The sequence below is a fragment of the Miscanthus floridulus genome, chromosome 9, assembly GCF_019320115.1.
Source record: "Miscanthus floridulus cultivar M001 chromosome 9, ASM1932011v1, whole genome shotgun sequence".
NCBI lineage: Eukaryota > Viridiplantae > Streptophyta > Magnoliopsida > Poales > Poaceae > Miscanthus > Miscanthus floridulus.
This window is the reverse complement of record NC_089588.1, coordinates 101693636-101764325: the sequence shown is the minus strand read 5'-3', so window position 1 is coordinate 101764325 and position 70690 is coordinate 101693636. Positions and strand designations below refer to the sequence as shown.

General features: G+C 44.3%; 2 protein-coding genes and 1 pseudogene across 30 annotated transcripts; 1 reads left to right on the top strand and 2 right to left on the bottom strand.

Annotated features, from left to right (window-relative positions):
- Positions 1–12980: 12980 nt before the first annotated feature.
- On the bottom strand, positions 12981–25295 carry LOC136484024 (uncharacterized). Of its 28 annotated transcripts, none has more exons than XR_010765726.1 (14): positions 24693–25295; positions 24076–24156; positions 23872–23911; positions 23164–23269; positions 20240–23085; positions 19953–20142; positions 19573–19862; positions 16143–16298; positions 15586–15654; positions 15222–15293; positions 14940–15046; positions 14687–14810; positions 13487–13651; positions 12981–13377 (listed from the first exon to the last, which is right to left on the bottom strand). XR_010765726.1 is itself a non-coding variant. In XM_066481196.1 (12 exons), the coding sequence occupies exons 6-9, from the start codon at positions 22616–22618 to the stop codon at positions 14894–14896; spliced, it is 513 nt and encodes a 170-aa protein (XP_066337293.1). In that variant the 5' UTR covers positions 22619–23085; positions 23164–23269; positions 23872–23911; positions 24076–24156; positions 24693–24828; positions 24909–25295; the 3' UTR covers positions 12981–13377; positions 13487–13651; positions 14687–14810; position 14893. The 28 variants fall into 28 exon arrangements, 7 of the variants coding, with proteins under 7 accessions (XP_066337293.1, XP_066337294.1, XP_066337290.1 ...); XR_010765730.1 differs by lacking the exon at positions 16143–16298 and having other exon boundaries at positions 19577–19862; positions 19953–20051; positions 20240–20272; positions 22284–23085; XR_010765729.1 differs by lacking the exon at positions 16143–16298 and having other exon boundaries at positions 19577–19862; positions 20240–22453; positions 22526–23085.
- Positions 25296–25472: 177 nt separating this feature from the next.
- LOC136480423 (putative serpin-Z5) lies at positions 25473–27766 on the top strand (annotated as a pseudogene).
- A 590-nt stretch (positions 27767–28356) lies between these two features.
- On the bottom strand, positions 28357–31255 carry LOC136482485 (protein SINE1-like). 2 transcript variants are annotated; one of them, XM_066479699.1, is made up of 3 exons: positions 31203–31255; positions 29124–30555; positions 28357–28974 (listed from the first exon to the last, which is right to left on the bottom strand). In XM_066479699.1, the coding sequence occupies exons 2-3, from the start codon at positions 30525–30527 to the stop codon at positions 28483–28485; spliced, it is 1896 nt and encodes a 631-aa protein (XP_066335796.1). In that variant the 5' UTR covers positions 30528–30555; positions 31203–31255; the 3' UTR covers positions 28357–28482. The 2 variants fall into 2 exon arrangements, with proteins under 2 accessions (XP_066335796.1, XP_066335795.1); XM_066479698.1 differs by lacking the exon at positions 31203–31255 and adding an exon at positions 30906–30959.
- Positions 31256–70690: the final 39435 nt, after the last annotated feature.

The window sequence follows — 70690 nt, the reverse complement described above, 5'->3', positions numbered from 1 at the left end:
GTCACCGTCATCTCTCCGCACGGCAAGTGGAAGCTGTGGGTCTCTGGACGCCACCTATCGATCATCGCTGTGAGCGCCGCTGGGTTGAAAGGTGGCACCCCGTGACGACACACACGAGCAACTATAGCAAGCTTGGCCCACTTTAGGAGGGGCATCTACCGCTCGTCGTAAACCATGCTGTTAGCAGACTCATGTGTCATTGGCCTCAGGACGCTCAACACCTACAAAAGAAATACAATAAGGAGCAAATATAACAACTGCCCAATTCACACAAATAGAGATGATTTTAGTTTACCTCTCCCTGCTCTATCCTCCAAGCCCGGTACTTCTCATCGAACCTTGGATCAAGTCGGTGGAACGGGTCCATCCTGCATGTTAAGAAGTACCAAAGCATTAGTAACAAAACAAGTAAGAAAAGAACTAACAATACTTTATTAACAAAACAAGTACATAAACATTAGTAAGTAAACCAAATCATTAGTAAATAAATATTAGTACCATGTACCGTGCATACCTGTTCTCTAAGTAGTTCAGGGCATGTTCTTCTATTATGGCCCGGCTTATGGCACTTTGAGCAATGGCTATGCTCGGTGTCCTCTACAAAATGTATCCCAACCTTACTCACGGTTGATCTTCCTTTGGCGGCTCGGTCCATGTCCATCTTGAACCGCTTGCACCTCCTAGGTCCTCTACTCTTCCACAGCAAACCAAGATCTGCCGCATACTTGGGGCCATCATACACAGGCCATTGGTGTTCATCTCGAAATGGCTTGAACTGTGGCTGCCAGGTGCTCAGAAGGTTTCTCAATGAGAACTCCGTAGCCATACGCGGAGGGACCTTCGCATCAACACGTCTAATCCGACAAGCCATAAGCATGTGAGAACAAGGCCTATGGTATATGGTTGGTTTCCCACATGTGCAAGTGTTGTGATTTATAATTACTTTATGTTTTACAGCACCACGGTCTTCACCACCGATGTTAGTTCCACCACTCTCTAGAACCTCATATGCACTGGTGATTGGATCAAAACATGTTCCCTTTTGTCTTTTAGACTACTTATTTGAGAAAGAAAGCTCGGCAGATACTAACTGTGGCCACAGTTTGTTTGCTCTCCATAGAGATGTGGCATGCTTTTTTCTAGCCATAAACCATGCGATCAATTTGTAGAACGTGAACGAGGCAATAGCAGTCATAGGAAGACCCCGACACCCTCTGAGAAGACTATTGAACATATCTACCATGTTACTAGTCATGAAGCCCCATCTCCAACCTCCGGTATCATATGTGAGGGTCCACTTCTCCTTAGATGCCATCAAGTCATTGAGAAACTGTCTTCCACTAGCATTACTGGCTAACTTCAGGGCGTCTAGCTTCTCATTGAATAACCTAACCTTGTTCTGCCTGCAAACCTCCTCAAATAACTTGAAGTTGTCCTTTGTGCCATCACGCCTTATAAGATTCAGAGCAAGATGTCTCGTGCACCACCGGTGATGTATCTGCCCATACCCAGGCATCTCTTCTTGAACAGCGTTTAGAATGCCAGCATGTCTGTCGGATATGACACAAACATCATGCCCTGGGCCAATAACCACTTGTCGGACAAGTTTGAGGAACCAACACCAACTATCCATGTCCTCTGTAAGGAAAATGGACCCTAGGCCCATTTACTTTTGGATTTTGGTGTTTGATGACCAACACAACCAAATTAGACAAATGAATTTGTAAGTGATTGTTTTGTAGTTCAATAGGGTGCAAGATGTGACTTGGACGAAGGCGACGTGATGATCTGATGATCTACACCATAAGCAAGTCCTTAGAAGCACAAGAGAAGACCCAAGATATCAAGCAAAGTCCAAGCACGAAGATAGGAACCAAGCCGGACGCAAGATCACGAAGAAACGAGCTCACAGAGGTGACCGGACGCTGGACCAGACGTTGGTGGAAAGTGACCAGACGCTCCGATCAAGAGGCTCGGCAACATAGACATCAGCAGCAGCGACCGGATGCAGGACCGGACGCTGGACCGGACGCTGAGCAGCAAAGTGACCGGACGCTGGGTGCTAGAGTCCGGTCAACATCAGTAAGGTTCCAGAGAGCAGTTTTCGTGATTGGACGAGTCTGGTCAGTGCTGACCGGATGCTGGTCAGAGTTCGGTCAGTAGCAGAAAAGCGGGATTTCATCTCCAACGGCTACTTTCTCAGTGGGGCTTATAAATAGACCCCCCAACCTACCATTTGACATGTGTGGAGCTGAGGAAACATATTAAGGGTGTTGATACACCATTTTAGTGATCTCCACTTGCATAGTGCTTAGTGATTCATTAGGTGATTAGCGTAGGTGCTTTGCGAAGTGCTTAGGTTGATTAGACCACCGCTTATGTGCTTGCTCTAGGTTTAGGCCTAGTGTTTAGTGAGGTTTGCATACTTCTTACCACTCGGTGCTTGTGCACACCATTGTTGTACATCGGAGGGGCTTGTAGTCTTGTGAGATCACACCAACCGCGTTTGTGGTGTGGCAGCCACCGTGTACCAGAGGTAACAAGGCCCGCGACGTTTTGGCCGGAAGCTTGATAGTGAAGACAGCGGGGAGCATCCAGGAGAGGCTTGTCGGAAGGCACGTCGGAGACCCACTTACGCATGGGGAAGGCCCGAGGCTATCCACGGAGTTACCCGACCAAGAGCTTGGCCCTTGCGAGGGATTCCTTGCGAGGGGCTCCAACGAGGACTAGGGGGAAGCTTGTGTGCTTCTCGATACCTCGGTAAAAATACCGGAGTCATCGACGGGGGTTTGCATATCTCTACCTTGCTCTTTAGCTTCCGCGTTTACATTGATTGTATTACTTCTTTTGCGGTAGAGATAGCAACACACTAGCAAAACAGTAGTTGCACATTTAGATAGTTTATCTTTTGCATAGATTTTGCTAAGGTTAGAAAAAGAGGCCATAGTTGAGAGTTCCTAATTCACCCCCCCCCCCCTCTTAGGCGTCACGGTCCCCTACAAGTGGTATCAGAGCCGGTTGTCTTAATTTGGACCTTTGGCTTAACTGTCGTTAAGCCGACGCTATTTAGAGTGGTTGGGATGGATACCTCTAGGCCTCCGCACTTTGACGGCACTAACTTCCCCTATTATAAAGCTAGAATGGCTTGCCACCTTGAGGCGGTTGATTTGGGTGTTTGGAGAGTCACTCGTAATGGGATGAAACCCATTAAGAATCTCAGTAAACCCACAAAGAGTGAAGAAAAGGAAATGTATTTCAATGCTAGAGCTAAGAATTGCTTGTTTGAATCATTTAGCATGGATGTGTTTAACCAAGTGTTCACTTTAAATACGGCACATGAAATTTGGTTAAAACTTCAAGAGCTCCATGACAGCACATCTAATGTTCGTGAGCAAAAACATTGTCTAGCTCAACAAAATTTTGATTCCTTTACAATGAATGATGATGAGCTTGTTCATGATATGTATTCTCGTTTGAATCTAATTATCAATGAGCTTCATTCAATAGGATTAACAAAGCTAGATGATGCGGACATTGTGAGGAAGATCATCTCCGTGCTACCACAAAAGAAATATGCAAGCATCATTACCATCCTTCACAACATGGAGGACTTGAGCACCATGACCCTGGGCATAGTCATTGGCAAGATAGTGGCATTTGAAATGTCACATAAGATGGGTCAAGAAGAAGCCTCTTCATCAAGCAAAGGCAAAGCTCTCACATGTAGTGAGAAAAAGAAGATGAAGGGCAAGCAAGTTGAGACAAGCTCAAGCTCAAGCTCCTCAAGTGAAGATGAAGAAGAAGATGAGGACGATGATGATAATGATGAAGATTCAAGTGAAGATGATCAATCTTCCTCCTCCACCTCCGACCTTGATGAAGAATCAATCAAACTAATCAACAAGGTGGAGAAGATGATCCAAAGGCTCAATGTCAAGGGTGTGCCCATCTAAATTCAAGATCTTATTTTCACCAATCAAAGAAATGAGCAAAGAAAGAGAGGATGCTATGGATGCGGCGAGTTGGGGCACTTTGTGGAAGTTTGTCCAAACAAGCCCACACTCAAGACAAAGAAGGCGTGCAAGAACCAAGCCCTCACATCAATAAGGTCATGGGATGATTCTTCAAGTGAAGAAGAACACCATCACAAGAGGCGAGGCCGCAAGCACTCATCATCAAGCTCTTCTCGTGTGTGCCTTATGGCATGAGGTAACGAAAGCTCATCCTCTAGTGAGAGTGATAGTGATGATGAAATGCCTTCTTATGATAAAATTATGCAACAAAATCTTAATTATGCTAAAGTTTGCACTAGTCAACAAAAGAAGATCGAAAAATTAAAAGAAAAGCTAGATAGTTCACAAGAAGCATACAAAACTTTGCTTGAACAATATGATAACTTTGCTAATCTCAATGTTGAACTATCTACTAAAATTGAGCAACTTGAGGCTAGTGCAACAATAAATGCATGCACAATCAATGATGAGCAACTTGTAAAGAAAAATGAAAAATTAAAAGAAAAGTTAGTTAGATCACAAGATGCTTATAAAAGTTTGCTTGCTAAAATGGAAACCATGTGCAAACATTGTGATGATCTAACTATTAAAGTTGCTAATCTTGAAGCCGTCGGTACAACCCCCACCAAGGCGTCTAAAAAGAAAAATTCCATCTTTAACATAACATGCCTAAAAAGGATGCCTCTACTTCTGGTAATGATTTATGTTTAGACTCATCTTTGTGCAACCAAGTTTGTGTTGAGAAAGTTGTTGTAGATACATGCACACAAGAGGTTGCAAAGGAGAATGAGCAACTCAAGCAAGAAGTAGCTCGCCTCACCAAGGACTTGACTCAAGTGAAAGGCAAGGCGAAGCAAGCCCAACTTCATCAAGATAACACCGTCAAGGGAGTGAAGAAGCTGGATGAAGGATAAACTGTGGTTTGCTATGTGTGCCACAAGGAAGGTCACAAGTCCTATGAGTGCAAGATGAAGAAAGGGGGAGGAGCAAAGAAGAAAGAGAAGAAGCAAACAAGCAAGCTCTCCAACACCTACACCAACAAGGTGGACAAGAAGGCCTCCACACCGTACTTGTTAAAGAAGAAGAAAAATGACAAGGTGGTGGCCATCAAGGTGAACAAGCAAGCCAACAATGGGGTCAAACGCTTTTGGGTGCCAAAGGAAATCATTTCCAACATGAAGAGCACCAAGAAGGTTTAGATTCCGAAAGGGAAGTGAGAAGTCCGATGGACTTCGGGGAATTTGGAGACTTGGCAAAGTATGGGTGCAATTCACGGGGTGCATCATGATGGACAAAATCATTGCCAAGTGGGTTAGTGAATACTATGGACCCAAATTCCCCTTCCCATGTTAGGTAACTAGATTCAATTTGCTTCAAATGGTACTAGATTTAATTTCCTACTAGTGGCATCTTTAAGCATCTAGTTACTTTTCATGTCTAGGTTTGCATTTGCATGCTTATATCTTTTTTGTCATGCATACACTAGGTATATCTTATGGTAGGCTTGCTTGGTTTCATTCTTATTCCTTGGAGCAATCCTACATGGTTTAAAATTGTTTAGGAGCACGGCACATAGCTTGTCTTTCGATTTTTCATCTAATATGTGCCAAAGTCCAAATTGTAGATAATTTCCCCCGAATATCGCCTTCGAAAATGACTCTCACATTCATGTGATGTCATCTTTCAAGTGGTATTTTTTATTCTAAAATCAATGTGCATGTTTCCTACAAATATTCCATACTTGTGTGCACAAATTTAGGGGGAGGTTACTCTACAAGTTGGATGCTTTGAGACTAACACCTTTTCAAGCTTATCATGTGTGTAGTAGTCTCATTGCAAGGAAAATAGAATCCCCGGAGTTAAGCATCATACTTCAAATATCCACCACCTATTGCAAGTGGTAGAAATCAAATTGGTTTTCACATGTGGTATTTCTAAAACCGATATCATCATGTTGATTCCATTTTGATATTTATATGCTTTCTCCATGCATTATATAGATTAAATTCCCTTGAGCAATAATTTGCCAATTATGCATATGCTTTGCCTTCTACCATATGTATGCATATATTTAGGGGGAGCTTAGTCTATATAATGTGAGAGTCAAATTTTGTGACCTATTCCACTCTACATACAAAGGATCACAAAGTTTGACCCTCCCTTGTGCTACTAATGTCTTCCTTTTCGGTGTTTGATTCCAAAGGGGGAGAATTTAGAGGACCAAAAGCAAGCACTAATTTGTAGGACCAAAAGCTAGATCATAATAATTTACAAGTGGTAATGGCCTACAAGTGGTGTCTACAAGTGGTAATGGTCCGAGAAAGGGAGGATAATGGATTATGGAATGCCTATGTAATGGGGAGAATTTGTAGGAAGCAAGGCTTAAATCCATAATGCCACATGGGGACATTTGCAAGGGCAAGATAAGTTTTTATGTAGTATCTCTTAGTCTTACAAGTAGTATCTTTTATCATCATATAACCTTGTCCCTTGCATTGCATCCTAGTAAGTAGATAGTTTTTAAATTCCAATTTTTTATTATTTGCTTGCTTTGGTCATGTTGTCATCAATCACCAAAAGGGGGAGATTGTAAGGAAAATAGACCCTAGGCCCATTTACTTTTGGATTTTGGTGTTTGATGACCAACACAACCAAATTGGACTAATGAATTTGCAAGTGATTGTTTTGTAGTTCAATAGGGTGCAAGACGTGACTTGGACAAAGGCGACATGATGATCCAATGATCTACACCATAAGCAAGTCCTTAGAACCATAAGAGAAGACCCAAGATATCAAGCAAAGTCCAAGCACGAAGATAGGAACCAAGCCGGACGCAAGATCGCGAAGAAACGAGCTCACAGAGGTGACCGAACGCTGGACTGGACATTGGACCGGACGCTGGTGGAAAGTGACCGGACGCTCCAATCATGGGGCTCGGCAACAGCAGACGTCAGCAGCAGCGACCGGACGCTGGACCGGACGCTGAGCAGCAAAGTGACCGGATGCTGGGTGCCAGAGTTCGGTCAACATCAGTAAGGTTCTAGAGAGCAGTTTTCATGACCGGACGCGTCCGGTCAGTGCTGACCGGACGCTGGTCAGAGTCCGGTCAGTAGCAGAAAAGCGGAATTTTGTCTCCAACGGCTACTTTCTCAGTGGGGCTTATAAATACACCCCCAACCGGCCATTTGACGTGTGTGGAGCTGAGGAAACATATCAAGGGTGTTGATACACCATTTTAGTGATCTCCACTTGCATAGTGCTTAGTGATTCATTAGGTGATTAGCGTAGGTGCTTTGCGAAGTGCTTAGGTTGATTAGACCACCGCTTATGCGCTTGCTCTAGGTTTAGGCCTAGTGTTTAGTGAGGTTTGCATACTTCTTACCACTCGGTGTTTGTGCGCACCATTGTTGTACATCGGAGGGGTTTGTAGTCTTGCGAGATCACACCAACCGCGTTTGTGGTGTGGCGGCCACCGTGTACCAGAGGTAACAAGGCTCGCGACGTTTCGACCAGAAGCTTGATAGTGAAGACGGCGGGGAGCATCCGAGAGAGGCTTGCCGGAAGGCACGTCGGAGACCCACTTGCGCGTGGGGAAGGCCTGAGGCTATCCACGGAGTTATCCGACCGAGAGCTTGACTCTTACGAGGGATTCCTTGCGACAGGCTCCAACGAGGACTAGGGGGAAGCTTGCGTGCTTCTCAATACCTCGGTAAAAATACCGGAGTCATCGACGGGAGTTTGCATATCTCTACATTGCTCTTTAGCTTCCGCTTTTACATTGATTGTATTACTCCTTTTGCGGTAGAGATAGCAACACACTAGCAAAACCGTAGTTGCACATTTAGATAGTTTATCTTTTGCATAGGTTTTGCTAAGGTTAGAAAAAGAGGCCATAGTTGAGAGTTAGATTTTTAAGTTGCCTAATTCACCCCCCCCCCCTCTTAGGCATCACGGTCCCCTACATCCTCCTTCTGAACAATCGCAAAGGCCAAGGGGATAAGTTGGTCTTCCAAATCAGTTCCAATATAAACAAGCATTGTGCCTTCAAATTTTCCCGTAAGAAAAGTGCCATCGATTGAGACGATGAGCCTGCAATGCTTGAATGCTTCGATGCTTGCCCCAAACGCCCAGAAGGCCCTACCAAATACCTGCCTCCCATTTCTTGTTTCACCCTCCTTAGGTAAATACTTGAAGTGCATCCTAGGATTCACAGCTTTAATTTCGTTCAACATTACAGGAAGCCGCTCATATGCTTGTTCCCAATCTCCGAAGATAAGTTTCAGTGCACGTTATTTTGACCTCCATGCTTTCCCATACTTGATATAGTAATTGTAGCATTGGAAGATGATCTCAACCAACGCGGAGACCGTAATGGTTGGCATATGCTTCACCATGGGGCACAATTGCCTTGCAATGAACCTAGAATTGAGCTGCAAGTGGTTCTGTTCTGCCTCTGCCATGGCGCAAACATGTGGTTGCTTGCCTGAGGTAATCTTACATTGGCCCGCCTTCGTTTTCCTAGCACATACTTTCCACCCACACTCTTCTTCACACGAAACAGTGTACCTCCTATCCTTGCACGAAGCAATGACCCTATATGGACGGTTGTGCACAATGGAGTACTCTTGCAACCATGTTTTCAAGTCATCCATGGTACCAAACAAGATGCCCTTCCTTATGATGTTGCAACCACTAACATTAGGGACTGTTGTATCACTAGGTCCTCCATCAGCAACTGCCCTATGCCCATGGCTAAGGTCCTCGAAATCAGGAACTAGTGGATCCCTCCCAGGCAACACCCTTATCAATATCTCTATTTCTCTAGCACTGGGACGCTGAACAGGACGGTCATCGTTAGAGTCCTCAGCTAAATCCTCCACATAACTATCATCATCTCCACCTACCTCCACATCTAACCTATTCGAAGCCCTGGCATCGCCAAAGTCATCTTCACCACTTAGATCGTCTTCGTCACTCAGATCATCATCAATTGCGTCATCTCCACTAGCGTCGTCGACGTCTTCTTCTTCTTCGCCAACTCCATAAGTTCATCATCAACACATATCGTTGTCGTCACCATAGGCGCCCAAGTTCTCGTAATCATCTCCATGGCCCTCACCACCATAAGCAGGTTGTGTGAGAACTATTTATTCTCCATCTGATGGACCATTCACTATATGAGGGTGGTACGATGGGCATGCATCAACGTTCTCAATCCCGATTCCATAATCCTTAGTTACCACCAAATCCAAAGACCGCACTTCTGAGGCCAAGACAACTGCCTTGTAATCATTCCATTCCGTCTCGCTTGTAATTTGGAGCGACCTCTTGATCCGTGGACCCTTTGACGACCCAACTTCTATGATCCCTTCAAAATGAACATGCACATCTCCTTCGGTCCAACCTAACCTTCCTTTCACTCGGTCGACTAACTGGGTCAAAGAGGGTGACTTAGAAAAAATCAACACAACCTCAAACATGTCCTCAAATTCCACATTGTCATCTGTTGTCCCAACAACACGTCCTCCAAGATGCAACCTCACTAACTTATCCATCTACAGACATCACACAACAATTGTTGTCACATATCATTAAATGTAATGGAATTATTAACGAAGCATATATAACTAGTCACATGGGACCCTAACACACTGCGAACAAGGAACCCTAACGCACTGCTTACAAGGAACACACTACTAAGCAACAGTCAACTAGGAACCCTAATGCCAAATGACCAACTCGTACTAAAAAAACCATAACTTGACAAATCAAACCTAAATACCATACCAGAAATAGGTAGCCAAATCAAACTAGTCCATACATTTCACAAATACATGTACAAAAATACCATACTACCATAAACAAGGTTCTACAAGTAAAGAGCCAATGCAACAAAAACTAACCGGACAAAATGGAGGAGGGGAAGTAGCATTACCTCGGGGAAGCATCCACGGGCGAGATCTGGGAGTCCTAGTGCGCCATTTGGGAGTTAGGGTTCATGGGGGCGGAGGGGAGAGAGAGAGCAGCGGCGGCGCGGACAGAATGGAGAAGGGGAGGAAGAAGGGGGCCGCGGCGTGCCTATAGTGGCAAGGGCTCGGCCACGCCGAGCTGTGGATCTCGACGTTAACTGGCCCAACGCTGACCTATGCGGGCCCATTGACACGTTGGACGCTGCGACCGGAGACCTAGCTGACGTGGCAAAAGGATCAGCGTCAGTTCACGGAACGCCGAGTGTCTTACCTCGGCGTCAGGTCCTAACACGCCGAGCTTTCGGCCCATTTTCAGAAAACGTTTCGCCAGGGTTCTATTTGTAAAAAAAGTTTTCAAAAAGGATCAAAATGCAAAATTTTCACTGTAGCCGCTACTAGTCACTAGCCAGCATGCCGAACCCGACGCAGGAGGAAATCAGCAGACGTGAGCAACAGTCGACCGACCGGTTATTTAGCCTGATGATGTATATACGCAATCATGCATGGTTTAGTAGGCGTACCGAAAGCTGCATATAGTACATGCATATAATAGATTACCCTAAAGTTGCTTTCTTTTTTGTAACTTTTGCTTGTACTTTTTGTTTCTCTGCTGATGTGTGTATCTTTGTGAATGGGCACACCTCCTACAGTTGGAGACTTGGAGTACGTCCCATCCCTTCCGCAAAAGTAAAAGTTACTTCGAAGGCCTCCAGAGCTGGTAAATAAAGCTGCTTATCATCACATTCACATACTAGATATAAGATATAACATCAACATGTGTATTCTATCTATCTATCTATCTATATATATACATGGACATTATTGCCATGGTTGTTCAACGTGGACATTTTTCTTACAACTCAAAAGAAGTACTCACTCCATTTCAATTTGTAAGTCATTTGTTTTTTCTAAATACATGACTTCTACTATGTATCTTAACATACCATATATTAGGTGCATAACAAAAGCTATGTACCAAGAAAACCCCAAACGACCTATACCACCGAGTACGATATTCGTGACCTCATTGTGAGAAGAAAAACACTTCTTAAATTAATTGCACAAAAGTTAGAGAGATTAATGGCACATTTTTCTATTCATCTGGAGCACTCTCTATGTAGGCGATGTGTTCCGTAGAGGGCCACGCTCTTTGCCTGCCTTAGGGTTACTTTGGTGTGGTTCTTGGGGGCTTCAACTCCTCTACTGTGTGGTGGTACTATAGCAAGAGCCCCAACAACCAACTTCATCGGCTCTTTCATTCCGTAGTTCATTTTTGGGTGGGAAAAGTCATTCTGACCTCTGTCAACCATTGCATGAGTCTGATTTAGCTAACTATTAGGAAACTAGATTTTTAGACCACTCCAACTCTTGAAAAACCGTTCGATTTACTTCGTGGTTGACGTAGCACCATGTCAACCGCAAGAGAGGTAATTCGAACTTTCGCAAAACTCAGAGAGGTCAATTAGACTTTATAAAAAAAATATATCTTTTAAAAACTATCCAAATATTTTCTAGAATAAATATGTATTTAAAATGTTAAAAACTAAGATAATATTTAAAAATTCTTAGAAATTTTGTTTTAACTCCGTCCCTAAAATCATGCTGTATACATGAGTTTTTGCAATTTTACAATTTTATTTTGAAGAGGATCTTATTGACTTTAGCAGGTACAATCTGAATGGTACTAACACCCCACCTTCTTAATTGCATCGTTTTTTTATCACGTACACGCATGGTCCGGTTAATCAGCTCACGCAGGACGGCGGGATTAGGTCTTTGCGTACGTGAGCTCGTGCCAGGTTTCCCGACCGGGCCCCGGCCCGGGGAGAGACCAACTCCTGTCAGGTCCACCCGTACCGGAGGCTGGAGCAGCTAGCTGCCCAGACAGCCTGAACGGGGCGTGCTATGCGAAGACCCGGGTGGCGTCCGGTCGTGCGCCGACCAGGGCGCGCGATTGGGCCTCGCCTCGGCCCGCGCGGCCCACTGCAGCACACCACGCGCTGCCCCGGTGAGAGCTGTCGGAGGTGGAAACGAGGGCTGCGCCGGTGAGCTCGGGTGGAGGAGCGCGCTGATGGGCTTGGGCCGCGCTAGGCCGAATCGCGTGCGGAAGGAGGAAGAAAAATAGTGCATCGCGTGGGAGGGAAGAGCCGAAGAGGGGGATCGGCGGAGGGCTAGCGGCCACTGGTCGGCAGCGAAGATTTCTGGCCTGAACCGGCCCCATACCCGTGGTGCATGGGACTTTAATTGTGGTTAGTACAACTACACTTCAATTTCTAATCGTTTTCAGCAATATCCATGCCAACGTTCCAGTGCATTAATCAAGGCCGTGTGTTCTGGTGACCGATTATTCCAATGTCTAGTTGCTCGTGCCTGTGTCGTGTGAGCAACCGACTAGCTAATCAATCATGATTCACGACTAGCTTTGTGGCTTTGTGAGTGAGGATTGCACTCAAGATTCTGCTGCATGCTAGTATGAACTAGCCTATCAATCTGTGCTACAACACGCTCCAAAAATCTTATGTATTATATAAGCATTAAAAGTTTATAGATAAATTTAGTATGCACAACTAATCAAAACTGATTATCTTACCATTTCTCTATTCATAAACACAATGTCCATTTAACTACTCTATAGTATTTGTATATATTTTATCAATTACTCTAGGTATTTTTATCCTTTGCAAGGACTATTATATATGTTCTCAATGAATGTATTAACGTCAATCATGTCTTGTGTCAGCCTATACAAAATTTTAAATATAGAGTCAAGGTTAAACTTAAACAAACCTAAAATAGATTTTTACGATCGAAGTAAGAAAGTTATTACTATTTTTTTGCTCACCCTGTTCGTTGGGCTCGTTTGGCTTATAAGCCGTATTTTTTCAGCCAACGAAACAATATTTTTATCTCACACCAAATCAGCTACCAGTACTTTCAGCCATGGCTTATCAGCCAAACAAGCCCAAGCGAACAGGGCATTTGCCGGCCATCTGTTCCGGGCAACAATTTTTATTGGATATAGAAAATTGGCTCAGATTAAAAGCACGAGCTACGTGTCTTATTATTCTTGAATTACAAAACTCGGGCATCATAGTCCGGGCAAGAAGCCACGGAATGGTTCCAACATTTCCCCCCTACCTGGGTACCTTCGGTCTGACAGAAAATAAACAGTAGGGTTGCAGCTCCAAGTTAGCACCGAGATAACTTGAAATCTTCGAGCTTCATCAGTGGACTGCGAACGCAAGCAAAGTTGCCGGCGGTAAGCAACAGTGGTCTGCCCAGAACCCTCCTTGCCAGCTGTTGATGGGGGTATGCATCCGCTCGACAATTCTGTTGATAGCGGCCCGAGTCATTCCAAGGGTGTCATGCTGGAGGATATTGTAAACATCGAGGCCCTGCGTTTCATGAAAGCAGAATGGTCTTTTAACCAGAAAAGGATATTCCCAGCATAGAACACTTGGTTTGATTACTCAAACGTTCAAGTACTGAAATCATAGAACTTACAATGGAAGGAAGTACATTAACGTAGTGAAGGTTTTGAGTAGCCAGCTTTAGCATCTTATCAATGTCGCCTCCATCCACCAACAGAACCTCTTTGTATCATCCATCTGGCCATTGTATTGCACAATGTTTTTTGTCTTGTGGCTAGGGAGTTCCAAGTCTCAAAGACTAAGACCAAACAAAATAAACATGGACCAGTAAATTTTAAAGCAAACATTATAATAGCAAACAATGAATTCATATGTTAAAGGTCAAGACATTTTGCTATAAGGGTTTTTCCTGCAGGACAGAAAAAGTTCAAGAGTGCTCTGAATGTTTGCAGACAAAAAGTTTATAACAACGTCAGAAAACATTGATAAAAACAAACACATATATTATCATATGCTCAAATTGTTTTTGACAGTTAACTTTTTAAGGAAAGCAGGGCAACAATGTCAGTTTGTACTTACATCTGGTAAATAGCAATTCAACTTTTGTGAAACATGATCCTAGTAAACTAAGTTGATGTTAATGTGATTTAAGTTCGTAAAAGCTAAGGGCTATGCTAAACATGAACAATTAAATATTAATGCATACATTTTTAACAGAATGCAAGTTGAATCACCAGAAAACATTACATAAACAAACATGTTTTGTCATACCGCTAAATAGATTATAGTAAACACAATGCAGTTCAGGAAGGTAGGAAAACATAGTGAGCTCACAGTAAAATCTGGCAACAAACAATTGAACCTGTCTTGAAAACATGATCCTAGGAATTTAAGTTGATGGTAATGTCATTAAATCAGAGAACGGCCTGTTCATATAATAGGGACAGTAGGACACAGGGCACCATGTAATACGATATTAATCAACACTCATCAGCTCATATTTATTTACAAGATAACTACACATGTGGTTATCCTAATTCCTAAAGACTAAAGAGGATCTAGAAAGTCAAGATATTAAAAGGAGTTCAATTATGCCATTAACAAAGATGTCATTTTGTTAAAAATTGCAACAAAGTTGTGTAGTTTTTTTTTTAAAAAAATAGTAAGCATGTTTCTTCTTCTTTTTTTTGGGGAAAAGAAGCATGTTTCTTCGTAGAGTGCACTATTAAACTATTTGATTTATCAACAATGAATTTGTAGATAAAATAATAGTTCTTAACCAAAAGTGAGCACATCAAAGCGCACATATATTAATTTGGTAGTTAGCAAATACCTTCCCCTCTGCAAGTCTGCAGTTCAAGACAGACAAGGCAACTTAAGCCCTAGCCGCCATACTTTCTTCTGCAACTTGATTGCATGGCTACGTAGTTTAGGACCATGCATGGTTGCACCCGGAACTGTTACATTCATAGTTTAGTTGGCGCTACATTCATAGTTTAGTTGACTGAGCGCCAAACTGGATAGGATGTTTCTAGTAACCTCAATATGAAATTATGAATAAATGTATCATTATTCGTTCAGTTAACCTGCGGGCCACACAGTGTTCCATGCCATGCTCTTCCAGTTCCTTTTGCTTGTAAGGCTTTCTTCCAGTGCCACTCACTTCACTGATAGTTTTAGTCGAGTGTGTTCCCTGTAAAGATGTTCTTTTCGTCAAGATGATATACATCAGTCCAATAATTGCATAAGTGAGGGCCAAATAAAATATATTGAGTAATCCTATTGGTGCACCTGCTGTCTTTTAGCAAGCTGCCACCTTACTACCCGTTGAACAATATCCTTCCTAATAGGAACATAAAAAATATCACCTTCCAAAACCATGAAGTCCTTGTTCTCATTATGGAAGTTTGTAACCCAAGCTACCAGGTCTTCATACTGCCCTGCGATATTATAACAAGTCAGATGAATAAAAAATCAGATTATTCTTAATTCAAAAGAAAACCAGCATTATTGATAAATATCTGCAATACTGCAGAAGTGAAGTGAAGTTCCATTCATGCCAAATTTTGGTCTGATTAGGCAACAGTTAGCAAAGCTTTAGTTGACCAAAGATAAGATGGTAAGTCATACAATAGATCAATTGTCGTTAAAAGGAAAAAATGATAAGACTAGTATTGAGAGAAAAGCCACTAAAATTGTAATTTGAAACTGGTCAATAGGGGGAGATCTTACCAAGCTTCCAATCTGGTGTCCACATGGTCTTGCTAGCAAGAAGTTCTGGTGGAATCAGCACTTCACTTGCTGGAGCCAAAAGAGCAGAATACCCAATGAAACAGAAACCTGTCAGATTCTGGAAATGGAACAAATATTTAAAACAAAAGACAATGATGAACTCACGTGCATTCGAATATACTAAAAGCACATTTTCAAACAGAGAGAAAGGAAATAGACTTCTTAACAGATGATGAGATGTAATCAGTTAGATCTTGGCAAAAAGATAAGAAAACTTCTATGTTAAAATCTTGATACCCCAAGGTGCTAACAAGGCAAATATGATTGATGCTATCGTCCAAGATAAGTTAAAGGGCGTACCCAGTGCAAAGAGCTCCCGCTCTGCGCGGGGTCTGGGGAAGGGTGTCAGTGGCAAGCCTTACCCTCGCCTGTGCAATGCGAGAAGACCGCAACTCGAACCCGGGACCTTCCGGTCACAGGCGGTAAGACTCTATCGTCCAAGATAAGTTAATGTTGAAAAAATGCTCCAGAAGATTGGAGGATGTTGAAAAAAATACCCCAAGGTGCTACAAGTTAATGTTGAAAAAAATGCTCCAGAACACTGTTCCATGGCCGAAAAGTGGGACTGATTCTGGCTGATAAGCTCAAGCGAACAGAGCCATAGTTGTAGCTTTCACGGTGCATGTTTACAAAGGAAGGCTGTCTCCATTTCCCTTAACAAGAACGGAATAAAACAGAATTTAGTGCACCAAAGGAAAAGCAGGAACAGGAACAGAAAGACAATGAGCAGAGCAAGTTTGAGGGGGCAGACAGAGCACCTATCATATTATCACATGCAATCCACTAATCTAAGATCTATTCAGAAGTAAAATTTGATAATAATGCCAGATGTAAAATCCCTTGTCTCTGAAGGCCCAAAAAATTGTAAACTGTTGCTGCACAGTAACTGAATGCAGCATAAGGTAAACAAGCAGAATCACAGGACTAGCCGCACAAGGACATAATGAACGGAAGAAGCAAATTGGACTAAGGTCTGACTGAAATACTGAAACACATTGACACCTAAATATATGCCTAAATAGATCAACGCTGAACAACCACAAGTAACACAATGAAATTGCAGATAGATGTTTCTCATGCAAGGCCTCAGACACAAAACTGACACCTATATACTTAAATAGATCAGCGCTGAACATTGAAATCTCTTCAATGCTACTGACAGTAATTTCTGAAAAGGGGCTTTATTTTGCACTTCCCTTCAGGAACCTTGGAACAAAGCAATCCTCCGGTTCTGGACGTCCACAGAGGACGCTCAGACCAGTGGACAGGTACACTCCAGGTACCTATCCGTTTAGGAGGGGAAAGCGTTACGCTCGTCGTCCACGTTAAGGTACAAGGAGCGAGCTAAAAGATCCAAAGACTTCATATGCTATATTTTGTGCATGGACTATGTATGCATTGGACCTTGTACTATGTTTGGACTATGTTGGATGATTGATGAAGCATATGTATGGACTATGTTGGATGTTGAATGTGTTGGACTATGTTGGATGTTGAATGTGTTGGACCTTATGTATGTATGGATGTTGAATGAATGTGTATGTCGGTGTGGTCATTTGTTATGTGAAATTCTGTATGCTCATGTATTTTGTGTATTATGTGTTATGTGTATGCTCAGTTAACTATTTTTTGGTGAACCCAGGAGCTCGTCGTCAATTGAACACACGCCGAGGGTGGGCACCTCGGCGTTTAGTCAATTGACGCCGATCCCTGGTGCATACTGGAATCCTTTGCCTCGAAGCGATGAGGTGCCCAAGCTCGGCGTTCCGTAAATTGACGCCGAGCCGTTAATCTCGGCGTGAAAATATTAAACGCCGAGGTAGGCGTGTGGGCTGACCCGATGACGCCTGTGGCCCAAACGTCAGCGTGGCTCGACTCGGCGCCTAGCTGTCCGATCTCGGCGTGGGCCGACTCAGCGCCGAGGTTTGGCCCAAACCTGGCGGGGGCCGTGGTGATCCAAACCCTAGGGTTGGCGTGGGCCGACTCGATGCCGAGCCTCAGCCCAACACTTCAAGTAAACGGCCGAGCCAAACCCTAGGGTTGGCGTGGGCCGAATCAACGCCTTGGTCATCTACCTCGGCGTCGTCTGACTTGACGCTGAGCCTATAAATCATAAAAAAGAAAGAATAAAGTATTAAAGACAGAGGTCTTCTAAACCTTTGGTATAGGTTGAAATCCTATTTGCATGATTCAAATGAAAAATCTTTCTCAACGATTTCTCTTCTACTAACACGAGTTATACTAATAAGAGTAGACATGCTATATTTATGTTTGTATGTTTGTTCCTACAGGAAAAACCGAAGGTTGGTTCGATTTCAATCCCCTATTTTTAGAGAGTCAAATCTTTTTTCAGTTTGGGAATCAACCATAGTACATGAAACTTAGAGATAGGTAAACTACAATTTATGAAATAGCGAATGCACAACGATTACACTCACATCAAAACTAACAATGGCATGTCGCAAACTAAACCTAGCATGCCTTAGGGGATTGAAGAAACAAGTGATACAGACGTTGCAAAGGTACTACGATTACACACTCACATGAAAACTAACAATGGCATGTTGCAAACTAAACCTAGCATGCCTTAGGAGATTGAAAAGAACAACTCATACAAGCATTTCACATTCGGATTGACTAACAAAGGTTGGTCCTAATAATGCTCCCACATATTGAACTGAGTTGCGCCTTCCCCATAGTATCCTCCAGTTGACGGCGGCGGCGGCGGTGGTGGTGGAGAAGGAGGCCCGTCCTTCTTATGGTACGGGCACTCGCAGTACGGATTATTGCATAGTGCCTCCTCTACATCATTGTTGTTGTCGTCGTCCGACTTGTCCCTGTTACCACTTCCAAGGCCATACTCTAGGTCAAAGATGCGTCCCTGTAGATATGTGATGTACTGTTGATGGGGATAGATAGGAGGAGGGTCGACCCATCTAGTGAAGCCATAGTTATCTGGACAGCTTGAATCCTGAAAACCCATCTACCAATAAGTACTACTACAAACCAAATGCAAATCTAAAAAAGGAGAGAGTTCAAAGGAAATACAAATCCTCGCGGACATCTGAAGAAACGACGGCCTCCACCGTCACAATCGTTGTACATCTGCACAACGCAATCCAAACCGTGGCGGCATTTTGGCCAATCTTCAATGCGCTTGTCGTATGATCTAAGAGGTCTCTTATGGGTGAAGTCACTCTTCCTCTCCAAAGGAAATTCCTCTATTGGTTCTTCAAAAGAATCAGGACCCAGAGAACCCTCCCACACAATTGGAGGTCCCTTCCTCACCCCCTTTCCTCTCCCTCCGCCGAAACCCTTTCCACTCGAGGAACCTCCGCTCGACATTTGCTAAAACTAAACCAGAAAACAAGTTGTGTGGATGTGGAGCAAGACATGGAGCACTATATATAGAGATGAAGGCAGGTTCACCATGAATGCTACTTGACAAAAAACTTGTGTGCATACTCATTTATTGAATCTGCAAAGGCTAGATGCTTCATCTAAAAAGTCTACAACCATGACTGGTCATTTCATCTGAAAAGGCTACACCTGTGTTTTGTCACTTCATCTAAATGCAGTACATCACTCTGATATTAATTCATTGCGTATACGGATACAACAGTAAACGAATCTAGGCTTTTCAGTGAGTTTTCAAATAGACTTTTCATTGACTGCTACAGTACTTGTAGCCCTTACAGTGACTGCAACAGCACAAGTAGCCTTTTCAGTGATACAAACAGTAGCACTATAGTCTAGGATAGTTAACGAAGTACAGGGCATAAGACCATCTGAAATAAAAGCATAGTGCATTACAACATAATAAAAAAGTCCAGAGAATAAGTTCATCTGAAATAAAAGCAGAGTGCATTACAACATAGTAAAAAAAGTTCAGGGCTACACGACATCGCTCATGAATAAACCAAATACCTACTGAGTGCAACGAGGTCACTTTTCCTTCCTCTGGGCATCGAGATTCTCCTCCATCGCTGTATTCGCTCAGCGCACAGCTTCTTCTCCCTCTCCGCCCTATACGCAGCAACACGCCTCCTTTCCTCTTCTTCCTTATGCTCCTTTTCTATAGCCTCCTATCTGCGTCTCTGCTCAAACCTCTCCTTAACCTCTGCATCCCACTCCTTCAGGCCTTCTAGATGCTGCTTGTCCGACTCCTTGATCTCAGTGTCAATCCACTGCTCAAAGTCACACAGTGGTGGAACGGTCTGCAAGAAAAACAAATTATTACAAAACAAATAAATAAGCAATACTTAATATCACAAGAAAATTAATTAACACATAATAAAAATTCTCACAATCGATGCACGACGCTGTTGCTTTGTAGGTTCCCATACATAATTAGGACACATCCAGTACCTATGTCTATATGTTTCCTCATCTTCAGAGATGTCTACCTTGCAAGGATCACCACAAAAGCACATTAGTCGAGGAACACCTTCAGGGAGAGGCTTTAGGTCGTAGGGATTTGCCCTCTGGTGACCATAGCTACAATTGAAAGAATTTAGTCATATTAACGGAGAACCAAACCTAAACCTAAGGTTTTCTATTTGTTGCACAAATAATGAATAAACATTGGGATTACCTTGGAATACGAGCTTTACCACGCCTTGGCATCCTAACATTACGTAGAAAAAAAATCAATCCAAAGTACCTTGCAACGAATGTAAAGCTACTAACACTAAATCACCATACCTCCCAAATAAGCTTTTCATTACAAACCCTAAGCAAATTTGAATCCCAACAAACACAAAATTTAACTCAATGATTATAAACCAGAACATATATAACAACAACAACAATCATACATTTGGGTCATTCAATCATTTGAACCACCATACATTGCACGAATGACATGAACATGAACCAAACCTATAATGCCAAGTTAAAAAACAACCGAATCTAAATGGATGAAATAAAAGAGGGGAAAGAGGAGTACCTTGGCAAAACGTTCTAGTCATAAAAAATTGAAATGTAATGACCAACAAATAACTAAAATGCATACTAACCCTAATGGCCAACAAATAATTAACCCTAATGACACCTACAATAAACAAAGAACCCTAATGACCAAAATAACTACAAACCAAACTAACATAACATGTTCAGCACATAAAACAGTTAAACAACAATGCACTCAATCATCCTAAGCCATATATTTTGCAAATACAAACACACATATACCAAAACACCATACACACATGATTCCACATGATTAGAGACAATGCCAGCACATCTACGCGGGTAGATTGGAGGAGGGGAGAGACCATTACCTCGAGGAAGCTTCGGGAGACGAGATCCGGGCACCTAGGGTCATATTTGGGGGTTAGAGTTTCGTGGGGGCCATGGGGGGATTTGGGAGACAGAGAGCCGGCGGTTTCAGAATGGAGGGAGGAAGAAGAAGGGGGCCGCGGCGCGGCTTCAAGAGACCAGACCTCGACATTGAGTCGGGCCACGCCGAGTCTGGTGGCTCGGCGTTAAGTGACCAGACTCGGCGTTAAGTGACCCCGCGCCGAGCTATTGGGCCACGAAGCGTTGTTGGGCCGCCTGGGCCGCGCGCCGGATGGTGCCAATAGCTCGGCGCGTAGTCCCACCGCGCCGAGGTTGGGCCCGTGGCGTTGGCTGACACGACGCCGACGTGTCGGACCCCACGCGCCACCGTGTCGCCGTCGACCGGGGTCGTCCGTGACGTGGCAAGACCTCGGCGTCGTGTCAGTCGACGCCGACCCTCATATCTTGGCGTCATGTTCTAAGACGCCTAAAAATGGTCTATTTTCAGCAAACGTTTTGGCATAGATCTTTTTGTAAAAAATGTTTTCAAAAGGGACCAAAATACAAAAATTTCACGATCATATTCAACGTCAAATCAAAATTTAATCATGTCTTAGGCGCTTGAGCTTGTATTCGGACATGTTGCTCACATTTCATCTTTTTTAAACTCACAACAACTGCACACTAGAATTTACAGAGGTTAACTCTTTATTGTACCATTTATTATGAGTCTAGGAATTTAGTTGATTTAGTGTTGGACAAGGCTAACTAGGTTCAACAAAAAAAAAAATAGCCAACTTATTTCAAGCCTAGCTCTGTGACCTCTTCGGACGTCTATGAAATTTAGCTCAGTCTAGGCTTTCGTTCTATTTTGTTTCCGCTGTTTTTCTGAGAAACTGGCTTCCCCAGTCTTGTATCAAACTTTGCTTTCTTAAAAGCTGAGGTAAAACTCTCGTTAAAAAAAAAATGTATATTCCAATGCAACAGTATGTTTGGTAATACTATAAAAATAGGGTTCTCAAACCATCTGAAAATAACACTATATATTTTTTATAATTTTATAGTAAAAGGTGTCTGAAAAAATATAAATATTAATGCTATTTTCTAGAAATAAATGTTACTAAAATTAACTTTCTAATGAGTTTTTTTAGAAGAATTAATTTCTAACTAGTATAATGCTCGTGCTAACGCTACGGTTTAATTAGGTAATGCAAATCAAACAACCAAAAGTCTATTAACAGGCAACCTGAAACTCATGTGACACTTCACACAGACAAACATAATTGTCACAAATATAATTCAACAAAGAAAATTTTCATATATGCACTCAACTCAACAAAGAAAAGAGGCCAACTCACCCTGATTTGCTTCTTAATCACTGGACCAGGGCAGTGACGCATCGTGAAAAAACAAGTGCCTTTGAGGTCATAAACTCGTGAAATATTGTGGCCAAAGAGAAGACTTTCCATCACCGTCAAGTCGATCTTTACCTCTGTGCCATGCCTAATTTGCTTAACCTACTCCTTAGCTGGACTTGAGGCACACTCAGAAAATCGAAATCGTAACAGCATTCTGATACTACCGAAGAAGTAGAACGCACCGATAAATCCTTGGCATTGGTGGAGCCGGACCGCGAAGATGACTTCTTCCCGAAGAGCACGGACTTGATCCACTTCACCGAAGACTTCCCCATTGGAGCCAAATCCGCTGCGCACCAGACCGGAGGGGTTCAGAGCCTGTAACAGAACCGCACATCAGTCCTCGACCAGAGCGCCGCAGCAGCAGCCTGGGGAGGCGCGAGGGGCAGGAGCGGCACGTGCGACGCGATGGATCAGGGAGGGGAGAGTCGGAGTCGGAGTCAGAGTCGCGCGTGCCGCCGCCGCCGCTTGCTCCCGTGGCCTGGAGCCCGAGCCCTCCAGAGCGCCATAGCAGCAGGCATCGCCGCCGCACTGCCGACGGCCGGAGCTAGGGTTTTGAGCCTGGGGAGGCGTGCGTGGGAAGGGAGGTGAGAGGAGTGGGAGTCGCCCGTGGGGGAGAGAAGTCGAGCCTAGACTGCCGGTCGGCCGGCCGGCCGGCGGTGCCCTGCCCTGAGGTTCGTCCCGTGGGGGAGAGGAGAGGAGGAGTCCGTGAGTGGGAAGGGAGGTGCCTAATTTGCTTAACCTGAATAGGCAAGTGAGTCCAGATGAAAAAAAAACAAGAAAAACAAATTGAAATCAAACACAAGCTCGATATAACTACCTGATAGATCTTCCTCTTGTTAACAAGAAATACAAAGGACTGTTCCTTTCCTGTTTCAAGGGGTATCACGTGGAGCTTGTACTTGCAGTATGGAAGCTATGGTTAACTGCACAAGAAAATGTGTGAGCATAAAGACTTTCTTCAGAAAAAGTATTGACATGAACAAGATATGTCTGCAAACAAAATGAAAACACAATGTTTAAAAGAGCCAATATAATAGTTCCTTCCGAAGCCAAGATCTTGTCAATTGCCTCTTTTGTAGATTTAAAAGAGCCTGACAAGATGACATATCACGAATGTTTAAGGACAACTTGTGACAAGTAGTGATATTGGAACAGTAATGCCACTGCACTACAAGTTAATCAACCATAGGAGGAGTCAAAATAATGAAAATTAAAAATTAAAAAAAAAATTGAGGTTGCTTAAGATGTAGTGCAATTAAGCAAGACAGCAGGAGATAATGTCTTATTGAAACATAATGAGGAAGAAATACCTCACTTGATTAATACTTTAAGTAATTTTTGTCACTGTAAAGCTTAGTTTTTTTGGAATCTTCACAGTAGAGTTCAATAAAGAAATAGAATGATTGCTTATTTTAATCAGCACATAGCTTTTTTCAGCAGAAGTCGGTTTTGTCTAACTGCAATAAGATTTAATAATGTTTTGGTCAGTCTCAGGAATTATATGAGCTGCTATGGTCATACGTACCGATTAATCTCCATCAGATCGTTATAGCTCCACAAGAATCCTAAGATAAAAGAAACTGAACTAAATCAGGATTTAATCCTTGCCACAATAAAACTAAAAACATAAGCAGGGTTTATTTTCACTGTATATTAGAGCATTGATCTTTTTAGCATGAATACAAAAGGAAATAATAATCTATTGCAGGGTCAACCTGTACAGATATACCTGTTCCCAAACAGCTCTTCATCAGGATCTAAAGTTTCAAGTATGTCCTCCATTTGTATGTTGCTCATGCCTGATATCCACCTGATTAGACATCCAAAATTAGTCAGAATTTTTTATACAAATGCAGAAACATGATAGGTCGAAATAAGTTTTTGGTGAGTGAATATAATTTAGATTTTTGGTTCTTCCTGTATGCTCATTTCCGAATTCAATGTACAAGTAAGTTGTTAGTAAGAAAAATAGCTTGCGTTGTCATTTTCATTAGTATGCATCTGCATTTAAATTAGAAATTTGTTTTCCTTCTATATATTTTATCACAAATAGAAAAACCAGAAACAATGGTTTCAGGTTCCAGTTCATATCTATTGTCATAGAATTCAGTCAGAAAGTGGAGAAGTTGTATGGCATGTAAGCTGGTTGCAAATGTCTTCGATACACAGCCCACTATTTCACCGGAGAGCTCCTGGAGAACGCGGGCTCCTTCCCGGCAGCAGCATACCCTTTGTTACTCACATCAATTGCTAGACCAGATCCCTACTCCTTAGCTGGACTTGAGGCACACTCAGAAAATCGAAATCGTAACAGCATTCTGATACTACCGAAGAAGTAGAACGCACCGATAAATCCTTGGCATTGGTGGAGCCGGACCGCGAAGATGACTTCTTCCCGAAGAGCACGGACTTGATCCACTTCACCGAAGACTTCCCCATTGGAGCCAAATCCGCTGCGCACCAGACCGGAGGGGTTCAGAGCCTGTAACAGAACCGCACATCAGTCCTCGACCAGAGCGCCGCAGCAGCAGCCTGGGGAGGCGCGAGGGGCAGGAGCGGCACGTGCGACGCGATGGATCAGGGAGGGGAGAGTCGGAGTCGGAGTCAGAGTCGCGCGTGCCGCCGCCGCCGCTTGCTCCCGTGGCCTGGAGCCCGAGCCCTCCAGAGCGCCATAGCAGCAGGCATCGCCGCCGCACTGCCGACGGCCGGAGCTAGGGTTTTGAGCCTGGGGAGGCGTGCGTGGGAAGGGAGGTGAGAGGAGGAGTGGGAGTCGCCCGTGGGGGAGAGAAGTCGAGCCTAGACTGCCGGTCGGCCGGCCGGCCGGCGGTGCCCTGCCCTGAGGTTCGTCCCGTGGGGGAGAGGAGAGGAGGAGTCCGTGAGTGGGAGAGGAGGGGTCGGGGGAGCGAGGGGGTCACGCGAGAGGAGGCGTCGGGGGACAGGGAGGGAGTTGCACGCGGGGTGGAGGTTATGCGTGATGAGTAGGCGATGGAGGGCAGACACACTAAACATGAGCCGTCGGATTTGGATGAGTAATGAGAGAGAATGGCTAAGAGATAATCTGGTGCATTCGTTTTGATGGTGTTATATTTTCTGGGTGCATTTATTGGTGCGGATGTAGCATAGGTCATGACTGTGGAGCAGACATTTATTGTGTGGCTGTAGATTTATTCTAACTGGTGTATTATAGGGGTGTATATATATATAATATAGTAGATAGTAGATAGATAGATAGATAGATAGATAGATAGATAGATAACTGGTGTATTATAGGGGTAGTAGATAGTAGATGAGTTGACTCATCGACGACGGAGTGAGAATGTTTTAGACTTGAACACGCACAAGCCCACGCCGCGGCCACGTCAAACGGCACCACTCCTCGTGACCTCGTCTCCCATTTCGACCACCATGGCCGCCGCCACAACTGCAACCGCAGACGGCCCTCGCTCTCCGCCTCGCCAAGCACCTCACGCCCCCGCCTCCCGCCGCCGCCGCCGCCACCAACAACCACAACCACAACGTCGCGTTCTCGCTGGTGTCCGTGCACGCGGCGCTGGCGCTGACGGCCGCGGGCGCGCGCGGCGCCACGCGGGCGCAGCTGCTCGCCTTCCTCGGCGCCCCGTCGGCCGAGGGGCTCGCCGACTTCGGCCGCCGCGTCGCGGACCGCGTCCTCGCCGACCGCTCCGACGCCGGCGGGCCGCGGGTGCTCTTCGGCGGAGGCGTTTGGGTGGACGCCGCCTGCCGCTCACAGACGCGTTCCGCGACGTCGCAGCCGAGGCCTACAAGTCGGAGGCGAGAACCGTGAGCTTCACCGATGAGGTTAGTAGATTAGATTAGCTGCTTTTTTCCCCCTCGTTCCAAGTTTCCAACACAATACTACTATTCCCAGCAAAAAGATATTTAATCGCTGTGACATTTGGATATCTGTGCTTCAACTCTCTTGCATTGTTAGATGATCAATATATAAACCAAGATGCTGAATGAATTTAGATCAGATTAGGCGCCTTATTTCCTATTCTATTAGGATTGGATGAGATGGAGAAAATTACATGCTGCCATCATTTACATACAAAATTCTTGTTATCAAACTTGATTTTTACATCACTAATCATAAGTAGTAACAGTTTAACCCCCAGGCTTCATTTCTTCATTTTACTACCTTGCATTTGCGCACACATATATATTGTGATCCATCACGCACGTTCACTAATAGCACATTGCGTGGTACGCGCAGCCCGAGGCCGCTGTGAAGATGATCAACTAGTGGGTGAAGAAGGCCATGGACAACCTCATGGACTCCATGATCTCCACCGATGACATCAACGCCGCCACCGACCTCGTGCTCGCCAACGCCATCGGCGGAGCCACGTATTGGCCATAGAGGGCTCCGGCCCCCCTTGCCCCATAAAAAAATGAGGATATATGTTGCGGATGTACAAGCTCTGCCATGCTAGTGCAAAGCTGCAGGACTGTCCGAGCAAGCAAGTTAGTCATACAATAGTAGAGATGCAGTAGTAATAATATGAGTATATTCGTGTCAGTAATAAATAATACACTTGCAGCAGAACAACTAGCTACTCTCAAGTGACAGTTCAAGGATGCTACAGTATAATTGGCCCCTCCTTAACTTTGATTCACGCTCCGCCACTGACTTCAAAGGCGACTGGATGGAGCCATTTCAACTCCAGTTCACATCCCCAGGCACGTTCCAACGGCTCGACGGAGGCCACGTCGAGTTGGATTTCATGGAGAAATACCGGAGGATGGACGTTGCCTGCATGGACGGGTTCAAGGTCCTAAAGCTACCTTACAAGCTCGGCGCCGCACCACCGCTCATGGCCAGCTCAAGCGCCGCCGTGGGCAGGTCGACACAAAGTCAAGGACATGCCCTCGACGGAGGTCAACGAGAGCACACGGTACTCCATGTTTGTCTTCCTCCCGGACACGCGTGACGGCATGACGACCATGGTGGACGTGATCACCGCGGCGCCAGCGTTCATGTACAGCATCTTGGCCGAGATGAAGTTGCGGGATGTGGACCTGAAGCTGCCCAAGTTCAAGATAACATTCAACTGGGGGAACCTCAAGGAGACTCTCTGCCAGCTGGGGCTGACGCTGCCGTTCTCGCCAGAGGCCGCCGACCTGCGGGGCATGTGCAACGGGGACGAAGGTGACGGCAAGTCACGGCGGACAACGTTCCTGAGCAAGGTTGCACACATGGCAGTGGGCCAGTGATCAATGTGAACGAGAAGGGAACTGAGGCTGGAGCAGTGGCATTCCACGTGCGTGGTGGTAGCGGGCCACCGCCTGACCTCGTCGAGTTCACCGCCGACCATCCATTCACCTTCTTCATCATGGAGGAGCGGTCTGGGGTGATCGTGTTCGTAGGACACGTTCTTGACCCTACCAAAGTGACACTCTGAATTCTGAAATGTCACTAACTGCTTCCTGGATCAGTTCGGCTGTTGCTCGTGAAGTACTGTTATGTTCTTATAATTACTGCTTCCTGAATCAGTTCGACTGTTGCTCGTGAAGTACTGTTATGTTCCTATAATTTTGGTGTTACTGTGGACTCGGTTCAGTGATTGCATAGGGTACTCCGGGATGGACGAAATGTTTTAGTGATTGCAACTGTACCTCCATTTGGTATTCTGTGTATCTTTTCGGAATATAGTCTGGGTAAACATTTACCATAACAATTCTAGAACTTAATTAAAAACAAAAAACCTGAGAAACACTCACATTTCAATTCCATGTGTTTTTGCAAACCAAGCCATCTCTATGGACAGCACAGCCCTGTTAAACTGACTCAACAGCAACTCTTGAAAAGAAAATACAATGTCATTATAGACTAACTCTAATTTCATTAAAAAATGACAGTTTCTGCACAATAAGCCAAGCTCAGTGGACAACAAAAGTATAGCAACCTGAATCTGGCCAAACCATGTTCACTAAGTATTTCACCACATGAGTGAGACTGCAGAACACTGTAAGCACATTGTGAACATGAAAATGGAAATTATATTATTTGCTGTCATTCATGGATAGATGACTGCAAAATAGTTAAGAACACAAACCACTCTATAGTGGTACAATAGATGTAGCAACCTGAACAAACAACAAGGAAGCCTACAAAACATCAAGTGGGGACAAGGTACACTGAATCATCATAACTCTCTATCCTAATAAACATGGTGATGATCGCTAAAACAATCACAATCATGCTCAGAACAAAAGTGAATTTTGTTCTATACTTCCTCGTCTTCACTATGCTGCTTGTAATACATACATCATCCTCTTTAAGTTCAATTTCAGGGGAAGCCTTGCTCGATGTGTTCTCAGCCTCGGTAGTGGAAAGTCCTGATTCATCGGCATTGGATAGAGTCTCAGTCCTATCATTGCTGTTCTGCATATCAGCTTTGCTGTCTGAATGCAGAGATTGCATCTGTTCAGATGAGATCACTAGTTCCTCATGTTCCTGATCTGGTGATGATAAGCCACTGAGCTTTGCAGTGGATTGCCCCACAATGCTAGCAGAGTCAGAGTCGTATGAGCTTTGAAGCAATCGGAGAAGCTTCCTTGGTGTTGAGTATATCTTCACGTTATCAATGCTGATCGGCCTGTCTGAAGCCTAAGGGGGGAAAAAGAACAGTAAAGTTAATTACTGGCTCAACTGAGGAACTGTACAACGCAACTCATGAAGCACACATTGCACAAAAAGAACATAAAGCAAATCTTGGAAGATTTATTAAAACAGTTGAGATATGTAAACATATTTACCCTGGGACTGGGAGTCTTGTCTCTTGATATGGAGCCATTTGGGCTTCGTGACACAAATCCTGCAAATGTGTTAGTGCACTCAAAGTTAGCATCAGTCACCTCACTGTCACAGACCTCGCTCAAGTCATCTTCATAGGAATTGCTGTTTGAGCAAAGCTGAATGAACAAGCCATCCTTCAGAGAAACATCGACGCCATCATTGTTCCACAACCTCCGGTTCGTGCGCAGACTCTGACCAAAGTTGCAAGAGGACTGCCCGACTGAGATCGGCGACTCGGTGAGTGCGCTGCCATTCATGATAGACGAATCCACAACCTGGGATTCCGGGGACCTGAACTGGGCTGGAGAAGCAGCGACGGTGGAGCCTGCAGGGCTGCCCTTGGCACTCCAGAGGCTCCTGCACGGGCTCTTCTCCCTTCTCTTGTGAAAATTGGAGCCAATCATTGGGCTTGTGCCAACCTCATGTCTTGATCCCTTCTGCGAGGCGATGCTCTTCGCGCTCTGTGATGCCTCAAATGCAGCACCTCGCACGAACGGCATGCGGTCATTCTGGCACTTCTCCATCACAGCAATCACCCTGCCAAGCTCTGAAGACAAGCACCTGGGGTCAACAAACTTCATGAAGAAGTTGATCATCTGGATCGCCGAGAGGCGCTTCTGCGAGCTGCTCTCCGCCGTGTCCCCATCAAGGATCTGCAGCCCCGACCGCACAATGGACCTCGCGTACGCCTCCGCAATCAGGCCATTGTGCTTCACCAGCGCCATGGCGAGGCCCATGTGCGCGTTCGAGCGCGTCGCCCGGTCGTGCATCGCCCCGGCCACCTTGAGGCAGACCTCGTTCACCATCTCCCCGGACGCGAACCTCCAGTTGGTGGACTCGACGAGCGCCTTCAAGCACAGCGCCGCGCCGGACGCGGCGCCGCCGTCCTGCTGGGTCGTCCCCATGAGTGCGCCGCAGAGTGGCCTGCAGAGGGACGCGATGATGGCGGCCTTTTCGTCGTCGGGCGTGGACGACGGGTCGATGCCGTACCGCGCGATGGCGGGCACCACCTTGGAGCAGGCCTGGTGGAGCGGGAAGGATCCCCCGCTGGTGGAGAGCGTGCGCATGATGGTGGCCATGATGTTGCCGATCTGCGGCACGATGTTGCGCCCGTGCACCCGCGCCAGCACCTCGTAGAGCGAGATGGTGAACTCGCCGGCGGGCGGCATGCCGGCGCCGCCGCCGCCGGCCGTGGTGGCGGTGGCGGTGGTGTCGGAGACCTCGGCGAGGAAGTGCGGGATGGACTTGGAGTCCAGGTGCCTGGCGTAGGACTTGAGCGCCTTCATGGCCGCGCGGCGGCTGTCGGCGTCCTTGTCCAGGTTGTCCAGCTCCTGCCTCAGCAGCGGGCTCAGGCTCCGCCCCATCGGCGGCCGGCGAGCACGGAACGCAGCTCTGCAAAACAAACGATTCAGACACGGGGAAAGTGCGCGTTTTTTGGGCATCTCAGGACAGAATCAAGCGCAAGAAGCACGGAATCGGTGGCCGCGTCCATCGAATCTCGACGGGCCTCAGATTTTAGCAGCCTATCTCGCCCAAAATTACTAATTTTCATTCATAGCGCAGGGGAGAGTTAAAAGAGGAAATGGGTGAATATTAACCGACCCAATCAAACCAATCCAGAGACCCGCCGGACGAGCACTAAATCAACCGCGCAAGAAGAAGCGTGCGATGTTCCAAGAACTGGAGAGACTGATGAATCAACAAGACTGGCAAAGAAGTTTGGGGCGTCGCATTGAACTCACCTGATTCAAGAACTGGACTGCAAAGCAGCCTGCGCTCTCCCTCCCTCCCTCCCCTCCCTCTCTCTCTCTCTCTCTCTCTCTCTCTCTGCACGGCACGAATTCAAATCGCCAGGCGGCAGTAGGAGAAGGGGCGGAGCGAATCAAATCTACCAGCACCAGCAGCTCAGATCCGCCCGCGGGGGGTAAACGGGCAGGGGCTCCCCTCTCGGCGTTTTCGAACCGAGGGAGCAAACCCGGCCGACTTTTTTCACTCACGTTCGGCCAGCCACAGAGAGAAGACGAGTCCAGGAGGCCCACCTGCAGCCACAGGCGAAGGCGCGGGTGCGGGTTCGCGAGAGCGGGGTGGCGTATCGAGGTGAGCGGGCCGCGGGGTTTGAATTTGGGGTGCCGTAATGACCGTTGGGACCTTTGACCGTTCGTGTTTCTGCCACGGTCACCCACGCCCCGTGCTGGTGGTGGGGTGTGAACTTGGCGACAGTGTTCGTGGGCTGGGCTCGTGGCTCGGTTTGTGGCGCGTTTGAATCCATGCACCAATAGGCCAAGCCCTTGTTTAGTTGCCCCAATTTCCCAACTTTGATACTATGGCCCTGTTTGGATACTCTAGCACAGCTAGAGGTTAGAGTTAGTTTCTAGCTCAGGACTAGCCCTGAACTAACTCTAGCCTAAGATATGTTTGGATACAGGGGTTAAAATGATAATAAATGTGCTTTCCAAATCATTAGTGCGGGTGAAAGTAGAGAGAAAATAGTGGATCCCACCTCAAATAGCTCTAACTAGCCCAAATAATCACCTCTTTGGGGGATAGTTTTTTAGGGTGGGCTAGTTGCAAATAACCCACTCTAGCCCTCCTGTTTGGCTACTTTAGGACTAGTTGAGCTCCAACTAACCCAAACTAGCTCTAACCCATGGATCCAAACAGGGCCTATGTAAAAAGAAGATTCTCCGTCACATCAAACTTGTGGTACATGCATGGAGTACTAAATGTTGACGAAATTAAAAACTAATTGCACAGTTTGGTTGTACTTTACGAGACGAACGTTTTGAGTCTAATTAGTCAATAGTTGAACAATTATTACCAAATAAAAACAAAAATGTACTGTAGCTACAGTGTCTCCACCAATTCGGTCGGCGCCGAATCAGGCACCAACTAAACGCGCCGCAAGTGGCCAGCAGGTGGCAATCGCCTGGGCTTCACCCTCGTCCTGCACGACACGAGAGGTTCCATTAATTTATTCCTCCTCCTAAACTTTAGTCGTTATTCTATCTCTATCGAATATTTAGACACATCCATAGAATATTAAATATAGACTAATTATGAAACTAATTACACAGTTTGCGACTAATTTACGAGATGAATCTTTTAAGCCTAATTAGTCCATGATGTGATAATGTGATGCTACAGTAAACATGTGCTAACTGCGGATTAATTAGGCTTAATAAATTCGTCTCGTGAATTACTAACGGATTCTGTAATTTATTTTTTATTAGTATCCAAACACCCTCATATAATACCTTCTAAATTTTAGTCACTAGATCAAACACCCCCTAATAGTGGCCCAATCTCAGTGCGCTAACCATCTCCAAACCTCGGAGCAACTCAAAGAGACATTGTATCCTACTCGCTATCAGTAATTTTTTTATAAAAAAAATGCTCCAAGAGACTCGGTAACAGCGTTTGTAAAATAATAAAGAGCAGGCTATCTCATTTTTTCCAATCAGCAATTAAGCCAGCGGGCTTAGCTGGCCACCCGTAGCGTTCAGCCATTTCTCACGCCGTCGTGGCCTCCTTTTTCCCTCCACACACATTTTAAAGCCGACAAAAAAGTGACAGGTTCAATCAAATTTGATTGAATTAGTGATAACGAGGTAACTTTAGAAAATAAAGAGTCTGATTTAGAGTTTGTTGCGGAGAGTATCTGTTTTTAACCGTCTATATTATTTTAGAGACCTAAATTACCATTAGCTTTTGGAGTTGCTCTGAGCCTAACACACAAAAACACGTTCCCTCACAGCCACAACCTCCATCCTAACCCAGTGGCTCCTGCCACTCATCTCACGCCGCTCGCAACAGCACAGACGCCTACTGCTCTAATCCCAGCGTTGCTTGCTTCGTCCTCTCCACCGCCCGCCTCTTCCTCCACACTCTCTTGATCTGACCAGCGACCACGGCCACGGCTAGGGCCTCCACAACCACCATATAAAATCATGGCGGATGACGGGGAAAGGCGTCGGCGCTATCCTCAAACACGTGACGGCAACTGCAACACAAGCCAATGTTTGTCTAAACGGTTGTTTACAGTGGGTTCGCATAAAGTTTATGCCCTAGACACAAGACGCATCTAAACGGTCGAACTTGTCAAAGAAGCGATTCCAACGATGGTATTAAACGGTGTGTAAAAGCGAAAATATACCTTTAAACTGTTGTTTTGGTGATAAATCACAGTAAAAGGTTGGGTGCTAGATCAACGGGTTGGTGAAATTGGATTTGCGTGTGTGGAAAAGAAATTTTGGTGTTTCTCAGACGTTGTTTAATTTATATGACTATGTGGATGATTATTTACATATATAATTGTTTATTGTCTATATGTCAAATTGTGTAACTATGTTTCGTGTCTTAATTTACACTTAAAATTTTGTATAAAACTCTATATCTACTGCTACAGTGCGAATTGTTCAGATCGTCTAGTGCTTCCTTGACGACAGAATTGCCTGGGGCCCTGGGCAAGAGAACCCAGGTCACAGCCGCGAAGCAGGCAAGCAGGCCCAGGTGCTACAGCTATCCAGCCAGCCTCCAGGAGACATGGGTCGTCACTCGTCGTCCTGCATGACCCACCCATTCTCGGGTCTATTCCAAAGCAACGTGTTGCACTCGTTTTTTTTTTAAACAAGTTGTACTCGGATTATGAGCTGCGCTGGTTCGGTCTTGAGATGATTTCCAAAGGTCGTGAACGTGAAGTTGGCAGGTTTATATTTGCGGCAGCAGTAGCGTCCGGACGTCCGTGCCTGCAGCAACACCCACGCTAGCATCTGCTGCACGCACAGGCGGGACCCGCCCGCTCCACTCCTTCGTGCTTCCCTGCTTGCCGCGGCACTCCAAGCCTGCTACATACGCCGCTTCCCTCCACGCACGGCGCCCCAGCACTTGCAGTAGGCAGCTGCGGCAAGTGACTCACGTTGCAACATGCAAAATACCCGATATGCTTTTAAAACATCCAAATGAAACAGTTCAATTGCAACATACGTACGAAACAGTTGAAACATTAGAAACATACACCTAAAACACATGCAAAAATACATGAAAAACGCTTGAAAAATAATTGCAAACATATGCAACATCCAGATAAAACGCTTGCAACATATGAGTGAAACATATGTAACATCTAGATAAACACACTTACAACATACGTCTGAAAAAAACAAATGAAACGAACATTTGCAACATACGTGTACAATCACTGCAACATATGCAACATCCGGATATACTTTTGCAACATCTGCATGAAACACTTGAAACAGGCCTATGAAATATCTGAAACACTTGAAACATGCGCTTGCAACATGGGGCAGCCTGGGGCCGGGGGACTCTAGCCGTCGGGGTCAGAGCCGGCACCGCGCGAGCACCACCACCACCATTGCTAGCAGCATCGGGGGTTGGCTCAAACGGGTGGGCGACGCGTCTGATGGGCAGGAGCGAGCGGCGCGGGATGGGCGCGCGGCAACAGCGAGGCGGAGTGGGTGCGTAGTGTCCGGACGGGAAGGCCGCGGTTGGAGAAGGCCGACGTGTTAGAGAAGGCCAGCGGCGGGCGGGCGACGTGGTGGATACGTCCCCGACAGTCCTATTGAAAGGTTCTTGTTTGGTTTTGATAATTGAGTGACAATCTAGGTGGACTAATATATGTTCGAGTGAGATACACAGGTGATTAGTCCACAAGTACATGTGTGTGAGCAACATATGCCATGATGGTGAAGATGGCTCGGAGTTGTTGCAAAGCTTACACATGTGATGATAAAGGAGCTCATTGCACATGAGACATGAAATTGAGTCATGTGATCAAGGTAGAGAAGATCAAGACATGACTTGGCTCGACGGACCGGTTGCACGTGTGAAGAGCAAGTTGAGTGATGACTTGGCGCCGATGAACCGAAGCAATGGTGAAGAGCAAGTGAGGTCAAGATCGATCAACCAATATGGTCACGTGATGATATGGAGTGGATCATATCATTATCAATCATGTTGGTGCATGTGTTGCATCAACATTGAAGGAGTTGGAATGGAATACGCAAGGCAAAGGTATAACCTAGGGCATTTCATTTCACCAATCATAGGTGTGTAGAGAAGTTTATGACCGGGTTTAGGATAGATGACCGTACTATCAAGAGGGGCAAACTTGTTTGCATATCGGTCATCTAGTGCCACTCGAGTGATCTAACTTTGTATCGTTGCTAGGATTGAGTGGCGCGGCAAGTTGAGTGGTTAACTCCTTGAAAATGATTGTGAAAAATGCTAACACACTTACACATGGTGGTGTACACTTGGTGGTGTTGGCACATTTGCAAAGCAGGAGAAGTTAGAGTTAAAACGGATCAAATCGGTGAAGAAAAGGAGTTGAAAGCGCTGGTCACGGGGTGACCAGACGCGTCCGACATGAGGACCGGACGCGTCCGGTATCTGACTTAGGCGGTAGTGTTCCCGCCATGACCGGACGCGTCCGATATCGATACCGAACGCATCCAGTATTTTGGCCAGGCGCGGGAGTGTAACTGGTTGACCGGACTTAGAGAAGAAAAGTGACCGGACTCTAACTGAATACTATTCAGGGTCCGGTCATGCTGATGTGGTGGCGCGCAGAATTTGGTCCAGAGAGGACGACACATAGGGGCGCGTCCGGTCAGCCACACCGGACGCGTCCGGTCGTGGTGGAGTGGCTCTAGGACTCGATCGAATGCTGCCCCTCCTACGGCCGATCACTTCGCTGCAATGCGTTCGATGCGTCGTGTTAGAGAGGGCCATTGGGTGGCAATGGCTACTTCGTTTGAACGGGACATGTCGCGGTCAAGCAGTGACCGGACGCAACGATCGGACGCGTCTAGTCGCCACACCGGACGTGTCCGATGCACACGACGTGCGCGTCCAGTCGTCCTAAAATCTGCCCAATGAAGGCGTAACAGCTAGTTTAGCCCATGGGGCTATAAATAGAAGTGTCGGTCGGCCTTTGGCCAAGAGCTGAGCACCCTTGAGCCTTGGTGGCTTGTGTAGGTGTGCTTGGGAGCTCTCTAACTCACTTGAGCTTGATAGTGTTCATCCGATCGAGTGGGTGAGCGATTCTAGTACGATTGCATCATGAGGTTGCATCAAGTGGCACTAGGTGATCGAGTTACAAGTCGATGGTGCTTGTTACTCTTGGAGGTTGCCACCTTCTAGATGGCTTGGTGGTGGTCTCCATTGAAGCATGCAAAGAAGATTGTGTGGTGCTCCAAAGAAGTGATTGTGAGGGGGATTGTGCTCACCCCGTGGGAGCAGCAAAGTGCAACTATAGTAGAGCGAGATGTGAAGGGCGACAAATGGTACAGCCGAGTCAAGTGCTAGAGCTTCTGGTAAGCACTCCACGTGGGAGAGTGCGACTTGCGGGTCACTACTAGCAAGAGGACCGGCGGCAACCTTGGAGCTTGTCTCAACAGAGATGAAAGCATCTAGGCTCCTAGTTGTGTTTCGGTGATTAATGACAATACGTGATTACTATGACTAACGTGTATTTTGCAGAGGCAATTAAGCTAGGTCATGGTAATAGAGATCGATTGGGCTATCATGGTGGTCATGCCCCTACGATGGAAATCGTTTCGGTTTTCAAAGAATGGACGACAAGGTTAAAGATGGACTAGTTCTAAGTATCATTTGATGTTGAAGAGACACTTCGAGTAGTTTAGAACTTTATTTTTCCTTTGGCCATACTATTAAGGGGGGTATGGATGGGTAGCTTGACCTAGGTGAGTCTAGTGGGTTAGGTGTGGTGCACACTTGCTAAACCTAGCACTAAGTAGCTCCTAAAAAGCCCTTAGATCCATTGGAGCAAACTTCATTCACGTATGATCGAAAGTTAGAAGTGAATGGAGGGTCAAATACTAACCGGACGCTGGCTTTGGTGTGATCGGATGCTGGCGCAAAGTCCGGTCAGTTCATTTGATTAAGGTGAAGTCATTTGGAAGTGACTGAACACTGAGAGGTGAAGTGACCGGACACTGAGGGACAGCGTCTAGTCGACTCCAGTAAGGTTCTAGAGAGGGAAAATCATGACCGGACACTATCCAGCGTCCGGTCACCATTTGATCACTGGAATTCGGAGTGAACTGACTGGAGCATCCGGTCAACATGACCGGAGCATCCGGTCACCCCGCAGAGGCACATAACGGTTCATTTTTCAGCCCATGTTATAAATACTTCCTTCATTCGTGTGTGGGGATACTTTTACTCATTCCAACAGCAGAGAAACATCTTTGTGAGTGCCAAGAAGAGCAAGGTCCCAGTGAGGTGATTGAGATTTAAGTATCCCAAAGAGAGCCCTCATTAGTAAGATCAAGAGTAGCAAAGTGTGCATTCACCCTTCTCATTAGGCTTGTCGTGGTCAAGTGAGAGTTCATGCTTGTTACTCTTGGTGATCGCCATCACCTAGACGGCTTGGTGGTGATTGGGAGCTTGGTGATCATCCGGCGGAGCTTATGGATGACCCAACTCAAGTTGTGAGCGGTTATGGGTGATTCACCGCGATGGAGTGTCGAAGAATCAACCCATAGAGAGCACTTGATCCTTGCGCGGATCAAAGAGGAGCTACACCCTTGCGTGGGTGCTCCAACGAGGACTAGTGGGGACTGGCGACTCTCCAATACCTCGGCAAAACATTGCTACGTTCCTCCTTCTCTCTTTGCTTTGAGCATTTACTTTGAGCAATTCAATACTTGTCTTTATATCCATAGAATTGTCATGCTAGAGTAGAATTAGAACTTATGTTGCAAGACTTTTTGTGCGGTAGAACATTAGAAACACTTTCTAGGCACAAGTGGTTAATTGGGCTAACCGTATGATTTAATTATTGAAAGAAATTTAGAATTAGCCCAATTCACCCCCCCCCCTCCCTCTTGGGCATCTTGATCCTTTTAATTGGTATCGGAGCCTCGTGCTCACGTATTTAGGCTTAACCGCCTAGAGAAAGATGTCTCACGGGGATGGACCTCCTCCTATCTTTGAGGGGGATGATTTTTCATATTGGAAAATTCACATGGAGACATACTTAGAAGCTCTAGATGTTGGAATACTTAGAGCCGCCTCACAAGGCTTTCAAAAACCTCAGGATGCTACAAACCTACAAGGCGATGAGGTGAATTATGAGAAATAGAATGCAAAGGCTCAAAACACCATCTTTAGAGGCCTTTGCAAATATGTGTTTAACCGGGTGAGGAACCACAAAGATGCCCATGTACTATGGTCGGATGTTTGTGCGCTCCATAAGGGAACAAAGAGTAAGCATGAGAAACGCTATCATCTTGTCATGAAAAAACTTAACTCTTTTGAGATTCTTTCTAAAGAATGTGCAAATGAGATGTACTCATGTTTGAATGTTCTTGTAGAGGAAGTCAATGGGCTTGGACTCACTCAACTGCAACCATCCGATGTTGTAAGAAAGATTTTGAGTGTCCTCCCTATTGACAAATATGGCCATATTGTAACCGTGCTTTATCAAGGTGATCTTTCCACCGCTACACCGACACAAATCTTAGGAAAAATCAATGCTCATGAGATGTATATACACATTACACCACAAGATGGCTCATCCTCTACCAAGAAGAAAGACAAGGACTTAGCATTCAAAGCTAGCCAAGAAAAGGGTAAAGTAAGACTTGAGTATGAGAGCTCAAGTGATGATGAATTTGATGATGCAAGTCTTGCTCTCATGGTGAGAAAAACCGCCAAGATGCTAAAGAAGCTCAACAAGAGTGGCATCAAGTTCGATGATAAAAAGAAGAAGTTCTTCATTAGCTCTAGAAGGAAGCCAATCTCCAAGATGGATTGCTATAATTGTAGAGAACTTGGTCATCTAGCACACCAATGCACCAAGCCCAAGAAAGATAAGTTCAAGAACAAGTACAAGGGCAAGAAAGATGACTCAAGTAATAAAGAAGAAGATGAGAAGAAGAAAAATAAGCCATACAAGAAGAGAGATGACAAGAAGAAGGACTTCCACAAGAAGAAGAAGAGTGGAAAGCCATACATCATCGGTGATTGGCTCATGGACATTGATTCATCTAGTGGGTCATCTGATGATGATAGTGACAATGAGAAGGTGGTCGCCATTGTTATTGACTCTTCATCATCTTCACCGCCACCACCGCCATCATCCTCTACACACCTATGCCTTATGGCCAAGGGTGAACACAAGGTATCAAATGATGATGATAGTAGTGGTGATAAACATGCTAGTAATGATGATAGCGATAGTGATAATGATGAATATGAATCACCTTCTTATGATGATCTTGCTAGATTGCTAAAACAATACACTAAGATCATTATAAAGACTAGAGCTAAGAATAAAAAGCTAGAAGCTAAGAAAGATTCACTTTTAGCAAAATATGATATGGCGGAAAAGGCTAATATTGAGCTTAGAGAAGCAAATGATGCTATATCATCTAAACTCAAGGAGCTCAAATCTTCTAAGAAAGTGCTTAAAGATAAACATAATAAACATGAGAGGATACACAATGAGCTCATCACTAGTCATAACAAGCTAAAAGAAGAATATATAACTTTAAAGATCGATCATAATAATCTTGTTATTGCTCAAGAATTCTTATCCAACGAGCCACATGATGCTACTAACGACGTTGTTAAGATTGATATAGCTATATCATGTGATGATTTGATCATTGAGAGCATTGAGCAAAGTTCTAGTAGCAAGGGCAAACAATTGGTTGAGACCGATGATTATGATGAGTTTGTCAAGCTCAAGAATGATAATGTAAAGCTCAAGAAAGATCTTGAATAAATCAAAAGCCACAAAACTATTGTGCTAGAAACTCTTGATCATGATGGTGATTTGATCCTTGAGAATGAGAAGCTCAAAGAAGAGAACAAGAAGCATAAGGAAGAGAAAAACAATGATGCTCTCAAGTAAGAAAACAAGAAGCTTAAATTGGAGAAAGAGCATCTCAAGATTGGATTGAGCAAGTTCATAAGAGGCAAGCATCTACAAAGTGAGCTACTTATGAATATCGTCATAAAGATGGATAGAAGTGGCATATGGTATTTGGCAAACCAAGAGAAGAAGGCTCAAGCTCAACAACAACAAAAGTCAATGTCAAAGCCAAAGAGATGTTTTGAGTGTGGACAAGAAGGTCACTTTGCCCAAGAGTGCCAAACTCCACCACCACAACCCTTGCTCAAGCATACTAGACCTTTTGCCTTCAATGCTCACTACATGCTTAGAAATGATTCTAGTGAGAAAATAAAAGTCATATTCTTAGGACCTCCCAACAAAAATAGACCTAAAAAAATTTGGGTTGCAAAGTCACTTGTTGAGAAAGTGAAGGGCCCTCAACAAGTTTAGGTTCCTAAAGCTTGATCTCTTGTGTGTAGGTGAACTACAAGACCGATAGAAGTCATTGGGTTATTGATAGTGGTTGCACACAACATATGACCGGTGATCCTCGTATGTTCACCTCACTAGATGAAAAACTAGATGGACAAGCAAGAATCATATTTGGAGATAATTCAAAGGGTAAGGTTAAAGAATTGGGCAAAGTGGCAATATCAAATAATCATTCTCTCTCAAATATGCTATATGTTGCTACATTGAGTTTCAACTTGCTATTCGTTGGACAATTATGTGATATTGGCTTCCAATTCTTATTCACCGAGAAGGAAGTTGTTGTATCTAAGAAGGATGATGATCAAATGATATTCAAAGGATTTAGATACAACAACCTATATTTAGTGGATTTCTTGTTGGTTACTCATTAAAGTCCAAAGCATATAGAGTATTTAATCATACCACCGGCTTGGTTGAAGAAACATATTATGTAGAATTTAATGAATCTAACGGCTCCCAAGGAGCACATGAGAATCTTGATGATGTAGGTGATGAACCATTGAGGGAGGCTATGAAGAACATTCTAGTTGGAGACATCAAGCCTAAAGATGATGAAGATGATGTACAAGTGATTGATCCACCTTCTTCATCAAGTATGCCACAAGATAATGATAAAGATGGGAGAGTAGAAAATGAAGATACTCATGTCTCCCATAATCAAATGGTGGTACAAGCACAAGATATTGATGCTCTATAACCTCCTCCTCAAGTGGTCAATTGAAGAAATACACCTCTACTATAAGATCATCCACAAGATATCATCATAGGGAGGCCATCAAAGGGTGTAATGACTCGCTCATAAAAACTTGCTTCATTTATTGCTCATCACTCTTTTGTCTCTTGCTATGAGCCTACCAAGGTAGAAGAAGCTCTTCAAGATCCGGATTGGATAAATGCAATGCATAAAGAGTTGAACAACTTCACCTGCAATGAAGTTTGGATTCTTGAAGAGCGGCCAAAAGGTGCAAGAGTCATTGAAACAAAGTGGGTGTTCTGCAATAAGCAAGATGATCAAGGCGTTGTTGTGTGGAACAAGGCAAGACTAGTTACAAAGGGGTTCTCTCAAGTTAAAGGTTTGGATTTTAGAGAGACCTTTGCACCGATTGCAAGATTAGAAGCCATTCGTATCCTCCTTGCATATGCATCACATCATGAAATAAAACTTTATCAAATAGATGTGAAAAGTGCATTTCTAAATGGCTTTATTAATGAACTGGTCTATGTTGATCAACCTCCTAGATTTGAAGACCCTAGATATCCTAATCCTATTTATAGGTTGTCCAAGGCTCTATATGGGCTTAAGCAAGCCCCAAGAGCTTGGTATGAGCGCCTTCGGGACTTCCTCATTAAGAAAGGCTTCATTATTGGAAAGGTCGACACTACACTATTCACCAAGAAGCTTGATGAGCACATCTTCATTTGTCAAGTGTATGTTGATGATATTATCTTTGGATCATCAAATGAAGATTCATGCAAAGAATTTAGTGAATTGATGTCAAAGGAGTTTGAGATGTCAATGATTGAAGAGTTTACATTCTTTCTTGGTTTTCAAGTCAAGCAAATGAGAGAAGGGATTTCCATCTCTCTAGAGAAATATACTAATGATCTTCTCAAGAGATTCAAGATGGATGACTGTAAGCCAATCAAGACTCCTATGTCAACCAATGGACATCTTGACTTAGATGAGGGAGGTAACCCGGTTGATCAAACTCTCTACCGTTCTATGATTGGTAGCTTGTTATATTTAACCGCATCTAGGCCCGACATCATGTTTAGTGTGTATATGTGTGCTAGGTTTCAAGCTAATCCTAAGGAAACTCATTTAATTGCCATAAAAAGAATCCTTAGGTATCTTAAGCACACACCAAGCATTGGCCTTTGGTATCTCAAAGGAGCTATATTTGAATTAGTTGGCTATTCCGATTCGGTTTATGCCGGTTGCAAAGTTGATAGAAAAAGCACATCCGGAGGGTGCCATTTACTTAGTAGATCTTTTGTGTCTTAGTCCTCCAAGAAACAAAATAGTGTGGCTTTGTCCACCGTCGAAGCGGAATACATTGCCGCGGGTGCTTGTTGTGCACAAATACTTTATATGAAACAAACTTTGCTAGACTATGGTGTAGTTCTAGAAAAAGTATCTCTTTTGTGCGACAATGAAAGTGCGGTAAAACTTGCAAATAATCCGGTTCAACACTCTCGCACCAAGCATATAGATATCCACCATCACTTTCTTAGAGATCATATTGCAAAGAATGATATTTCACTAGAAGGTGTAAGGACTAAAGATCAATTAGCGGATATCTTCACTAAACCTCTAGATGAGGCAACATTTTGTAGATTGCGGAATGAGCTCAATGTTTTTTTTATTTTAGTAACTTCACTAAAAAATGAGCTTGTGTTGTCCCTTGCATTGCATTGTAATATACAATATGTTTATTTTTTGATAATGCATATATGGCTTGTCTAACATGGTTAAGATAACCACCGTAAAGCGTGTGAAGAAGCTTAACCTTGGATCAAACTTGACAAGCAACTAGATTTAATTTTAAGTATTGCATTATATATGCATGACTGTTGCTTTGTTGTTTATCTTCAATTGCCCTCTTATTGCCTATTTTCTTAAAATGAATTATAGCCTAAGGCAAAATATTTTGAAAAAAATGAGGGTTTGAGAGAGGTCACTCACATCAGTCATAATTGGTGTTTATTTGGATCTTATTGGAGTTGAGACTTGATTGAGAACAGGCAGTACAAAGGACTTTGAAGATTTGCTGGAAAAAGGGTGACGAGACGTTGCACTAGACTATGTTGTCCAGCGTCCGGTCAGTTCATAGGAGGTGAACTGTTGCTGAGAAGGAGTGACCAGACGCTGAAACAGTGTCTTCCTAGCATCCGGTCAGATGGGGATCCAGTGTCCGGTCGATCGAAGACGATGAAGGCAGCTTGCACTGGACTCTGGCTATGTCCGATCGGTGTTCACCGGATGCGTCCGGTCATGATTCCAGGGGTTTTGGACCTCTCTGGAATCGACCGGACGCGGTCGTTGCCACCGGAGCGTCCGGTCAGTAGAAAACATGCAGGATTCCAACTCTTTTCTCCATTTCCTTCTCTACTCCGTGGGGACCACTATAAATCTCTGCGCGTGTATCCCTATTCTGCACCATGCCGCCGCCGAGCTCTGCCTCCACCGCCCTGCCTGCGCCGTCTGTTCCTGAGCCTCCACGTCGTGTCCCTACGCCGCCGTTGCCTGCACCGTGCCCTACTCGCACCGCCACTACCACACCCTGCCGCGCCACTGCTGCCCGCGCCGTGCGCCGCCACCATCGCGCCCTGCCTGTGCCGCCGCCAGCACCATGCCCCATCATGCCATCCTCGCACCAAAGTAGCTCGCTCGCGCCGCTCTTGTGCACCACCGCGTCCGCGTCCTACTCCTACGCCGCCATGCCCTAGCCGCCACTCTCTAGCACTGTCATGCCCAACGCCACCGTGTCCTACTCTAGTGCCGCCATCGTGCCCTAGCACCCGCATTGCAATCTCGCCGGAGACCTCAATCTCCATCCAGTGCCACCATCCAGCACTTCAGAGCTGTCGCCGTAACCCTAATCTTCAGTTGCTGACCCGGTGGTTCCCCGATCCGTTCCTCTTCTTATTGTTTCGCCGGTTCATCAGGTAGCAAGCCCTCATCTCTAATTTCATACCTAATTGCTTGCTTTCTAGGGTTTCGTATCTCTAGATGAATAATTAAAGTTATTTGTATATCCTATCTATTCTATCATGCAGCGAGTCGGTGCCGTTGTGGTCCTATTTGTAGTTGTTAGTCAACTCAGGGCCAAGCTCGCGAGTACGGATCGAGGCCAAGCCTCGAAAGTGACAGTTGGCAGTTGATTCTTGTCAGTGGTAATTGTTCTTTTTAGATCCATCAGATGGTTCATGTCAAGAATGTTGGAGGAGGTCCCGGTGATGAGGATCCGAGACCCCCGCCTCGCTTGCCTATAGATCCAAAAGGCAAGGCGACGAAGAAGCTTGCAACAAAGAAGTGGAAGTATCCAGATGTAGATACAGCTAGAGCAGCCATAGTTACAGTAGCAGTAGAGCGTGCAGAGGCAAGAAGTGCTAGGAGTGGAGTCCAAATAGTAGATCAACACTTTCCATCTACGAGGGCTACACTAGAGTAGGTTGAGCGCCATCATGGTGGTCCAACTGGGACTATCATGGTTATGGGATGATGAGTTGTCTTGGATGAGAGTCAACCTCAGGGGGAGTCATAGCAGGAGCCACAGCCAGCAGAGCAGACTCAGGAGGGAGAGCAGGCCAAAGAGATAGAGCAGGCACCTTAGCCACAGCTTCACTGCTCTGGTCATACCCGTGCTCCAGTCACTCCAAGGTCAGAGACCCAGCGGAGGGGTTCACGTCCACCACCTAGACCACAGGGTCTGCCTCTAGTGACCCACTTGGATTTGAGGACCGCCATGGCCAAGCAGGTTCAACAGCTCAGATTTGTGAACTTTGAGCAGTGGTTTCCACCAAGGTGGGATGAGCGTGCTTCAGAGGGTTTCTACACATCTCTGCAGAAAGATTTTTATAATGCATATCTTAACAGTGGGGTAGTATTCAGATCTCAAAGGGTGTGCAATATTGAGACCATTGTAGCAGCAGCTGGAGAGCATATTCGCCCTTACCTAGCTTACCTGCCAGGGCTGACAGATTTACTTGGATGGACAGACTTATATGTTCCATCTTAGGTCTGTCAGTTCTATGCTTCTCTCTGGATTGACCCGTAGCATAGATTTATACACTTTGTATTCAGTGGCAGAGATTACAGGCTGACAAGCACTAGGTTTAGAGAGATACTCAGGCTTCAGGAGTAGCCCATCCGACTACATGAGGTTTGCTATGGATAGACAGCGCCCCCTAGACATCCTCATGGCGGTATGGTGCCCCCTATAGATCTAGTCCGTCACTGCAAGGGATCTAGCAGGACACCTAGTGATCTCACTCCCACTACTAGACTGCTTGATGCTATTATGAGGAGGACACTGCTTTCAAGGATGGGGTATCGTGAGGGCTTGACTCACATACAGTTATGGTTACTGAACTCTCTGATGCAGCAGACAGTGTTTGACATTTGGGATCTCCTTCTATCAGAGATGGATGATACTATTATAGAGTGGTTCAGGGGTCACAGGCAACTGTCATATGCTCACTGGATTACATTCTTGATCCACATGGCAGTTACTATGAGGCCACTAGAAATGCTAGCAGAGTACAGTAGTGCTACTACAGAGTTCCCTGTATACAACATGACTCAGATGATCCGACATAGTGCAGTGAGGACACCCAACCAGCCGAGCCAATGTCCAGAGGTGCTAGAGACTGTAGCCCAGTAGGATAAGACTATCAGGGGCATAACAGCTATAGAAAAGGAGCAGCTTGAGGCTCAGTAGGAGGGGATGGTCAAGAGCGACCCCAGTGACAGCTCAGATGAGGACTACCGGGACATTTCTCGGATGCCTCCACGTCGACATGACCATGTTTAGCTCTACCTGCACCGCAGACATACCCCGCTCCACTTGCCATACTTGAGCGGATGAGGTAGGATCAGGCTCGCCAGGCTCAGGAGAACGCCACCACTTTTGCACAGTTTTAGAATTAGTAGGATAAGTTTCAGCGGCAACAGTAGGCCATACAGCAGCAGCAGCAGTCCATGCATCAGCAGTAGCTCCTCATGTAGCAGTAGCTCCTTATATTTATGCAGCATGTAGTGATAGCTACTGGGGTTCCACCACCACAGCCTTCACCCTAGCTTGGTTAGCCTGCCACCACTTCTATGACTCCAGCTTTACAGCCTAGTGGGCTTCAGAGTCAGGGACGACCACCAGCACAGTTTGCTTCACCTACAGAGCAGGTGTCCTAGTGGTTTGCCTCGCTAGTGTTAGCCCCATAGTTCACACCTCTTCAGATGGGCTTTACACCGGCTCAGACTTCATCGCTGCTAGTGCTAGATACCTCAGTCTCTAGGAGTCTTAGAGCGACTTTCAGTGAGTTGACAGGGCAGCCTACTCCGCCATATTTGCATGTCTCAGGTCCTTCTATAGTTGCATCTATTATCGGGACTACAGAGACGCTCCCTTCCTCAGTGGCATCATCAGAGCCGGCTGTTCTAGTCATACCTACACATCTACAGCAGATCTAGTTGTTGATCCGACCCAGATCGCTTCAGCGTTGCTTCTAGCTACAGAGGGTCAGACTACTCAGAGCTCTGGTTTAGATGATGATGGCACTCAGTTTCAGCTTGCTCCTCGTACCTCAGCGTCCGACTCATCCGCTGCAGCCCCGCCGACCGATCCTTAGGTTTTGATGTTTGATGCCAAAGGGGGAGAGGGATCGAGTATGTTAGTCTTAGGGGGAGCGACATATCTAGGGGGAGCTTAGTTTATCTATTAGATTATGTATTACATTAGGAGTTTTATATGTGATACACTATTATGCATTCGTGTGTTTACTTTTATGCATCCAACTATATTTATGTGATAGTGATATCTATGTGATCGTGATATGTGACATGTGTGCTCTCTACTTCAAATCTCTTATATGTCATATCACTAGTGTTATGCTCATTTAATTTGCTTCCGCGTTTTACTCCGATGCAAATGAGCTTTATTACTTGTACTCATGCTTATTTCATATCTTTTGAGTATATCATGTTGGCTTGGGTCATATAAGCTTGCCTAACTCTTTTGTTCTTATTGTCAAAAGCTTATATGAACCAAGCATGTTAAAAACCTCAACTCTTTCACATACTCGAGGTGGTATTATCATCAATCAAAAAAGGGGGAGATTGAAAGCATCTAGTCCCCTAATAGGGTTTCGATAATTAATGACAATATATAATTACTATGACTAACATGTGTTTTGTAGAGACAATTAAGCTAGGTCATAGTAATGGAGATCGATTGGGCTATCATGGTGGTCATGCCCCTAAAATAGAAATCGTTTCGGTTTTTAAAGGATGGACGACAAGGTTAGAGATGGACTAGTTCTAAGTGGCGTTTGGTGTTGAAGAGACACTTAGAGTAGTTTATGACTTTATTTTTCCTTTGGTCGTATTATTAAGGGGGGTATGGACGGGTAGCTTGACCTAGGTGAGTCTAGTGGGTTAGGTATGGTGCACACTTGCTAAACCTAGCACTAGATAACTTCTAAAAAGCCTTAGATCCATTAGAGCAAACTTTATTCACGTATGATCGAAAGTTAAAAGTGAATGGAGGGTCAAATACTGACCGGACGCTGGCTTCGATGTGATCGGACACTAACGTAGAGTCCGGTCAGTTCATTTGATCAAGGTGAAGTCATCTGAAAGTGACCGGACGCTGAGAGGTGAAGTGACCGGATGCTGAGGGGCAGCGTCCGGTCGACTCCAGTAAGGTTCTAGAAAGGGAAAATCACGACCGAACGCGTCCGATCAGTGTTGACCGGACGTTGTCCAGCGTTCGGTCATCATTTGATCACTGGAATTCGGGGTGAACTGACCGGAGCGTCCGATCAACATGGCCGGAGCGTCCGGTCACCCCGTAGAGGCACATAACGGTTCGTTTTTCAGCCCATATTATAAATACTTCCTCCATTATTGTGTGCGTACTTTTGCTCATTCCAACAGCTAAGAAACATCTTTATGAGTACCAAGAAGAACAAGGTCCTAGTGAGGTGATTGAGATTTGAGAATCCCAAAAGAGCCCTTATTAATAAGATCAAGAGTAACAAAGTGTGCATCCAGTAACGCTACAGTGCCAATGTCAGATAAACCGAAACCAGCGAAAGCCATGTCAAACCGGGCCTTAGATCAGTTTGCATTGCCACGCATGGAAACACGCCCGTCTCAGGCGAAAATAGTTCGATGCTAGCGAAATAAAAGGACTGTACGCACAAACCCTGCCGGTTTGGGCATTCCACGGTCGGTGTTCTAGTGCTACCCTTGCAAATCCTTTGAATCTGCAAGTGAGAGGAGAGGTCAATCGTTGCCATCAATTCGCAGGGTCCAATCGCGGCCGTCTGTCTACTGATCCACTCTGTCTAGGCCTATAGGGCGACGTGACAACTCAACAAGCCATTCAGGCAGGCATGCTCTATGACCATTCACCAAATCGGCAAGGGCCTTGTTGAGTTCCTCTCAGGCTCCTTGGACACTATATAAAAAAAAAATTCCCGTTACATCAAGCTTGCGGTACATACATAAAATACTAAAAGTAGACGAAATTAAAAACTAATTGCACAGTTTGGGTGATGAATATTTTTAGCCTAATTAGTCAACGGTGGGACAAGTATTACCAAATACAAACGAAATGCTACAGTAATGCTACAGTATATTTTACTAGCTTTACACATAAATTTGGCAACTAAACAAGGTCGAGGGCCATGTTTAGTTCCCCCAATTTTCTGAATTTGGGACTATGTAAAAAGAAGATTCTTCATCACATCAAACTTGCGGTACATGCATGAAGTATTAAATGTAGACGAAATCAAAAACTAATTGCACAGTTTGATTGTACTTTACGAGACGAACGTTTTGAGCCTAATTAGTCAATATTTGGACAATTATTACCAAATACAAAAGAAATGCTACAGTACGCTACAGTACATCCTGCTTTCCGATGGCGCCAACTTTGGCCGGAACTAAACGCGGCCCGGTTTGACCAGCCTCCGCGTGGCCCCCTTTAGTTCAGTAGTTGTAGCCAGCCGCTGGCCTGGCACTGGAACGACGGATACACAAATGTTTTTTTCCCCTCTTATTAACAGGAGTAGGATTTTATTTAAAGCATTCCATAAATTATGAGATGGAAAACAGTGATTATGTTTAATTTTTCACCACATATGTACCCATACGATAAAAATCTATGCACCCACGACACTAGCGCACCTCCTTGACTTTGCTCTAGCTCCGCCAATGATGGACGCAGCGGCAGCCGAGGCAGCGCTGCCTTGAAGTGCAGCCGAACGGGCCTATAAAAGTTCCTAATCACTCATCCGCTGACTTTATTTTGGTCTCTCTTGATTTTTCAAAGATCTCCGATCCACCTTCACAGAGGATATGATGGGTATCTGTTTAAATATCACAGACTCTATTGGCTAAATGAATGTTCTCTAAGCACCAAAGAGACACGTGAAGCTAACCTTCCACGTGGGTTCGCGAGCTGGCCCGCTTTCATCTCTACTAATTAAGCACGTTGTAGCTTGGGCTTCTACGTGCCTCCGTGAAGGTAAAAAAATGTTGCGACGGAAGGAAAAGGTTTAGGAATGATATAATTGCTCCAATAAAGCTAAGCATGTTTGTAATTCGGAAGTTTTGTAGAGATTTTAAACTTAGCATGGAGTTATGTGCTTGTGTTGGGCTCTTAAGTGAAGCCTCGTAAGGAGCTTCTAGTTTTGATAAATCTCACCCATATTTTATATGTTAAGTAGTGCTACTAAAGCCATGAAAAGGGGCCCACAAACCGCATGTGACGGGATCTCTTAATGGACCCATTTGGGCCATGGGGATTAAGCTCACTTGGAGTTGTGCAGTAGGTCCATGCGAGTTATTCTTTTAATTAGGTATAAGTCGAGCTTGTTTGAAACATAGGAATCTCTAGAAAAGTCATATTGTTTTTCAATCCGGGATAAACAGTAAAGCACAATTAGACATTCGAACACGTCAAAACGAAATTATTATACAAGTATTTGTCCGACGAAAATTCTAAAAAGTATGTTAAAGAGCCATTCAAGTTGTACTATACACCTAGGGCTACTTCTGCGATGTACTCCTAATGTTGTTAGCCACCACTATGCTATTTTCTGGATTATTACAAGCTGAATAAGAAAGTAATAATAAACAACCCAAATGCCCATCCATCCATGGAGTTTTCACTTCACTTTTGCGACGTGACGACCGAGCAGACAATGCATGCAGAATCGGCAAGGTGTCTTGCCTACCACCGCACTAGCAGCCCAACCAGGCAACGACCGGACCGGAGCGAACGGTGCGTGCAGAAGCCGTTCGGGCAATGCTGTGGTTCAGTTGCGGCAACCGGAAAACGAGTGGTGCCGGGTCACAACACTGCTGTTGGTCATCAGTCCAAAGTGAAAGCCACGGTTTTCTTAAAACGGAAAGACGTGAGCGTGTTTGTTTATTCCCGGGACCACGCGTCAGAGGCAGAGCATGCCGTGCAGGACCGACCATCCATACTCGTGTCGCCGTCAGCAACTCAGCATCAGTCGTCGACGCGCTGACCCCCAGCAGGTGTATTATTTGCAGTGAAGCACACCTTTTTGTCATATCTATTGACACACAGAAGCAGAGAAGCTTCATCAATCATCATGGACAGGAGTACTTGCTTTTTACCCTGTGTGCATGCAATGGTCAAGGGTCAAAATGAAGGGTTTTTTTTTCTCTGGGCCCTGATGTCATTGACACGTTGTGGCGGTCCAAAACGTTCCTCAAGTGGTGATGATGATAATGCAACTGGATTAATTAAAATTTCGTTTGCATACTACTAGCCACCACTATCCTATTTTCTGGGTTACAAGCAGAACAATATTGAAGAGAAATATATATACAACCTTGCCATCATTTCCAGAGAACTCTATAGAGCAATACATCGTCCTGCCCAATCGACCAAGTGCCCATCGATCCATCGCGTTTCACTTCACTTTTGCAACTAAGGAGAGTCGGGTTGAGTAAAAAAGACCCCGCGTTGAGCCTGATATGAATGACTTCGTAGCTGATCCGGGGCTTAGAAAAGCCAACTAATATTAGCTTGTTTTTTTTGAAGAACTATGACACATTTTCATTTTTGTATGTAGATTTGGCGGTAACGGTCCAAGTTGGTGTGTATTTGTGAAGACATACCCTCTCTAGTTTGGTAAAAGAAGTCGTTTTGATCATTTAGTTATCATAAGTTCTTTATTCGGTACCTTTCTATCGTTAATGATGTATTGTTTGTTTGAGCACTTTTGAATTAAGTGTTATTTGTTATATCTAATAGCCTCCTATTAGTAATGATGTATTGTTAGGTCCTCTTTGGTGAAGCTCCGGGCGGCTCTGGCTCCCTCTGTTGCGACACTGTTCACATCCTGTGTGGACACTGTTCATCAGAGCTGGTTTTCTCTCTCTTCGTTTCCTCTCTCACAGAGCCGTTCTGAGGGGGAGAAGCTCGTTTTTTGGCTCCTCCGATTCTGGCTACAGTGTCGCTACAATATAGGAGCCGGAGCACGCGGGAGCCCGACCAAACGAGGCCTTAGTCCCCTCGGTCTGTTTCTAGATCCGCTATTGTCTGGTATGTGACAACCACGAGCAGACATCAATCACCGAATCGGCAAAGATGCATGTCAGTAGGCCGCCGTGTCACGTGCACTGTGCCTGCCTACCACCGCACTAGCAATACTGTAGGAAACCCTGTTGACGCAGAAAATCTAACACATGAGTCGATAGATTGCCTCACTTTCGTAGAAGGGCACACGACTAGTTTTCGAGCAAAACTAGTAGAAGTGATAACTTCTTCTATTACGGCGAAGAATCACCGGCTGCTTTACTAGCAAGAACAACAAAGGATGACACTCCGATGACGCCGGAGCACGCGGCTTGTTTGCGAAAAACTAGCAAAGCATGGCTGCTAACCTAGATGCGCAAAAGTAGAAGAAAAATAAAAGAACGATAATAATAGATTTGTTTTGTGTCGATTGTGTAGAGATCACAATCGGCCGTTTACCCATTATTTATATATATTCTGCAGCTGGCCACAGAATAACTTATTCTATGGTCACCTTTATTTACGATAATATTTGTACCAATTTATGATAATGACAATACACATTTACGATACATGAGTTACTATAATTCAAGATGATACTTACCATAATGCTATAGTAAATCACTTATGAGGGAGTTACCATAATCTCGTAAATTAGTATAGTAATTATCGTAACTCAAAGTGGCCACAGAATAACTTATTCTGCGGTTAGCTATAGAACAGTACGTCTATATATATATATATATATATATATATATATATATATATAACTACTGCCCTTTATCTGGCTACAAAATAACTTATTCTGTAGCCACTTTGAGTTACGATAATTACTATGTTAATTTACGAGATTATAATAACTCCTTAACCCAACTATCGTAAATATGTATTGATATTATCGTAAATTAGTATATAAAATTATCGTAAATGGAGGTGGCTACAGAATAACTTATTTTATAGCTAGCTACTGAATATACTCTTCATATATATATATATATATATATATATATATATATATATATATATATATATATATATATATATATATATATATATATATAATGAGCATGCCCGGTCTTCGGCAACAGTGTAGGATTCCTATACATGTACGACAACTATCCACGTATTGTTTGTTTGCTTACAACAAATATAATATTCCTATTCTCTAGCTGTGGCAACCGGAAAACGAGTGGCGACGGGTCACGCAGTGATCATCAGTCTAAATACAAAGCCACGGTTTCTCAAGAGGGAAAGCGTGAGCGTGTTTGTTTGTTTGCAACATGAGAATTTCCGGGACCATGCACAGCACACAATTCATGCTACGTCGCCAAGTCGGTCAATTGGGAGCATAGAAGGTTCCTTATTGTACTACTGAGTACTGACCGTGTTGTGTTGGAGAGACCAATGCTAATATATATAAAATCACATATCCTAGTGACGAATTTTGAGTGCTAGAAGAATAATGTATTTTGGGACGAGAGAAGTGCTTCACGGCTTAAATGGACCATGACTATACCTTATACACAAAAAATACTAAAAAACAGCTTCATGCATCCATACAGGAGTAGAGTGCAACTCTGCATGTGCATGCACGGGTCAAGGGTCAAATGACGACCAGCCTTTTTGTGTCTGTGGGCGGGTGGACCCGGATGTCATTGGCACGTCGTGGCTGTCCGAAACGTTGCCAAGTGCGCGGGGTATCCGTCGCTAGCTAGTCCTCAGATGATCGAATATCGATGTTATCTAAGGCCTCGTTTAGTTTGTCTAAAAGTAGACGAAATTAAAAATTAATCGTACAGTTTGGTTGTACTTTGCGAGACGAATATTTTGAGCCTAATTAGTCAACGGTTGAACAATTATTATCAAATACAAACGAAATACTATAGTGACGCTACAGTACATTTTGCCAACTTTACACATCCAAAGTTTAGCAACTAAACAAGCCCTGAGACAGAAGCAACTCGATTAGAATTCCGTCCTGCATACTACGGAGTATAGCTAGCTAGTCCTCCACAGGGAAAAAGTGATCAGTAAAGTACTATTGTTATTGTTATTCCTTAATTTTCAAGCACGTGCTTCAACCATATTAATTACACGATGGTGTGGACCGGTTCTACATTCTTTTTCCTGGGCCGCGGTCACCACACCAACGCGTCCATCATCTACTCCACTGGATTCGCATGTCATTTCGTGCCTCGGTAACATTATTCATATATGCTGTGGTACTAGCTAGGTTTTTCTGTGATGATGATGATGATGATGAAGGGCATGGAAGCTGTGCTATCGTTTGCATGATCTCCATTCCTTTTGCTTTTAGTTTTTTCGCGATCATGCCTTAGCAGGTATTTCATTAAGAGAAAAGAATAAGCAGTACAGATCAACACTCGGCAGCCAGGCTGGTAATGAGCATTACCACCTGGAGCCACACACAGTTTGCTTAGTAGGCTATAATATTACAAATCGAATTTTGCAGCTAGCACTACGTAGAAAAAGGTTTTTAGGGGTGCCTGGTAACCCTATGTAGGGACGGTTTTGTCAGCCGCCTCTATGAAAAGGTGGCTAAAAATCACTGATTTGTATGGGCGGTTCCCGGACCGCCCCTACAAATTGATTTGTAGGGGCGGCTGGTGTTATTAGCTGCCCCTACAAATCGATTTATAGGGGGCGGCTGGTGTTATTAGCTGCCCCTACAAATCGATTTATAGGGGCGGCTGGTGTTATCAGCCGCCCCTAGGGGCGACTGAATATTGAGCCGCCCCTACAAATCAATTTCCAGAAACCGCGAAAAATAGGCAAAAAAATAGCAATTTTTTTTAACCGAGGAGGTCCCCACCGGCAGCCACACACGCCATCACTCTATGGTTGCAGCATTTTTTCACGATTTTTGCACACTTTGCGTCGACCGGGATTCGAACCGGCGATCTCTCTCTCGCGCCATCTCCTCTACCACTACACCTCACATTCACTTGTGTCCACAATCCATTTTGATTCCCCATGTATTATACAAAATTGAGCATAAATTGATTGTTTTAGGCCCTAAACTAATTCAAATGAAAAAGTTGTCAACTACAAAGTTTTATAACTTTTCGAGATCTACAACTTTCATTTTGGTAGTTTCTCCATCCAAGGTCACTTATAAAATTTGAATTTTAAATAATAGAAATTCGAACGTAGTTTTTCATGACAAGATAGTTTCAAATGAGAAAGTTATCAAGTACAAAGTTTCATAACTTTTCAAGATCTACAACTTTCATTTTTACTGTTTATTCATCTGAGGTCATTTAAAAAATTCAAATTTCAAATTTTTAGAAATTCAAATGTAGTTTTTCTTGATAAGATAATTTCAAATCAAAAAGTTGTCAACTACAAAGTTTCATAACTTATCGAGATCTACAACTTTTATTTTGGTTGTTTCTTCATCCGAGGTCGTTTACAAAATTTAAATTTTAAATTTTAGAAATTCAAACGTAATTTGCCTTGACAAGATGATTTCAAATTAAAAAGTTGTCAACTATAGAGTTTCATAACTTTTTGAGATCTACAACTTCTATTTTGATCATTTATTCATCCGATATAGTGGTAGTAACATTGTTCATAAATGTTACATATCCCTCTTATTGTTTATAAAACTATAAGAGAGAGATGTAAATTTTGTGAACAATGTTATTACCACTTTATCGGATGAAGAAATGACCAAAATAAAACTTGTAGATCTTGATAAGTTCTACAACTTCTATGTTCATGATTTTTTCATCTGAAATCAATTAGAGTTCCAAAATGACGTTTGGCCTTCTCTATGTGCTCCTCTAGATATTGTTCCTCTTTTGCCCCTCTCTTTTTTCTATTTTTTGGGTTGTCGTTGTTTTTTTTTTGGAAATTTTAACTTTTTTATTTTATTTTTTGATATTTTTTCTTCACTTAGGAGCACAAAAGAAGTAACTACAGAAAATATGAGCTCAAACAAGTGAAAGACGTGGCCTGTGGAAATTTCAGAAGACGTGCTCAAAATCGACAAAAAGCTTGTGACCACGAAAAGACGATCTTGTGACCACTTTTTGACCAATCTAAAATTTTCGAACCCCGACGGATCCGAAATTTGTTTCTGATCGATTTTGATATATGGAACATCGAAATCGGAGTTCGTATGCGAAAACTAGACCAGTTTTAAGAATTGGCTCCAAATTAGAGGACAAAACGGGAACAATAATTTCAAACAGTATTTTCAAGTAGTAAATGATCTCAACTGAAAAAGTTGTCAACTACAAAGTTTTATAACTTTTCGAGATCTACAACTTTTATTTTGATTGTTTCTTCATCCGAGGTCATTTACAAAATTTGAATTTTAGTGCTTACTTTTTAATATTTGTAGAGGCACTTCATTGTTGAGCCGCCTCTACATTGTAGGGGCGGCTGGATATCCAGCCGTCCCTACAAATCGGGCTATTTGTAGGGGCGGCTGATAACACCGGCCGCCCCTACAAATTCATTTGTAAGGGCAGCTTATTTGACAACTATTTATAGTGACGGCTCTATCACCAGCCGCTCCTACAAAAAAAATTCGTCCCGTTGAAAAAAAACGTTTTTTACGTAGTGTAGGAGGCCAAGCTCGATACAGCACCAGCAGCACGTTTAGCTTCCTGTACCCGGCGAGCAAGCTTGGCCCCCCAAATGTTCTTGCATTTCGCTCTTTCCAGATTGACCTACCCACACGAAAAGAACAGGGAGTCAAAACCCTTTTGCTTTTGGTTGCTTTGAGTTACGCAGAAGAAGCCTGAACTTAGAATTATTATAATAATGACAATGATGCACGTAATAGCATCTTCTTCGTCGTTCGCAACATGCATTCCGCTCGTGGGGGCAGTCACCACAGGAGTCAATAAAAGTACTCTAATATGCACATGCTAACAAGTCAATTCAGAGGCCGGGCATGATTGATATTTGATTAGAATAGATAAACGTTTCGGTGGAACACCTGGGGGGCGCAAGTGCAACCAAAAAGTTTTTTTTTGACCCCCCCTCTAAATTTTGAGTTATTGCACAGCCTTTTGCAATGCTGACTTTCTGTTTTAAAATACTCCTAGCTATGTTAAGCTTTCTTGTACGTTTGTCTATTTTTTTATTAATAGACAAATGATGGTACGATGTTTGGAGCACCCCTTTATACGGCAGAATCTGTTGGATATATTATGAGCTTGGCCTATATAATATTTACTAAATCAAATAAACACTATGACCTATAATAATGCGCGATATATGGTTTAATACCATACGGAATTTTAACTAGACATTGATTCGTCTTATATAGATGGATATTGTCTATCTATATTGAGAGGCTGAGAAAAGGGCGTAGGTGTGCCACGCGCGCGCGCGCCGCCGCCGGTCGGGCCGTGGGCGTGGGCGTGGGCGAGGCAGGCAGACGGGACGGGACGAGAGTGGTTTTGCTACTCAATCCACATAATTACGGGAGTTACTCTGTTTTATGTTGGTGGCGGCAGGCAGGCGGCGAGCGGATGGACAGGACAGGAGTGGTTTTGCCACTCAACCCACATAATTACGAGAGTTACTCTCTTTAATGTGGCGGCTTCATTGCGGGAGTTTCGCCTGTTACTGCCGTCTCCGTCCTTCTGCATCCACCTGCTTTATCTGTCCTCTGATCTCCTCCTGAACCCGTTCATTTCCTTGGCCGCGAGCTTATAATCTCAGTCCCTCCGTCAGTCATTCTTCTTCGCTTCCGAGACACCACATATTTAGTTGCTCTCTGGTTCTCCCCGGTTCCTGCGCGCGCTAGAATTGGGAGAGTAGGGCCTTCGGAACGCCTGCCGTCTTTGAGTTCACCTGCTCGGGTGAAGGGCGGCAATCATGTTTTTGTGGAGTGTTGCTGGCGGCACGACTACTCGCTACGTCTACGTCCTCTTCTTCCCGGTGCACGTTGAAGGCTCTCCGGTGTTCAGCACTACTTTCCGTCTGCACTGCAACATACGGGACGACTACACTGACAGGCACTATATTGACTAGTGCATCCGACTCTACCGCTGGGTATGTTTCTGTTCTTCGCTATCCAATAAGGTATTGTGTCAAAAACTTGCTGGTTAGTATCATATACATGGTATTCATGCTTAGATCACACAAGCGCATACATGATGTCACAAACCTCTTGGTTATTGCTATTTTCTGGATTAAATTGCTACTAAAGTTGCCTAAATTTCTAACAATCCAAAAACGTGACAGGCAATTCTCGGTAGTTAGCTTTGCGAGTATGCTGAAACCGAATGTCTTTGAGGGCACTCATTACAAGAGGTGACGGCAGAGGTGCATTCTATGGTTGACTTCTATGCACTGTTATTTTGTTGCAGAACCTAGGGTTGTTGGGCCGCGTACTCCTGATGAGAAGCGTGAGTTCAAACATGCTAACACTACGTTCAAGGCAGCAATTTTGAGCGTGCTTGGAGACACCATAGTTGATGCATGTGTGCCGCTACAGACTGGAAAAGAGATGTGGGACGCAATTGAGGCTAAATATGGGGTTTCTGATGCTGGTTCTGAGTTGTATGTCATGGAGCAGTTTCATCACTACAGGATGGTCGATGGTCGTTCTATAGTGGAACAAGCTCATGAGATACAAACACTGACAAAAGAGCTCAAAATTTTTAGTTATATATTGCCTGATTAGTTTATGGCAGGCTGTATCATTGCTAAGCTGTCATGGGCTTGGATAGATTTTGCTACTTCTCTGAAACATAAGAGACATGAGTTTGGCATTACCGAGCTCATTGGCTCTTTGGATGTTGAAGAGAAGGCGAGAGCAAAGGATATTCGTGGCAAGAAAATTAGTGAGGAGAGTTCTAGTGTCCATGTGGTGCAGAAAATCCTCCCAAATCCCATAAGAAAAAATTCCAGCAAGAACTCAAACAAAAGTCCACCACTCCTTTTAAGAAGAAGAACAAGAACAAGAACAAGGAAAAAGGAAATTGTTTCACTTGTGGTAAGCCTGGGCACTATGCTAGAGAGTGCGAGGAGGCTAGTGGAAGCCAAATAAGAAAACAACAAACACAGTTGAGACTAATGAAGGAACAACGTGGTACGGTAATTTATTGCCTACTGTTCTTTCAGTTTGTCATTCACCTGATTGGTGGGTTGATATAGGAGCAAATATACATGTGTGTGCTCATATTTCTTTGTTTTCTTTTTATCAGGTCGGTCGGACTTCCTCCTTGTTGATGGGCAATGGGGCGCGTGCGGCTGTACGGGGTGTTGGTACGGTCGATCTGAAGCTTACTTCGAGAAATACCGTGCAGCTGAAGAACGTGCATCATGTCCCCTCAATAAAGAAGAATTTGATTAGTGGTTCTTTGCTTTGTCGTGATGGTTTTAAACTTGTGTTCGAGTCTAATAAGTGCGTACTTTCTAAGTATGAAACTTTTGTTAGAAAAGGCTAGGAGAGCAGAGACTTGTTCCGCTTGTCTTTAACGGATACTTGTTTTAATTTTGTGAACCATGTGAGCCACGATAATGAGATAAATATTTGGCATTCGTGCTTATGTCATATTAATTTTGGTTGCATGACTCGCTTCGCTGGTTTAAATTTAATTCTGAAATTTGATTTGATCAAAGGTTCTAAGTGCCATGTTTGTGTTGAATCAAAACAACCTTGCAAGCCTAACAAGGCTGCTGCGGCGAGGGATTTGGCTCCGTTAGAACTAATTCATTCTGATGTGTGTGAGATGAATGGAGAGTTGACCAAAGGTGGCAAGAGATATTTCATAACGTTCATAGATGATTGCACTCGATTTTTTCTATGTGTATTTATTAAAAACAAAAGATGAAGCATTACATTAATTTAAGATCTATAAAGCTGAGGTATAAAATCAACTTGAGAAGAAAATTAAACATTTGCGGTCTGATCGCAGGGGAGAATATTTGTCAAATGAATTTTCTGAGTTTTGCGCGGTGCATGATATTATTCATGAGAGGACGCCACCATACTCACCACAGTCCAATGGAATTGCAGAGAGAAAGAACCGCACTCTAACTGAGTTGGTTAACACCATGTTAGAGACTGCGGGACTATCTAAAGAATGGTGGGGTGAGGTAATTTTAACAGCGTGTTATGTCCTGAATAGAGTGCCCACAAAGAACAAAGAAATTACACCATTCGAGGAATGAGAGAAGAAGAGATTAAATCTTTCTTACCTGCGAACTTAGGGTTGTCTGGTAAAGGTGAATGTGCCAATAAACAAAAAGCGAAAGCTTGGACCAAAAACTATTGATTGTGTCTTTCTCGGTTTTGCTATTCACAGCGTGGGTTATAGATTTTTAATAATAAACTCTGGTGTTCCTGATATGATTGTTGGTACAATTATGGAATCTAGAGATACGACATTTTTTAGAGTGAATTTCCTATGAAAAATACACCTAGCACTTCTAGTCATGAATCTAATTTTCTACCTGAGACACATGAACCGGTAATACACACTGATGTTGAAACCCATGAAGAAATTTCTGAGGAGAATAATAATATAGTCACTCGAAAGAGTAAGAGATGAAGGACTGCAAAGTCCTTTGGTGAAAACTATATTATATACCTTGTGGATGACACTCCCACAACCATAGCTGAGGCATATTCATTTCTTGATGCTGACTTATGGAAGGAAGCTGTTCAAAGTGAGATGGACTCTATTATGTCTAATAAAACTTGAGAAGTGGTTGATCATCCTTACAGACGCAAACCAGTGGGGTGTAAATGGGTCTTCAAAAAGAAGCTTAGGCCTGATGGTACTATTGAAAAGTACAAGGCGAGGCTGGTGGCTAAAGGTTATACTCAAAAGGAAGACGAGGATTATTTTGATACTTACTCACTAGTTACCCGTTTGATGACCATACGCGTGCTGCTTTTCTTGGCTGCCTCACATGGTCTTCTCGTTCATCAGATGGATGTTAAGATAGCTTTCTTGAATGGAGAGCTTGAGGAAGAGATCTACATGGATCAGTCTTATGGATTTGTAGCAAAAGGTAAAGAGGGTAAGGTTTATAAATTATTAAAATCCTTGTATGGCCTAAAGCAAGCTCCTAAGCAGTGGCATGAGAAGTTTGACAAAACTTTGACATTAGTCGGCTTTGCTGTGAATGAAGCTGATAAATGTGTCTATTATCGGTATGGTGGGGGAGAAGGTGTAATTTTGTGCTTGTATATGGATGATATTTTAATCTTTGGAAATAATATTAATGTGATCAAGGAAGTAAAAGATTTTCTGTCTAATAATTTTGAAATAAAAGATTTGGGTGAGGCTGATGTTATTCTTAACATAAAGCTACTAAGAGAAGAAAATGGTGGGGTAACACTTGTGCAATCTCACTATATGGAAAATGTGCTAAATCGCTTTGGATATAGTGATTGCACGCCTTCTCCAACTCCCTATGACCAAAGTGTGCTATTAAGGAAAATCATAGAATAGCACGGGATCAATTGAGATATTCTCAAATTGTTGGCTCATTTATGTATTTGATATCTCGTTTGTGAGCGAACATAGCCGGTTTGTTTCAAATCTGGGAGATACACATTGGCATGCTCTTGAGAGGGTGTTGCGCTATCTGAAGGGAACCATGAGCTATGGCATTCATTATACCAGGTATTCGAGGGTACTGTGGGGTTACTGTGATGCTAACTGGATATCTGATGCTGTTGAGCTTTATGCCACAAGCGGATATGTGTTCTTACTTGGAGGTGGCGCTGTTTCCTGGAAGTCTTGCAAGCAGATCGTTTTAACGAAGTCAACAATGGAAGCAGAACTCACAACATTAGACACCGCTGGTGCTGAGGCCGAGTGGCTTCGTGAACTCCTTATGGATTTACCGGTTATAGAGAAACCTATACCGGCTATTTCTATGAACTATGACAAACAAACTGTGATAACTAAGGTAAACAATTCTAAGAACAACATGAAGTCTACAAGGCATGTGAAAAGGCGGTTAAAATCTATCATAAAATTAAGATACTCTAGAGTAATTGCATTGGACTATGTCCATACATCAAAGAATCTGGCAGATCAGTTTATAAAGGGCATGTCACGTAATGTGATAGAAGATGTGTCGAGGGAGTTGGGCTTGAGACCCACTTGAAGTCATTCCATAGTGGTAACCTGTCCTATGTGATCGAAGATCCCATAAAGTAGGATGGTGAAGCAAGCTAGTGGTTGATCGAGAGAGAGACCCCATATGTTAAGGTCCGAATCGTTTGAGATGCACTGTTTCTCTAATGCTGTAAGAGAGGATGGTTAATTCCTTAATGTGATCCGAGTGGCTTATTTAAGCAGGGATGTTGTCCTACAGGACATCCTAGAAGGAACACATCTATGTGAGTTCGATTGCTAGTCACAATCTATGAAATGTGGGTAATCTCTAGACACTCATGAAAGGTCTTGAAGTGTGACTTGTATACTTCAAATAGAGGGGATGCTTGTTGCAGCCTAGTACCAAATAAGAACTTTAGTGAAACTCAGCTCACACAAAACTATCAATTCAAGGCATAGTACATTATTCAGTTGTGACTGAGTGTAACTACTGCTCTAGATGGATGTTCAACTTAACAATCTCCATCGAAACTCTGCTATATAAAAAAATGGTTTTGATACTATTTTACTACGAAACCTAGAGTTTGGTGGGGATTGTTGGATATATTATGGGCTTGGTCCATATAATATTTAATAAATCAAATAAACTCTATGGCCCGTAATAATGTGCGATATATGGTTTAATACCATATGGGATTTTAACTAGACATTGACTTGGCTTATATGGTTGGATATTGTCTATCTATATTGAGAGGCTGAGAAAAGGATGTAGGTGTGCCACACACGCGCGCGCCGCCGCCGGCGTGGGCGTGGCGAGGCAGGTAGGTAGGCAGGCGGCGAGCAGACTGACGGGACTGGACGGGAGTGGTTTTGCCACTCAATTCACATAATTACGGGAGTTAGTCTCTCTTTTATGTTGGTTGCGGTCTCCTCCTTGCCCCATTCACTTCCCTGGCCTCGAGCTTATAATCTCAGTCCCTCCGTCAGTCATTCTTCTTCGCTTTCGAGACACCACATATTCAGTTGCTCTCTGGTTCTCCCCGGTTCCTGTGCACACTGGAACTGGGAGAGTAGGGCCTCCGGAACACCTGTCGTCTTTGAGTTCATCTGCTCGGGTGAAGAGCGACAATCACGTTTTTGGATAGTGTTGCTGGCGGCACGACTACTCGCTACGTCTGCGTCCTCTTCTTCTTGGCCCACGTTGAAGGCTCTTCGGTAATCGACATTGCTTCCCGTCTGCACTGCAACAAGCGGGACGACTACACCAACATGTACTATGTCGACTAGTGCATCCAGCTCTGCCACTGGGTATGTTTCTGTTCTTCGCTATCCAGTAAAGTCTTGTGTCAAAAATTTGTTGGTTAGTATCATATACATGGTATTCATGCTTAGATCACACAAGCACCTACATGATGTCACAAACCTCCTGGTTATTGCTATTTTCTGGATTAAATTGCTACTAAAATTGCCTAAATTTCTAACATAATATAAGCCTATTCACATTTTTCTTGACCGTCAATTCTTTTATAAAATGTGTTACCGGTCCCGGAAATTCTCATGTTGCTTACATAGAGCCAAATTCTCTCTGATCTATCTTCCGCATCAGCATTTGTTCGGCTATAATACAATTACCAAACTTGCTCTAAACTAAGTCTCATAAGAAGCTTGTAGAGATTTTAGACTACTATATATAGAGTGAAGTCATGAAAAGAGGCTAACAAACCCCCTTTGTGCGGGGACCTCTCTCAAGATTGATCCATTTAGGTCAAGGGAATTAGGCTCATATGGAGTGGTGTACGAGTTATCTTTTTTAACCAGACAAGTCGATCAAGCTTGTTTGAAACATGAGAATTTCTAGAAAGTCATGTTATTTTTTCCATGGCAAATAGTAAAGTGAAACTAGATATTCGAACATGCCAAAACGAAATTATTCTATCAGTATTTGTGCAACGAAAATTCTAAAAAGCTTGTGACGGAGGCAATTGAAGTCGTACAATCCATGCATGGCTACTTTCGAAAGCCAGTCCTATCTACTTTTGAAATAGTAAATTACAAGCAGAATAAAACAAGTGAATAAAAAGAACTGCAGTAGATACGGAGTAGAGTACAGCGTCCATTCGTCCTGTGCCCCACTGCCCATCCACCCATCGAGGTTTTACCTGGCTTTTGCGACGTGACGACCGATGAGCAGACAATGCACGCAACGCAAACATGCAGTCACCGAATCGGCGCAAGATGTCAGCCGGCCACCGTGTCGTCGTGTGCCTACCACCGGACTACCGGACTAGCATGCGCGTACTGTAGCAAGCCAACGAGGCAACGGGGCAACGACTGTGGACTGGAGCAACAGTGCAGAATCCGTTCGGACAATGTCTCGTGGTCAGTTGTGGCAACCGGAAAAGGGCCCAGTTTCGTCCTCCGCTCCAAATTATAAGTCACTCTAACTTTTCTGGTACATAAAATTTATTGTGTATTTAGACATACATTATATCTAGATATATAGCTAAATAAATGTACCAAAAAAGTCAAAGCGACTTATAATTTGAAACGGAGGGAGTATTATACTAGCTAATAAGAGTCTCTTATTGTACTACTGACCGTATTGGAGAGACCAATTAATACTAATATGAAATCACATATTTATAATAAGGAATTTTGAATGCTAGAAGAAGAATATATTTTGGGATGGAAGAAAAATCAGGTGGTAGAAAAATCACACCCTATATATGCGGACGAAAAATCGTGCGTGCCTAGCAAACAGGTCTCGCTGACTGACTAGAGCAATAGTAGAATTTCATTTGCCTGTTCGTTTGTTGGATTCAGGCAGGGCTTATCAGTTATGATATTATTTTTCTCTCACAACAAACCAGCACCAATCGGATTTATCAGCCTAGAAATCAACGAGTGGATTTTTTCCCGGGGTCACCGCACCAACGCGTCCATCATCTACAACACATCGCTCTCACTGGCTTCGCAAAGTCACTAATATTCATTTGTGGTGTGCTGCTAGCTTTTTGTTTGATGATGATGATGGGATGGATGGAAGCTGTGCTATCATCGTCTGCATGATCTTCATTCCTTTTACTTTTGGTTGCTTTGAGTTACGCAGAAGAAGCCTGAACTTACAATTATTTTATTATTATAATGATAATGATGCACGTACGTAATACCATCTTCGTCGTTCCCAAACATTCCGGTCATGGGGTGGGGCAGTCCAACAGCGCATGGCTGACCGGACCACAGCAGGAGTCAATAAAAATACTCCAAATATCCTAACAAGTCAATTCAGATGGCATGATTGGAAATAAAGGTTTCGGTGGAACACCTGGGGGCGCAAGTGCAACCAGAAAGATTTTTTTTGTAGACCCCCCCTCTAAATTAAAAGTTAATGTACAGCCTTTTGCTTTGCTATTAAAATAGCCACGTGGATGTTATTAAGCTTTCTACGTTTCTGTATGGTTTTATTAATATATATATATATATATATATATATATATATAGATAGATAGATAGATAGATAGATAGATAGATAGATAGACAAATGAGGATACGATGCTTGGAGGACCCCTTTTCATGGCAGAATCTAAGGCCATTCGCATTTTCCTTGACTGTTTATTCTTCAAAATGCATTACCGATCAAAGTTTAAAAAACGGTAATGCTCCTATCAGGGCGTATGTTCGTCCGGGCGGGATGGACCCGCCTCGCGCAGTCGCACCAGACCCACCTCACGCCGTGCCTCGCGCCTCGTGCCCCCGCTTGCGCCTCGCGCGCACTCCCCCGCGCCGCGTCAACTAGCCTCCATTGGGTGACAACATGTAGATGAGCACATGTTGCAACCGTATGTTTCATGCGTTTTAGATGTATGTTGCATAAGTTTTATCTAGATGTTGCAAAATTAGATCTGGTGTTGCATATGTTGCAATGGCAATACACGTATCTTGCAAGTGTATGTTTCAAATGTTTGAGCTATTTCAAATATATGTTGCAAGTGTTTTATCTGGATATTGCATATGTTGCACTGGCTATACATGTATGTTGCAAGTGTATGTTTTAAATGTTTGAGTTGTTTCAAATATATGTTGCAAGTGTTTTATCTGGATATTGCATATGTTGCAGTGGCTATACATGTATGTTGCAAGTGTATGTTGCAAATGTTTTACCTTTTAGACCTATGTTGCAAGTGTTTCATCTGGATGTTGCATATATTTCAGACATATGTTGCAAGCGTCTATTCAAAATGTTTTATCTGTTTGAGACGTATGTTGCAAGTGTGTTTATCTGGATGTTGTAGTTGCTATATACGTTGCAAACGTATGTTTGTAAATGTTTCACCGGTTTCAGACGTATGTTGTGGAAGTGCTTTCATGTTACAACATTAGCAGGCGTAGGGAGCGGATGCATGCAGATGCGGTCTGCAGCAAGCGAAGCAGGCGTGTGGCGCGTCAACAGGCATGTGGCGTGGTCCCCACCTGCATGCGCATGAACAAGCATGAGGTACGTAGCTGCATGCGTACATGCACGGCGTGCAGGCGCAACAGTTGCATGCGGCATGCGGGGGCGGGCGTGCAGGCGCAACAGTTACAGGCGGGGCAGGTGCCGTTCCATTTCTTCATGAGTGGAGCGCATTCGCGTGGGAACTGTGCATAGGGAGGAAAACTTGCTGCCACTCCTGCAACAGCATGCAGTAGAGAAAGGGCACCGCTGGCGCTTGTGAGAGTGAGGGAGCAGGGCGTGCAGGTGGGTGCTCGACGCTGGGGTGGGCACGCAGGAGGAGGTGAGGCGCAGTAGTCAGGGTGGACAGTGCGGCGTGGCAGGCGCGTGCGTCCGGACAGGGGTTAGCTTCTGGACGTCCGAGCACTCTCCCCGCCCTTAAAAAATGATATACTATTCCACATATTTAGAATGCGCTACCAGTAAATTATATTAATAAATGCCCTTATTGTTACCAAAAATATGAGATGCATCTCTCGACCTCTCTACTTTCAAGGTGTTTATTACGCGACGCGCATTTATAAGGGCACCTGCAACGGGTCGTTAATTAAGAGCTTTCTGTAAGCATCCACGTAAGACAGAGCGGGAAAGAGAGACAACGTGTTGCCACTATGCCTGGCGCGAGGGCCGCTTCACGGATTACAAGATATGATGCATGGGTCCCTACGCAAAGCGTTTCGGTTTCGGCTTCGCACACGTGAGGAACTTGCCTTGTGCCACCATGGATGGGGCTGGGAGGAGTGCTGCCACAAATGCCAAGCGCGAGCAAGGTTGCAGTCGTCGGTCGCTGCCGCTAGGCACAGGCGAGGACAAGGCCGCCGCCGCCACCGTTGTCGGGCACAGCAGGCTCGGTAGCTGCCGCCACCATGGCGACCTCATGACACTTGTCTCCTCCTAGCCCTAGGCTGCACTTGAGCTTGCCATCTGTGAGGGCCCACAGAGCTAATGGTATCGAGATACATAGATGAGGTGGCACGAATATGGCGTCACTATGGTTTGGGAGTGGAAAGTGAGGGGGATAGACAGAGAGATCGAGGAGAAAGGGCTGGTGTCGTTTTATTGCCGCGCTCGAGACCGACATAGAGTCAACACTAATGTGACATGGTCAAATCCACTCCATGTCAAATGAAATAGACAAAAGTGTGCCCAAGTTCTACAGCTAAACAATTTAAACCTTCACGGTGCTCTAACAAGACCATTCATTGCTACTATACACTTGGACCCTATTTGGGGCGACTTATTCTCACCTCAGTTTCGAATCAAAACTACCTTCTTCCTCCCATAGGAAGCTTCTAAAAGAATCTAGATCAAAGAAATCACATGGGCCATGGATGTTTGGATGCTAATTAGGAGGACTAAATATGAGCTAATTATAAAACTAATTATAGAAGTTGTGGCTAATTCACGAGACGAATCTATTAAGCTTAATTAACCCATCATTAGCACATGTTTACTGTGGCACCATAAATTTGTACTTGTGAATTAGCCATCATTTATTAATTAGGTTTATAGTGAACCTATATTTAATACTTCTAATTAACATCCAAACATCCGATGTGACGGGGCTAAACTTTACCCCCCTAATGTCGAAATGGGCCTTGGGCTCACATGGAGTTGGCGGGTTCGGTGTGAGGTATATCCTTTTAACTAGACATGCGAAGCTTGTTTGGAACACGGGAATTTCTAAGTAAGTCTTGTTGTTTTCGATCCGAGGGAAATAGTAAAGCGCAATTTGATATCCGAACACGTTAAAAAGGAATTATCTATTGGGGTACTGCTACAACAACTCCCCCAATATTGACAAAGATAATATTGGGCTACCTCAATATATGTATATTGGGGAAACATTATTGGAGAACTGATGAGATGCTCTATGCCACCACTATCCTCTTTTCTAGGTTACAAGCAGAATTAAAAAATAATAATAAAGATATATACCAATCTTGCCATCATTTCCAGAGAATTCAAGCATAGTAGTACAGCGTCCAGCCCAAGCCCAAGTGCCCATCCATCGTCCATCAAGTTTTCAGTTCACTTTTGCGACGTGGCGACCGTGCAGACAATGCACGCAACGCAAGCGAGTTTTACATGCAGTCAGTCACCGGATCGCCGGATCGGCAAGATGTCAGCAGGCTGTCGTGTCGCGTGCCACTGTGCGGCTGTGCCTATCAGCGCACTAGCAAGTAGCAACCCAACCCAATGAGGAGGCGACGGCAACGGCGACTGGACCGGAGCAACGGTGCAGAAGCCGTTCGGAAACTGTTGTGGTCAGTTGTGGCAACCGGAAAACGAGTGCTGCGTAGCGTGCGGGTCACTGCTCATCATCAGTCTAAAAGCCACGGTTGGGAAGACGTGGGCGTGTTCGTTTGTAACATGGGAATTTCTACGACGACCACGCCAAGCGTAGTCAGTTTAGAACGTAGGAATTCCTTACAATTATATAGTTCGTATATGGTCGTAAAACTACACTATGAAAAATGTTTTTACTGAAGCCTCGTTCGTTCGGTTAGCCTTCGATCCGAAAAGATTACAATTTAGATATCATACTAGTTTTTTTTTTATCCGTGTGCGATGCCGGTGTGTTTTATTTTTTTCTCCTATGGATACTAGTTTATTCATAGCGTAATATTCGGTTACTAGAAATAACGTTTGAAAGCCATAGCTTGGTTTTAAATAATTAATGAAATCTAAGACTAACCTTTGATCTAAGTGTGTGAATTAGATAAGGTGGTCCGATCCAAGTGGTGGAGCAACTTATAGGTCCATGGTGATGAAGGCGGACATGAAATGAATATGATCATGCTTCACATTTGAAAAAGAAGAAAGAGAAAAGCAAAAATTGGCTCAAGACAAAGGTATAATGATAGGAGCCATTTTTTGTTTGCACAGACACCATAGAGGATGTGAGTGATATAGAATCGATAGCCGTACTATAAAGAGGGAAAATCTTTGGCTAAGCGGTTATCGAGTGCCATTATGTGACATTGTTCTTGCATATGCATTTACTAACCTAGTGTGCTAACTTTGATCCTTGTAAAATGCTTTGAAAAATGCTAACACACATGCACACAAGTTCTACACTTTGTGGTTAGGAAGTTGGAAGCAAGTGCGAAGCGGTTGAGGACTTAAAAAAGGAAATGGTGGTGAAAGTCCTTGACCGGACGCTGGCCGCGGGGTGACCGGACTCACCCCGGCACGTCCGGTCAACTATAGGCGGCGGCGCTGCATTGACCGAGAGCGAGGAGGAAGGATCGGACGCTGGCCCTAGCTTCACTAGTGTGTCCGATCACTTTTTGAGAGGTGGCGGTTTCGCACGATCGGACGCTCAGGGTCCGCGTTAGGTGGACGCTGACGTTAACCTTGCGAGCGCGCGTAGAGAGAAGAAGAAGCGACTGGACACCTGGCGCGTCAGTTCTCTAATGATCGGACGCGTTCGGTCACTAAAAATTCTCTCTGAGTAGTTTCTGGAACCGACCGGACTCGGCTTCGAGCGGCGTTTGGTCGTTGGAGGGGCGCGTTCGGTCACGTCTTAACTGATCACGCGCTCGGGAGCTCATCGTTGAAGTTGAACGGCGCTCGTTCAAAGCAGTGACACATGGCAGCTATCTAGCGACCGGAATGCTGGTGAGGCCGCATCCGGTCACACTGACTAGCACGTCCAGTCGATGCGCAGAGGCATCCATTTGAGCACAACGGCTCTATTTCGTTGGGGGTGTCTATTTAAGGGGTTTGGCCGGCTTGGGGCTCATACTCTTAGCTCTTTGGCATACTTAACATCCTTGTGAGTCTAAGCAAACATCTCTCACTCATCTCTATCATTGATTCATCATCATAGTGAGATTGGGAGTGATTCCAAGTACATTTGCTTGAGTGATTGCGTCTTGTGGCACTTGGGGATCGTTGTGGCTGCGGATTTCTTGTTACTCTTGGTGGTTGCCGCCACCTAGACGGCTTGGAGCAGCAGAGGAGCTTTGGCACGTGTTGGTGATTGTTCGTGGCCGGCTCCGGTTATTGTGAGGGGTCTTGTACCTTCCCCGGCGAAGAGCCGAAAGGTAGCTCTAATAAATTACTCGTGTCATTGTGTTACCTCACTTGTGGATAGGTTCTTGCGGTGTCCAATTGTATGGACGAGGTTCGGGCAACACCTCTTAGCCGCCGAACCACCAAGTGTTGGTTGACACAACGGGGACTAGCATGCGGCAAGCACGTAAACCTCGGGAGAAAAATCTTGTGTCACTTGTCTCTTGGATTTCTCCCGGTGATTGATTGGTATACATCTTGTGATTGGTTCATTGCTCAACGCGGC

Bases quoted from the DNA above. Each gene is read 5' to 3' on its own strand.
- LOC136482485 (XM_066479699.1), bottom strand. From the start codon at position 30,527: ATGGGGCGGAGCCTGAGCCCGCTGCTGAGGCAGGAGCTGGACAACCTG. The intron at 28,975-29,123 runs GTAAATATGTTT...TTCCCCCCTTAG, and splicing joins ACAAGACTCCCAGTCCCAGG to GCTTCAGACAGGCCGATCAG.
- LOC136484024 (XM_066481197.1), bottom strand. From the start codon at position 22,618: ATGGGGAAGTCTTCGGTGAAGTGGATCAAGTCCGTGCTCTTCGGGAAG. The intron at 15,704-22,525 runs GTGCGTTCTACT...TTCCATTTCCAG, and splicing joins CCAATGCCAAGGATTTATCG to AATCTGACAGGTTTCTGTTT. The intron at 15,047-15,144 runs GTGCACCAATAG...ACATCTTTACAG, and splicing joins AGCTTGCTAAAAGACAGCAG to GGAACACACTCGACTAAAAC.